Here is a 72089-nt window from a genome sequence, read left to right as displayed (position 1 = left end):
CTCCAAGGGATGAGATGCCCCTACCACCTCAAGTGACTTTCGAGCCATTTGAGAAGTATCGCATGGAATTTGTGAGTCCAGTCAATCCTCCTTCCAAGAAGAAATCTTACATCATTGTGTGCACTAATTATCTGAAAAAATGGGCAGAAGCAAAGGTGATAAAGGTAGCAACAGAAGAAAAAGTAGCTGAGCTTTTGAGAGAGAATATCTTCTACAAGTTTAGATATCCAAGAGAATTAGTCACAGATCAAGGGAGTCAGTTTACCTCCAATCTGATTGAAGACCTACTCACACATCACAAAATTAAGCACAGAACTTCCACCCCTTATCATCCGCAAGCAAATGGACAAGTGGAAGTCACTAATAATGCTTTGGAAGAGATTTTGTCCAAGGTAGTGAGCAGCAACAAGAAAGATTGGGCAAATCGATTGGTTGAGGCCACCTGGGCCTATAACACCACTTGGAAGACCACCACAGTGTTCACACCCTATGAGATGGTCTATGGGAAGAAGGCTTTGTTGTCAATAGAATTTGAATACAACACACTAAGGATGGCAGCTCAACTGGGCCTGGATCTCAGCCATGCACAAAAGGAAAGGTTACTTTAGCTAAATGGATTGGATGAACAGAGATTGTAGGCCCTTCTCCAGTTAGAGGTAGTCCAGCTTCAAAGGAAAATATGGCATGACAAACATTTCAAAGAGAAACAATTCCAGGAAGGATATTGGGTGCTGCTGTATGATTCAAGGTATAAAGATTTCAAGGGAAAACTAAGGACAAGATGGCTAGGACCATACATAGTAGAAAGGTGCAATGAAAATGGTTTAGTTTTGATCAGGACCATTGATGAAGAAGCCATCCCCATGCTCGTCAATGGGCATAGGTTGAAGATCTACAAGAAGCCACTCTCCAAGAAAGAATTCATTGAGAATTTGAGTAACATAGTGTTGGTAGCAGAGCAAGTCTCTACCTCCACTCCACCCACATCTTAAAAAAATAAAAAAATAAAAGATCCCTAGGTGAAAAACTCCCCTTGGAGGTTCCCAGGGCAGACAGTGAGGATGAAAACGTCCTGGAGGCACCGCAACTTTCTAAAAAAAAAAAGACAAAAGAAAAAACATAGAAAAAAAAAGAAAAAAATAGGAACAGAAAATTAACTTTTTTTAATGCATTGCAGATTGCAGGAGGGCCATAGAAGAAAAAGGGACATGGACAAGTTGAATACACCTCTGATAGATCATTTCTACATTGCCATTTTCTTTTCCCAGCCACTGGTCTCTCTTGTTCTGGAAATTATGCATCCTACAGGAGGCTCCTGTAGAAATCACAGAGAGCTCGAAATCAAGTCCAAAAAAGGATCAAAGGGCTAGAAACTTGTCCAGAAGTGTCCAGAAGACCTGTGGACCCTTCTGCCACCATTCATCCTCCTAACTCACCATTCCACACCTGCACCATTGCATTTCCACTCGCTTCTTTCCTCCTTGCACAAAAAACACAAAAATCCTATTTCTTTTGTTTTTTTAGAAAGAAAATGAAGAATAAACCATAGCATCCTTAACTCATTTCCTACCTGGTGCATACCAGCTACTTTTCTTTTTCCTTCAGAACCTTCCTCAACTAATCTCTCTAGTCCCTGCTCAAGCCTTAGCTAGAAGTTTTAGAGGGAGAAGAAATTATAGGAAATCCTACAGGATTCTTGTAACAGTTGATCCCCTTAAAAATCAAGCTCTAGGGGTAGGGTTGGTGCAGCTGCAGGTGTATAAAATGCACAGGGAGTCAGACTTGATTAATGATCATCAGTACAAGGTAGCCGAGCCACCAATTCAGAAGCCACGGGCACCAGCAGCAACAATCCATGAACAGAACGCCAAAGTCTGAGCATGTAACAACACGGTAACGACTAACAAGTAAGTGACTAAACTTGTTCCTCTATTGCATGAGCATACTTTAGAAACTGCATGGACAAATGAGATGGTTGTGATTAAATGAGATTGGTGGACACCCTTGTCCAGTTCGAACAACACCCTCATCGAGTTCAAGTAGTGCCTCATCCAGTTCAAACAGTGCCCAGTGGGTACCATCGGCACGTGTGTGCAGTCAACTCAGGAAGAAAAATCAAAACAAGTAGTGGTGGTGGTGTATAATGGGAATGATGAAGGCGATTGCAAGCAGGCAGCATGAAGATTCATAATGGCATTGAAGTAGGGAAAAATGGTCTAGATGGGGATAACATACCCTTCCTACCACCTCACCTCGTCATCGAAGAACAGGCCTGTAAGCTTAAGTATGCTACAGTCGACCACCTCCACCACCTTTGTTTGCATTTGTGTCAACAAGCCCTCAACTGTAGCAACCTACCTACCACCTTCAAAATCTTGAAACAGTTTCTCTCTACCAATTTCAGAACCCTTCCACTTATTGGGCTCTATAAGAGCATTATTGCACTCTACAGGATCGGAAACACAGTCCTACAGGAGCCCTTCTATAGGAGCGATAGTGAGCAGCTTCACGGAGGAAAATTCGGGATTTTATGCCAAATTTGAGCTGAAAAAGGTAGGCTCAGTAAAACCCACTCTGCATTTCATATATCTACAAAAGGTGGTGGGATTTGAAGCGAAGTATTGAGTTGAAAAGAAAGGAAAAGTGAGAACAGAGTCTGCCTGTGTTTTAAAAAATATACAGTTTCTCCATTTGCTCTCTATGCTGAAAAACTATCTTTTTCACCTCCGTGGTATTCTCTTGTGTAAAGAAATAATGCAACCATAGAAAATTAAGCCTGTAAAAAAAGTGAATTTTCATTGGGTAGTCTTCTTATTTTGTGAAATGAAAAAACACTGTCTTGTATACTCTCTGTTTTTTACTTCAAGATATTGTTTCCCTCAACCAGCCCGAAAAGTAAATCAAGTTTGAGAACAGAGTTTGAAGGGAAGGAAAGTTGAAATTTGTTTTTTTTAAAAAGGAAGAACATGGAAAACTCTCTCTCTAGTTCCAGAAAAAACCCTTAGTTGTTCCTCTGTTTTCAGGTTTGAAATTTGCTGCATTCCTCCTCACCTAAAACATTCCAGTAGTCTCTGAACATCATGACAGGGGTTTTATGAGGAAGGAGCCATTAAATTCAACTAAGCTGCATGAACATCCAGAAGTGATAGCCCTCTTCACCAGGGAAAATTGGATGCCTTTCTTTGAAAAATTTCATGGGTATGATGAGGAAGTCACAGAGGAATTTTTATTGTCTTTAAGACCTCATTCAAAAATCCATGCCACCGTTAATTTCAGGGGTCTAACCATAGAACTTACACCAGAATTCATCAGTAGGATTACAACTCTCCCACTTGGGCTCCCTTGGAGAAAATAAGAAAAACCACTAGGACAAGTTGCTAAGAAGACCTTTTTCCAGCTTGATGAACATCCCATGGAGGATAAGAATGGGATCAGGAGGACAAGTATACCTTATCCATGGGGTGAGGTCAGCTATCGGATCATGAAGTATATCTCCTATGAAGGAAGATACAACATCATTTATGGGTATCATTTCAGACTGTTACATGAACTAAGATATGACATGGACCTTCCTGCATCCAAAAAACTCAGTCTTCCGTACTTTCTCCTCCAATCCTTAATAGAGTGTAGCACCAAATTGAATGCAGGGGTTCTAGACCAACTGGCTCACCATGGGCTCATTAAATTGCTGGTGGAGGATGCCCTCCACACTTAAACAATCCCCATATCCTAGGAGATTTTTCAGGAACATGACTAAAGAGGGTGATATAAAAACTCTCACTAATGAGCTCAGTCCATCTGGCAGTGAAGAGGAGGAACAAAAGGAGGAAGCTGAGAAGGAAATCCCTGAAGAAGAATAGAACATTCAATTGGAAGAGGAAAAAGAAGAAAAACAAAGAGGAGAAGAGAAACATGAAACCACCGAAAATGAGCCTAAAGGAGAGAAGAAGAAAGAATCAAAAGCAGAAAAGAGTAAAGCCACAGCAGGGACAAAGAAGAGGACAAAAACTGAAAAGAAGAAGCCTACGATAGTTCAAAAAAAGGTTGCCACAGGTAAGGCAAAAACTCACCAAGCAGAGGAGAAAACAACACCGAGATAGCAAAAACAAAATCAGAGACAGTAGAAATAGGAAAAACAACAGATGAAAAAGAAGAAGCACAGCAAGAAGAAGTGTCTCCGGAGACACTAGCATGAGAAACAGTAGTTGTTCTTGTTGCACTTAGTACTCTAGCCAAGCCCAAGGGGAAAAGGAAAAGACAACCATCTATGTACTTCAAGGCTCGAAAGAGCACCAAAATCAAGATGGGGAAGCCTCCGCCACCTTCAAAGGAGCCCATCATCATTGAGGATGTCCCTACTGTAACAAAGGAGGAATCTCCCTCCAAAAGCCCCATCACTAATGAGAGGGGAAGTTCTAAGGCCTCTACTTTGAAAGAAAGGATCAAACTAATGGACTCTAAAACAGTCCTACAAGAGGTGCAGACCTCTCTACAAGAAACATTGGCAAAGCTCCAAGAGACTGAAAAACTTGAAAGGAAGGCAGAAGAACAAACCAAGGGGGAAGACAAGGGAAAAGAGATACCAAAGCCTAGACGTCAGCCTAACTTAGGCTCTTATTATAACCTTCTGGAAGTTGGGAAGATCATCCCACAAAATTTTACAGTCCCTCTTTTCTTCAAGTTGGAAAAGGAAAGAGTTAGGACCCATACATGGATGCATATTGCAACATCAAAAGGGGTGGACAACATTGGGCACATGGAAAACAAGTTGAGACAGATGGGCAAAGAATTGAGCATGGTCAGGCATATAGAAAGCATCATAAGAGCTCAATTAGAGGCAGAAAATGAAATGTAGAAGAAGCAGTTGTAAGAAAGGGAACCTCAAGGAGGAAATGAGCTGTCAATCTTAAAGTAACAGCAACAGGAAGAGGAACACCAGGCAAACAGAGAGACATGAATAAGATAGAAATAGGAAAGGGAATCCCAGGAAGAAAATGAGGTGTTGACCTTAATAAGGTAACTACAGGAAAAGGAAGCCCAATTAGCCTGCATGGCCAGTTGGGCTATGGAGGCATTACAGTGTAGAAAACCAACTAAATCATATGCAGTGTACCTCAAGGATCGGTCGCTCCAATTTTAGATTAAGACACTGGCCCAGAGGGGCATAATACCTTTTCAGGATTATGGCCAATTCATGCATTTATGTGAAAACACTTCAGATGAGGATAAAGCGAAGCTAGCAGAATTTTACCTGCACAACATGGCATTTACTGACATGAACTTATGGGATCCAAATGCTATGTTGGGAGATTTGCAGTTGATGGCTATGGCATCTTGGATGAGCTGTGAAGAGAAACGTGCAGTGGAAATCCAAAAAATGATGGCAAAAGAGCTGAGTGAACATCTGATGATTAGAGCAGAACCAACAGACCCCTTGGCTCTCATCTATGCCCACCAACACCTTGCAGCTAATCCTCAAGTTGTCCCAGACTATGTTGATAAGTAGGCCCAAGCTATTGCTCACTTCAAGCACATGGAGAGATTGTTTGGAGATGACTTCATTCATGCCTGCATGAGAAGGTGGAATACATTGCTACACAACATATGGATCAGGGAGTATCACTCCCCAAATAGGATGAGGAAAGCCATGAGGAGAGTGCCCCTGTATAAGCACTTAATGAAAAGTTTGAAGGCCAATTGGATTGGCCTTAAATTTAGTCCTCCACTACTGCTAGGACTGCTAGAAGGAGTAAAAGAGGAGGAAGAACAGAAACAGTGGGAAGAAGTGGATAGGAAGGTAGGTTTCCATGATAAAGAGGAAGATATCACATCAGAGGTATGGGATGTCAGGGAATCTGTCAGAGCCATCAAGGATGAAAAGTTAGATTAGTTGCTCAAAGGATGAGAAACCCATTCAGTAGAGGGGTGATGATGAGCCCCAGAAATGGGTAATTATATGGGCTCATTTTGCCTCTTTTTTTGACTTAATCCACCATTCTCATTAGTTTACTTCATTTTTTGAATAAATTTATGCTAATAGAGTGAATTGGGTTAGTCATTTTTCCATGTAGTCTAATATGTGCTTTATGCAGATTTTTTGGCCAATTTTGGACAAAATCAAGGGATTTATGAGCAAATGGCAGCCAAAACTTGAGGAAAATAGGGACGAGGATTTGTAGTGGGGTGTCTCCTTCATTTATGATCCCTTTCCTCAAATCCTCCATCAGCAACTCAGAGCACAAAGGTCCACATTAATGATTCCAAGGGGCAGCAGAGCAAGTAAAGAAGGACTGTTGTTTATCTCTAGTTCTAGTAACTTGAGCTCCTTGATTTTTGGAGTACTGTTGCAAGACTCCATTTGTATAAATAAGGAGGCTTAGAGCCTCAGTATTTTAGCCAGTCATTAGTAGATTTTTCACACTTTTGTACAGAACTTGTTCAACTTATTTTTGAGTTCCTTTTTGAGAACAGTTCATGTAATGTGATTATTATTTTTGGTAATGAAGATGAAATAGTTTTTGAGCCAGCACTGATCTCTTTCAGAGGGCTGATGCTCTTGGTTGATGGCCCAACCCAAGCTACCCAACACCTCTTACTGTGTACTGATATTTTTTTGCTTCAGTTCATGAGTTAATTTCTGTTACATAGATTCATTTTACTTTGTTAGATTAGGTTGCTTTTGATGGTTTACATAGCTGTTTTGTGTTTCAGTTGCTCAAGTAGGTTACTACAGTGATAGAATAAGATTCAGAAAGGTCAAAAATGGGCCCTGATCTCCCTTCTCCCTTCATGGGACTATGATTTGAGGTCAAGGCACTTCTGCTGCCACCAAAAACACAGTTTTTGCTCTCCCATGCAACTGCTAATGTGATAACTTGATTTGGAAAGATAGATATTGGTTCAGATTTAGTTGCTTAGATCATTTCCTATTATTTTACCATAGATCTCTCTGCATTATTTTATGTTCGCAGGTTACTATTCAACTTTTTCTATTTCTAGGTCAGGAATTAGGTTAATGAGTGATATTTCTGTTTTCACAGTACAACTAGTTTTTTCCTTCTCAGTCTTGGTAAGTAAATGTGTAGATCTCTTGCAAGACACCTCAGCTCACCATACAACTATAAAACAGCCAACACCAACCCACTTCTCATATATTTCCCAAGTCATTAACAACATTTCGCCAATCTGCCCTAATTTCTGTGTTTTTCTCCATAAGAATCTTTCTTGGCATTTGAACAAATCCAACCATCATGTTATATCTTGATCTTCCTTGACAAGCTCCAGGCACCTCAACACCTTCATCTAGCCTTCAGTTACCCCTTTCCATCATTTTTCCACTTTCAAAACTCCAAAAATAGCTCTCGGCCTCCTCCTGTAGATCCTCTTGTAGATCCCCTGCAGCCTCCAATAGAATTTCATGTGAGTGATTTTTCGAAGTCCGATCACTATGAAAGTCTTCATAAGTTTACTAGGGGCTTGTTAGGACATCTCCACACCTTCCTCCACCTCTAAAAAAGCCAACTCCATCTCCTTTCACCACCAAACCTCTTCACAATTACAACCAGATAAATCACAGGCATAATAATTTCACATAAAAACACTCAAAAGCGCAAAAAGATGTTTTCTTCTCATTTCTTTTCAGAAGTAGCTTGAATAAATGCAATTTACCTTTTCAGTAGTCAATGGCACTCCTTTCATCAATTTTCATCTCTTTTCCTACAAAAGTACGGTTAGTGGGTAAATTAGGGTTTGCTAGGATTTGCTAGGGTTTGTGTTACATTTCAGTTTTCCTTCTCTTTCTGCAAGTAGAATAGTCCTTGTAGAGTTAGCTTTCTTTCATCACAGTTAAAATCTTCTTCTGAGAATCCATAGAAGTTGGCTTAAGCTCCTAGCGACCTTGCGCCAGCTAACCAAGTGACAACCTGCAGTAAGAGCTAGTACTTGTGCATACAACACCGTTGCTTCCAAGTTTGTTACGACCTACCGGGTTGATAAAAGTAAAGTACAGAGCCCTAGGAGTTGCAACATTATTGCTGCAATACTGGTGCTCACCAACCACCATAAACAATTTTTCATCATTATATTTCACATACAAATTACTATTAGTTGCACCTCTTTTAAAACCACACTTGAACAAATAATTATCCAAATTGGAATACCAAGGCCTTAGGGCTTGATTAAGACCATATACGACCATTTTTAGCTTGCAAACATAATCATGATTATATAACAACTAAAAACCATCAAGATGTTCTTTATAAACTTCTTCCTAAAATTATCCATTCAAGAAAGTCGATTTGAAATCCATTTGATATGCCTTGACTTTATTGAAGAAAGAAAAAGCCAAAAACATGTGAATCTCTTCTAATCAAGAAACAAGAGAATTTTTTTTATCAAAATACAAGCCTTCAATTTATGCATAACCTTTGCAAACTAACCTTGCTTTTTTTCTTACCAATTCACCTTGTTCATTCAATTAGTTCCTGAAGACCCACTTTGTGCTTTTAACATTCTTGTTTGTTGGTCTAGGAACAAGCTCCCATGTCTCATTTTTCTCAATCTAATTAAGAAATCCATGCATGACCTATACACAATTATCATCTTGGCTTCTTGAGAAAAATCATTTGGTTCCATCATAGATAATAGAGCTACATGCACTTGAGTAGAGGGGTTTAAAAATCTTCTTCTTGTTTGCACACTTGAACTAAAATCACCAACAATTTGGTTAGCTGGGTGGTCTTTTTTCCCATAACTTACAGGATCTTTGGATTGAGGTCTGAGGGGTTCTTCAATGTCTTCATCTAAAAATGGCTCATCAACCTTCTCACCGTTGTGCCTAGATCATTGGAGATAATATTTGTTGGCTGATTTTTTTCAATCTTAATGTGCTCATTAACCTTAACCTTAACATCAATGCAATCAAATATTATCCTTGTTTTTTTGTTGTGGTGTCTATAGTCATTTCTATTTTGAGATTATCCAAGAAAAATACATTCATCATTGCTTGGATTGAACTTACCAATATTTTAATCGTCCCTTTTGAAATAACACTTTCTTCCAAATACTCTCAAATGCTTGAATATGGCGGGTCTACCATACCAAAAATCATATGGAATTTTATCATTGTTTGGTCTAAAGTGTTCTTTGTTTAAAATCACAAGTACTGTGTGAATGGATTCAACCCAATATCTCTATTGTATATTTATTTCTCCCGTCATGGCTTTGGCTAATTGCTGAACTGATCTATTGGCTCTCTCTACTACACCATTATGTTGTGGAGTTTCTGCTATGGTAAACTACCTATTGATGCCATGTTGTTTGCAAAAATCATCAAATTATTTTGAAGTGAACTCACCTCAATTATCAAACCTTATTCACTTTATTTTACCTTTTGTCTCATATCATACATGGCCTTAAACTCCTGAAAATTTTCAAATCCTTCTAATCTTTCTCTAAGAAATGCTACCCACATCACTTTGTTGAAATCATCAATGATAAGCATCAAATACAATTTACCTGTGGGTGTATGAGTTATTGAGAGACCACGTAATTCCATATGTACTAATTGCAATGGCCTATTTGATGAGCTCTGTTATGCAACCAGCTCACAAAATAGAAGAAAATATAGAGCAATGACTTCAAAATTAGCCTCTTCGAGTGGGCAACCTCCTTTAGATTACACAAATGTACAATTCTTGGATGCTACAAATGAAAAGACCTCCTTTCTATATATAGGAGTCTAAGGGGTCACAATATAGTCAATCCGACATAACAATAATAATGTAAGGGCACAACAATAACAATAGTGGTATTCTATGGGGCACAATAATAACAATATGGGGACAACATGGGCGCAACAATAACAATAAGGGGCTACAATGACAATAATAATAAGGGAATACACTAGTATTATAGGGGCCTAACATGTCCCTCTCCTTTAGAAAAGTGTTGTCCTAAACGCTTGAGTAATTTTGGATGCTTATGTATAAAATTATCATCCTACCATGTGGAATATCCAGAGGGTAAGTTCCTCCACTTGATGAGATACTTTGAAATTGATCGATTTTGTAGTTGTCAAGTTTTTGTTTCTGTGACTACTTCATGTTCCAATATGATTTTTCCTTCCTCGTCAAGTTATGGAAATATTGTTTGAACTAGGAGTTTGTCACCTATAGCCTTTTTAAAGCATGAAACATGGAAAATTAGGTGCACTTAGGAAGTTGTAGGAAGCTCCAATTTGGATGCCATAGCAACAATCTTTTGCAACACCTTGTCAGGACCATAATACTTTGGTGATAATTTATTATCCTTCTTAGCTTGCTTGAGGGACATTTTCTTGTATGGTTGTAACTGTAGAAATACCCAGTCACCTACATCAAAATTTATTTCACTGTGATGTTGATATTCCTATTGTTTCATTCTATTCTGTGCCAAAGTGAGGTTATCCTTTAAGAGTTGGAGAACTTGTTGTTGATGATCGATGTTATCTTCCACTGCTTGAACCTTATAATTTTCTCTTAAATATGATGTGATGGATGGTGGATGATATCCATAAATTACCATAAATGGGGTCATTTTTGCTGTAGTATGGAAGGAAGTTTTATACCACCATTCAGCCAGAGAAAACCATTTGACCCATTGTGTCTGTTTATCAGATACAAAGCAACGAAGATATCCTTCCAAATTTTTTTCACTATCCCAGTTTTCCCATTAGATTGAGGATGATACGATGAGCTATGAGCTAACTAAGTACCTAGACAAGAAAATAATTATGTCCAAAATTTTCTAGTGAAAATGGGATCTCTGTCGCTTACAATAATCTTTGGGTTTCCATGTAGCTTTTGAATTGTTTCCATAAATGCAGTAGCAACTGTACTAACTTTAAAGGGATGAGATAATGCACAAAAGTGTGCATGCTTGGTAATTCTATCAACTACCACCATGATGGCACTCTTCCTTCGGACTTGGGTAAACCTATGATAAAATCCTTTGAAACCTCCTCCCAACATTGACTTGGAATGGATAAAGGTTGTAATAGACCTGGGGTCTTAATTGTGTCAACTTTATTTTGTTGGCAAACCAAACATTCTACCACAAAATTTTGAATATCAGATTTAAGGCCATCCCAAAAAAAAATCCTTCCTAACCCTGTGGTAAGTTTTTAAAAATCTTGAGCGCCCTCCTAAGGGATAGGTGTGCAATTCCATAAGAATCTTTTGTTTGATTTGGGAATTATTACAATGGTATAAGTTATCTTTGTACCATAACGAATCATTTTTCTAGCTACATGTATCAAATGTACTAGGGTCTTGTTGTAACATTTAAATGAGTTCCCACACTTCTTATTCATTCTTCCATTCATCCCTTGCTTCGTTTATCAAATCTAGTTGAATAATAGAAATGGTGTAGAGAAATGCCTCCACATCCTCATCCTTTCTTAAGAGTGCATCTGCAACAACAATTTTCTTCCATTTTTTGTAGATAATTTCGAAGTCATAACCCAACATCTTTGTGACCCATTTTTTTTGTTCTTTCGAATATAATCTTTTTTATAATGGGTATTTAGGACTATCATGATTTGTTTTTACCTTGAAGTGTCTTCCCATTAGGTAAGGTCGAAATTTCTTAAGTGCATGTAGTATTGCCAACATTTCCTTCCCATAAATAGCTTTGTGTAAATACTTTCTTTTGATTTGATGACTTTCAAAAGTAATGGGTCTTTCTTCTTGCATCAAAGCAACACTAATTCCATTTCTTGAGGCATCACATTCCACAATAAAGGTTTTTTTGAAGTTTGGCATAGCTAAGACCGGTACTTGGCACATTGCCTCTTTAAGATGTTCAAAGGCTTTTTTTGCTTCTGGAGTCCAAGAAAATGCATCTTTCTTCAGTAATTTTGTTATAGGTGCTGTTATTCTCCCATATTTCTTGACAAACTTTTGATAATACCTTATCAACCTGAAAAATCCTTGCAGATGCTTTGTGGATGTGGAGATTTTCCATTCCTTAATGAATTTAATTTTGCTAGGGTCTACCTTAACACCTTCATGACATACAATATGACCCAAATATTCCACCTCTTGTACTCTAAAGAAACTGTCAGGCCAGGGTAACTCCAGACTTGGCAGAAGAAAACTGATTGATTGATTTCATTAGGTAACTATTGTTTATATACAGGAATGTGATTGATCAGTTCATCTACTTGATGACTGTTCACAGTCCGGGTACACCCAACCGCTGAGGATTAGGTGTCAACAATTCCCCCCCTTAATCTGAAGGGATGTTGGTGAGTCCAAGCATCGTTCTGAATCTTTCAAGCTTTTCTCTTCCAAGCGCTTTGGTGAAGATGTCTGCAATTTGCTCATTTGTGGAACAATGACGGAGATGGATTGTTTTGGCCTCAACATGATGTCGGATCAGATGATATTTAGTATTGATGTGCTTAGTACGATCATGGAACTTTGGGTTCTTGGCCAACTTTATTGCAGAGGTGTTTTCAATCATGAGTGGAGTTGATTTTACTTGTTTTACCTGCAAATCTTCAAGAATTTTCCTGAGCCACACAATTTCTTTCGTTGCTTCAGCTGTTGCCACGTATTATGCTTCTGTTGTGGAATCTGCTAGAACTGATTGTTTGCGTGATCTCGAAGAGACAGCTCCTGATCCAAGACTCATAGCATATCCTGAAGTAGATGCTCCAGTTTCTTTGTCTCCATCGAAGTCTGAATCAGAGTATCCAATCAAGCTGAAGTCATCCACCTGTGTATACTTGATTCCAAGGTCTTGAGTTCCCTTCAAGTACCTTAGAACTCTTTTTGCAGCAGACCAATGTCCCTCATAAGGCTTTTGCATAAACCTGGAGAGGATTCCAACAACAAATGAAATGTCTGGTCTGGTACTAGTGAGGTAGATGAGACTTCCTATAAGTTGTCTATACTTTGTTGCATCCTCAAATTCCTTTCCTTCAATAGATGTGAGCTTTAAGTTTTGTTCCATTGGAGTAGAAAGAGGATTGCACTCTGTCATGCCAAATCTGTTTAACAAATCTCCAATGTATTTCTTTTGAGAAAGAAATATGGATTTTGGATGTTGGGTTACTTCAATGCCAAGATAATAATGAACATAGCCCAAATCAGTCATTTCAAAAAATTTTCCTAATTCTTTCTTTATGGATGCAATATAGCTTTCATTGTTCCCTGTCATTAAAAGATCATCTACATATACCACAAGATATACAACTGTTTGGCCAACTTTCTTGACAAATAAAGTTGCATCATCAAGATCAAAATGATTGAAGTTGAGTTTCAGAAGATGCTCTATTAGTTTTTCATACCAGGCTCGTGGTGCTTGTTTGAGGCCATACAAGGACTTCACAAGTTTGCATACTTTATGTTCATGTCCTTTCACAGCAAATCCTTCAAGCTGGGACATAAAAACATTCTCTTTTAGATCTCCATTCAAGAATGCAGTTTTTACATCCATTTGATGGACTTTCCAACCGTTCTGAGCAGCTAGTGCAAAGAGTGTCCAGATGGTGGCCCATTTTGCTGTGGGGGCAAAATTTTCCTCATAATCGACCCGTTCCTTCTGTGCAAAAACTTTTGCCACAAGCCTAGCTTTGTGCTTGTCAAGTGAGCCATCAGCTTTGTATTTGTTCTTGTAGACCCACTTGCAGCCAATTGGTTTGGTTCCAAATGGAGGATCAACCAGCTTCCAAGTGCCATTCTTTATGAGGGCATCATACTCCTTTTGCATCGCTTCTTTCCATTCATCATGAGACGCAGCTTCTTTGAAGGAAGTTGGTTCAAAATCTGTAGACAAGTTCAATTCAAAATCATAAGTAACATCCATATCAACAGGTGAATTAGAGTCATCTACATCACCTCCATTTTGTCGGTTTGAATTTCTGGTTCCTGTTTTTCCAATTTCATCAGGATGAACACTTTCAAGTGTCTTTGTCAGCCACTTTGGGGGACCTTTCTGAGATGGTCCAGGCTGCTCTGTTGATTGAGTTGGGACTGAATCAAGATTGAGTCTCCCAATTCTATCAATTACATCACTTAAAGCATCATCCGTTGTTGGAGTTTCATGCAGGGGAGATTGTTCTTCAGAAGAAGATTCCACATGTTGTTCTAGTATAGGAATCCCCCCTTCAAGATGTGGAATCTGATTATCAAATTCTTGAAATGATTTTGTTTTTTTGAATCTATCCAAGCGATCAAGTTGCCGCTCAACAAGATTGTCAGATTTGGATGATTCGAGAAAAATGACATCTCTAGATACAACAAACTTTTTATTTACTTCATCATAGAGGCGGTATGCTTTAGATGTGTTTGAATACCCCAGGAAGATACACTTACGACTTCTAGCACCAAGTTTGTTTCTATGTACCTTTGGTATTAAAGCATAACAAGTGGAACCAAAGATCCTGAGATGTTTTACCGAGGGAACATGTCCATATCACAATTCATAAGGAGTCTTGTTTCTTATAGAACTAGATGGACATCTATTCTTTATATATGCAGCACATAGAACAACATCAGCCCAAAACATTATCTTTACATTTTTGAAGAAAAGCATGGATCATACCATATTCAAGATTGTTCTATTCATTCTTTCTGCTACACCATTCTGTTGGGGATTATAAGGTACAGTTGTTTGATGTTTGATTCCATGTTGGCGAAGATAGTTGTCAAATTCATTTGATGTATATTCTTTTCCATTATCAGTGCGAATAGACCCAATATGAGATTGTGCATCATTTTCAATCCATTTATGAAAATTCTTGAATGTTTGAAAAGCATTAGATTTGTTCTTCAATAAATAAACCCAACACATTCTGGTGTAATCATCAATAAATGTCATGATATATTTATCTCCATTTGCAGAAGGAACAGGCATTGGACCACATAAATCTGAATGAATGAGTTCAAGCTTCCTATGTGCTCTTGAATGTGAATCATGAAAAGACTGTTTGCTATGCTTTCCTAGAATGCATGCATCACATTGCTTATGTTTTCTAGGAATTGTAGGCAAACCAGCAACACCATTTTTCTTCAATAAGTGGAGACTGTCATAGTTTAAATGTCCAAATCTAGCATGCCATAATAAACTTGATGGAAGTGTACCTTCTTCATGATGAGAAATATATGAGAAATGTTGTGCATGAGCAGAGGTTCCTTGCAACTTGAGAAGCCTTTCTTCTTCTATTCCCCTCATGACAAGTGAGTGGTCAGAAGCTTTTCTTACCTCAAGCTTGCCATCAAGCATATGAATGGAGTGACCTTGCTGGCAGATGTGGACCAAGGATAGCAAGTTTCTCTTGAGCTGTGGGAGATATAGAACATGATCCAGAAGAAATTCTGGAAGACCAGGTAGTTTAAGCCTGATTGTGCCAAGCCCTTATGGCTTGACTTTTGACTAATCTACAAAGTATACTGATCCATCAACATTGTCAGTGAAATCTTCAAAAAAATCTTTCCTATGAGTCATATGACAAGTTGCTCCTGAATCAAGCAACCAATCATTTTTCGAAGAAGCAAGTGAGGCATTAAACAAATCTTCCTTTACTCCAATGTTACATTGTGCCTCAATATAGTGAGCGGATTCAGGTGCTTTACCTTTGTCTGTATCATCAGTTTTACCTTTCTGCTGGTTTCTTTTCTGCTCAATTTTGTCCCATGGTAGCTTGCATGTAGAAGCATCATGTGATCCATTTCTTTTACAGCGAATGCAATGCAGATCTGCTTTTTCTGCTTGAGAGTGTATGCCCCCCCTGCCTCTGATGTATCTTCCTCTTCCTCTTCGTCCACCTCTTCCTCTTGTAGAATCATGAGCAGGATTCTTTTCTTTATGAGCAAGGCAAACAGTCTCTTCAGAAGATTCAGGGACTGTCTTCTTTCCAAAGGCTTTCTCTCTTTCAGCAAACTTTTTCACAAGAGAGTCAAAGGTTATATCTTTAAGATTTCCATTTGCTTGTAAAGACTCAAGATAATTGGAGTAAGTAGGATAGAGTGCCTTGAGAAAAGCAATAAGAGGGATATCCAGCTCAACCTTACTGGATTTGATATCATGCATTATGGATTTTACTTCAGATGCAAGAGCAAGAGGATCATTATTTTTTAGTTCAAGAGTGAAGAGTTTAATCATGAGCTGAACAACTTCAAGTGCAGAATGTGAGTCATAAAGTTCTTTCAGCTTTTGTAAAGCTTCAAAGGCAGTTGAATATGATGAAATATGGCGACTTACTTCTTCATTTACAGATGCTGCGATTAATGCATAGGCCTTGCTGTTCTTGTTTTCCCAAATGACGAGCTCTTTGTCTGATGTAGGCTATACTGGGTCATTTTCTCCTTCTTCGACACACACTCCCTTCCACAACTCATTGTAGATGAGGGTGTGTTTTACCATCTGGGACCATTCAGGATAGTTCTCCTTGCCAGTGAGAACTATCCCTACCATAGAGATGATTGAATACATTCTGTAAAAAATGCCTCTGCTGATAAAAAACTTCTGTTGATAAAAAAATTTCTGCTGATATACAGTGAAGTAGTATTCAAAAAGGTAACAGATTTCAAATAATTTTATGTATTGTTTGTTCAAATCTCTTCAAGTATCCTCATATAATATATCCACCACATTCCAAATCTACAACTATTCAAACAGCATCCAAAAAACCATTCAAAACTTATTTCAATAGCGTCCATAACTCAAACATTGGTCAATGTAACCACAGTGCACACATATATACAACGTTAGTGCAAATATAAAGCACCGCCACAGCAACAGTGTTAGTGCACATTTACATATTCAGCACCGCCACATCGTTAGTGCACATATACAATGTTAGTGCATATATACATATTCAACACCGCCACAGCAATAGCGTTAGCTCAGCACCGCTATCTCAGATAAAAGGAACACCGCATACAGCTATTCAGGTCACTCCATAAGATCAAAAAACTTTTCAATTAAAGCTAAGAGCCGGGAGTATACTACTCCATCAAACAGTGTAATAATTCAATAACTATTTGAAAAGAAAATAATGATTAAACTAAAGTTGCATAGCGTGTTTAGTTCAACCAATCATATACACAATTTTCACCATCGCAGATTACTTGATTGGGATTTTACATTCCAACGTTCCTTCTCCATACCAGTAATGGTGGGTCGCATCTAGATTGAATGAATGCTTCACGTGCAGGTTGCAATCACTATACCACTCCACGCCAAGCGGCCCATTTGATCCACGGCAACAGGTGATCTTCGCTGGAAAGCAGCTGGAGGATGGACGGAATGCTCTACTTGTTCCCACGACTTTCACGCCGCCTCTTCGACTCGGCGAAGTGGATCAAATGCTACACAACTTTATGACGTAGCAAACCAACAGGGCTATCTACACAAAAAAATTTCTTGCAGGTGAGCTCTTGTTTCTGGGTTTCTCTTGTCTCATTCCAGTTCTTGCCGCCATTCGGACATTCGCTTGGCTCTAGGCTCCACGACTTTCACGCCGAAAATCACAGGACAGATTCAATTGTAGAGGAAACGCACGGCCTCCACCGTGGCTATCCATGGTGATTTCTGACGATGAAGATGCAACTTCATTGATCTGATGGGTTTCCACCTCCAGAAAACGATCAGAGCCGTTTGAGGACAGAGCGCTGGCAGAGGCAGAGGCGTTAACCAACGGATGCAATTACACTAAAACCAGCAGGCAGAATATGGGATAGAGGAGTTACAAGGCACGCCAAAAAAAGGAACCTGGGACCTGCGCTCTGATACCATGTCAGGCCAGGGTAACTCCAGACTTGGCAGAAGAAAACTGATTGATTGATTTCATTAGGTAACTATTGTTTATATACAGGAATGTGACTGATCAGTTCATCTACTTGATGACTGTTCACATTCCGGGTACACCCAACCGCTGAGGATTAGGTGTCAAAAGAAACATTTGGATGTTTTTTCATATAATGGTTTCTCCTCCAATAGTTTGAGCACTCTATCAAAATGTTGGACATGATCCTTCGAAGACTTGTTGTAGATTCGTATATCATCAAAAAATACTAACAAAATTTTCCTAAGCAAAGGTTTGAAAATGGAATTCATCAAACCTTGAAATGTAGAAGGTGCATTGGTAAGGCCAAAAGGCATGACCAAAAATTCATAATGACCCTCATGAGTTCTAAATGTTGTTTTCAGAATGTCCTAAGTTTTCATTTTGATTTTATGATATCATGAACAAAGGTCCAACTTGGTGAAGTAAATTGCTCCATGCAATTCATTCAATAATTCATCAATGATAGGAATGGGAAATTTATATTTAATAGCGAGCTTGTTGAGCTCCCTATAATTTACACACATGTTCCATGATTCATCCTTCTTATGCACCAATACTACTGGAGCAGAGAAAGAACTTTGACTAGGTTGAATTATACCATCCTCTAGCATTTCTACAACTATATGTTAAATTTCACTCTTTTGGGCATAGGGATATTTGTAAGGCCTGATGTTTGGTGGAACACTTCCTGGAACAAAATGAGTAGCATGATCATGATCATGAATATTTGGGAGGCCTTAGGGAGTCTCAAATACCTCGGAATGATTGTCTAAGACTTTTTGGAGATCTAGAGAAATAGATGATTTCGATGTGGGAACCTCTAGCGAACATAATTATGCAATTACACCACATTTTTCTATCTTTAGAATATTTGTCATGCCATTACACCTGATTATCTTTCCCGGTTTCCTTGCGATATCCCTTAATTCAACTTCCTTTCCTTCTAAAAAAAATTCAAGAAAAGTTCTTGAAAATTAAAAGCTATCGTACCCAAAGATTGTAGCCATTGGACTCCTAGTACAACATCATCACCACCCATTGGAATGGAAATCATTGGACTAATCAACACATATTCTCCCATGGATAGCTTGATATTATGGCACTTTCCAGAGAAATTTATGGTTCTTCCATTTGCAAGGTCCATCACTTGACACTCTTGTGCTGGATATAGGAAACAATTCACTTCCTTCACTATATTACAATGAATAAAATTATGGGTTCTGCTCGAATCAATCAAAACTATTACCTTTTTCTTCTTGATATGTCCTTCTATATTGATAGTATGAAGAGTGGTTATTCTGGCCAATGTATTACAAGATATGGTCAGATCCATTTCTTCTTTCTCTAGGCTTTGTTCCTAGTGTGCATCCTCTTATTTTGATGTTTCTTGTTCCTTTTCTTTTTCCTTTTCACAATATATGTAAAATAATTTCTTCTCAACACACTTATGACCTTTAGTGTATTTGCTATCACAACTATTGTTTGGTCAATTTAGTGTGTCTTAAATTGCTATATAAATTGTCAATCCGGGAGTCGTAAACTGCTGAAGTGAAGTGCACTATATATGCAAGATAACCAATTTCTTACTTCTTTGTCGTTTTTGATTTTTGGTTTGTTTTTGGGTTTATCTTTTGTTGATTCCTTAATGTGAAATGGAAATTCTAAAATTCAAGTATGGATATAAATGTTCAAGGCAATGGTGACCTCTACAATGATTTCCAAACTTCAAAGTTTTCAAAAAGGTTTTCAAACTTGCAATGATGAAATCAATTACTAAGCAAAAATAAAAATGCATCTAAATTCTAATTAAACCAAATAGTGAGCTAGTGACTATGAAACCCAGTATCCTTGCTGCTATATAAAAAGAAAACTGAACTCAAAGCAATTCAAAAAATGTAAGCAAAGTAAACTAGATCATATTACATCAACTCATATTCTGACCCCTCACCATTCGACTCACTCTGGCTATAGGAGGTAATCATAAACAAATTGAGTAATCTGATATCTAAATTACATAAAATGAAACTAAGATCAAACTACACATTCATACTTCAATCACTCACCATTTGACTCGCTCTCGCTATAGGAGGTAACTGAAAATGACATGAGTAATCTAATCACTAACTTTAAAAAAAATAAACTAATATCAAACTACGCATTCATACTTCAATCCCTCACCATTCGACTCGCTCTGGCTATAGGAGGTAACTGAAAATGACATGAGTAGTCTAATATCTATCTTGCAGAAAAGTAAATGAGCAAAACAAAACTGAAAGAAATAAACAATGCTGAAATTGAGACTTAAGAAAATAAATCAACAGAACGACAAGATAATTTCATGTCATTAGTCATTAAAAAGCTATGTGAAATTGCCTGAGCTATCTATTAGAACCTGAAAGAAAAACACTGATCAGTTAACAGTCATTAGAAAGCATAAAAGAAACTATGGAGAACAACTAACATGAATACCATAAACAATGTAATATATACAAGCAAACGATTATGGCATCAGTAACATAAAGGAAGAAAGCATGAAACTATACAGCAATTACAGAACCTTGGTGTACAGGGGCCCTCTGCAACCTCGGCCAATCAACAACTAGTCAAAAATTGAACTTAAAAACATTGTCTTGTCATGTATTAAAATGCAGTCATAACATAAGGATTAAGTCACGACACAGTGGGTTCGTAAAACAGTCAAAATTACATAACAAAAGCTAGATAATATGCGTATGATAACGCGTTATTTATAACTGAGGATGATACAAGTACTTCCTAAGTTCTACGCTGCTAAACAGACACGTGGATAACCACGTCCGGAAATCTAGCATGATGGTAGCCTTGACAATTAAATCCAAGGAAGGTGTCTGTTAGATTTGGTTCACGAAGCAGTCCACAGGTGTTAGCACGCCTCCTGAGATTTAGGAATTTGCCACGCAAGTCTTCACGTGGTGAAAAACAGAGTTCTGCCATCGTAAAACTCTTAGGTTGACCATCGCTTTGGCTGTCCTTGACCATGGCCTTTTGTGAGGGATTCGGCTGAACCAAGGGGACACGTTCCATGTCCACATCATTTGCAGCTCGCCCATGTGGCCAGATTCTCCAGTAGACACATGTAACATAGACTTCAACAAAAGGGCTACGGAAAGTTGAGCTGGCTGCGGAAAGTGACAAGATTCCGCAGCTGACTGAGAAAAAATCTAGATCAAACAATAGTCATAAGACATAGTTAGGAAACCATTTTATATGCTCTTTTTAAACTAATATGCAATGATTTGATAGCTTGGTGGTTCAGGTAACTGGAAAAAAAGGCTAAAAAGGTGTATAGGGAAGATGCAAGTTTGGGACTCAACATACCCCCACTGTGAAGATGTTGCATGTCCTCATGCAACCAAAATTTTAGTCATTCCCCTTTAGTCCATATGTTCTGAAGCCTCTGCTAGTACATCCAATCCTCTTCTCTTCTTTCTTGGTGCTACCACCATCCTGGGTTTCCTTATCAAACATCTGAATTTGGGATTGATTAATTCCCTGCTCAACTTCCCGCACTTTTTCTTTAGTTTCTTGTTCTTTTTCTGCCATAGTCCCAAATGTAGCATAGTATTATCATGAATGATTTTGTCCACTTTTCTTTTCTCCTTTAATGCTTCATTCTCTTGTTTAATGTGCCTGTTTAAAACCTCCAATTCAAACACTTCTTGTTTTAAGGATTGGACTTGTGCATCTTGTGTTATGTGAGGGAGAGTGGTTGATGTGCTTGGGCCTGCAGTTGTCTTCTCTAAGGATTCGAGGTAATCATACACCTCCTACTGACTTGGATCTATTTCGGGTGTTTTCCTTGGGATGACTTCAAATTCTTGTTGAGGGGGTGGACTACGGCCAGCTGGAGGTTTCTCGGGTGTTTCCCCACCCAATTCGATGAAGTGGGGTCCTTTTACTTGTGATTTCCTCCACCTTCCTCTAAGCCTACTGCTTCTTCTTAAATATTGTGGTCTAGTACTCCCTTCTTCCATGCTCTGTTTTCCTTTTTCTTTCTTCTTGGCTGTAGCAGCTTATTTTTGAATATGTACTAGTCTCTCAGACAATGTTTGATAGTCTTCCTCTATAGATGGCTCCGGTGATTGGTAGACATCTTCTATGTTCCTTTTTCCATTCAATTTCCTCTGTTTTCTGTCCTTAGTTCTTTCCTCCTTCTCTTTTTGACCAACTTCTTTAGTTTTGCTAATTTAGGAGAATCTTGGATTATAGCACTTTTTTCTTTTCTCTTACTTCTTCTTGGTGTCTTTGGTCTATTGCTTTCAGGTGCCTCAGATGGTTCTTGAAAGTAATTTCTTACTAACAACCGTTCCCAGGTATCTTTGTTTTTCTTCAGTTGGTCTTCAATGAGAATCCTTACAAGTCCATGATGATATAAATGAGGTTCTATGTCTCCTATGTTCTTTTGGACTATGGTGCTCATCTTTTTCAAGCTCAGTAGTAAGAAATAAGGTAGATTAAGGGTTTGATTCTCTAAGAAGTTCATCAATAACCTAGTATGATACATGTACATTGCTCCAAAGCATCCTTCACAAGTGATGAACTTTTGAATGATTAACAGTAAGCTGGCCCACTGTTATTTTAATGCATGAACATGAATTCCTTTTGTAAATACAGTAACGTCCGTACCAAGGTTACGTAATATGATTCTCCATGCTTGCTCGTCCACACTTTTGTTTTCAAACCAACGCTCACCTTCCTGGGGCAGGTCTGTGGCAGCTGCTATTGATGCTTTAGTGACCATGAACCTCAGGTCTCCAATTTCCACCATCTGGTTGTTGAAAGACCTTGCAAAGGCTTTTGTTACCTCCTTATTGTGGCCCTTAAATTTTTGAATGAAGCGTAGCCATTTTTCCTTCTTCAGCAAATCTTTTACTTGAGGGTAACCTTCTAAGAACTTAGGTCCTTCCAGTTCTGCCCTTAGTAATCATCCCATCCTTTCCTCTGTTTGAAATTAAACTGAAATTCAACTGCGTGTGACGGTTTAGCAAAGGTAAGATGGCTAGGTTGCAGGGTTTATGGCAAAAAAATAGTGGCTGCAATTGGAAGATGGATAACAGGTAACGGGAGTGTTCAGGAACTGTAAGTGGAAACAGAGGATGAGCAGTCGAGGTGAGTTCACAAAATGGAGTGGAGACATATGTGAACGAGGTGGTAATGTAGCCGTGGCTTTAACAAAATGGTAGGGTAGTGAAGTGAAGTTGGAATTTTGAATTGAACAGCTGCGTACGAGATGTTACACGTTTATGGAATGGCTGCGCAAATGTGGTGGAGAGGAGCCATAATGAAATAGGCCACATCTCATGATTTCAAATGGAGTGTGAAAGTGCAGTCAACTATGAGTTAAACCCGAAAATTAATCATGAGACTGTTTAGGGAATAAATGCATGTTTTATGGAATAATTTCGTGGAATGGTAATGGGTAATGGAGCTATCGTGATAATCATTACATATAGTGGAGCTTTAAGGTTTAATAACTATGCAAAATTGTGCCTTTGCTTGCTATTTGAAAGAAATTTTTGCTCATACCTTGGAATCCTTGTCATTTGTTGTCCATTAGCCTTTAATAAACTGCTCCTTATTGATGTTTGTAGATGCTCCATGTCTTCATAGCATTTTCTCAGTCATACATGGATTTTCATGATTATTGCACTAACATATTGACTGTAAATTTGAAAAACAGTGTGGTGGCTATGGAAATTGCTTCTGGCTGCGGAAACTGATTCCAGCTACGGAAACTGACACAGCACCTACTTGGCTCAATAAAGATAGCTAGATAATAACTAACTGAATGGAAATGGTCATGAAAGAGACATTTATTGATGAAATGGAGTGAGATGAAGTCGAGTGGAGTGAAATGAAAATGAAATGGAGATAGAGTGGGATGGAAATGAAGTGAAGTGAAAATGGGAAAGAAGGAGAGATTTTTTTTTGGAAAATATAGTGTCAGGTGTCCCTGATTTTCACTCTACATTTTCTGTATAAGACTGTCAATCAGTGATTGGTTTTCAGGCTTATACAATTTTTCTTTTTCTTTTTTAACAGAAAGGAACAAGGGCTAGGCTAGTGGGGAAGAAGGATTCTACTTCACCAGCATTATTGCAGAATTCTCTTGAAACATTTTGACAAATTCCTATTTTGAGAGTGGCTTATGATAAATCTTTAATTTGTGGCCATTCACAATAAGAGGAGTTTGAAATTCATCAATGGTCTTGATTCTTACCACTCCATTGCTAAAGACTTTATCAATCTCATATGGCCCAAGCCAATGGGTCTGAAATTTACCTTTGAAGTCTTTAAACTTGGAATCAAATAGTAATGACCAATCTCCCTCTTCAAACTTTTTCTCTTTGATGTATCTGTCATGCCACTTAGCTCTTTGATGTTGAACTAGATCAGTTTTTAGGATTGCTTCTTGTCTGATCTCATCTAGCTCATTCATCTGCTCCATTCTGTGCTTTTGGGCTTCTGATAGATCCATCCCCAACTGAGCTGCCATCTTGAAGGTTTTGACTTGAAACTCAATGGGAAGCAGGACTTCTTTCCCATAAACAAGTTCATAGGGATAATGTCCTGTTGTATTCCTCCATGTAGTTTTGTAGGCCCATAAGGCTTCAGGAAGCCTTTCTGCCCAATCTCTTCTATGTAGATGAACAGTTTTGGTGATGATGCTTTCAATAACTTTGTTTGTAGACTCCACTTGGCCATTTGCTTTCGGATGGTAAGGACTGGATTTTTTGTGCTTGATTTTGTATTCTTCCATCAGCTTCTCCATCATGTTGGATGTAAATTGACTTCCCTGATCTGTCACAATTTCTCTTGGGACACCAAAGCGAGTAAAAATATCCTCATAAAGAAAACTAACAACTGAATTTTCAGTAGCAGAAAGTAATGCTTTGGCTTCTACCCATTTAATGACATAATCAGTGCATACCAATATATACTTCTTCTGTTTAGATGATGGATTAATGGGTCCAATGAAATCTAAAGCCCATTTTTCAAAGGGTTCGATGAGTACCTGTGGTTGTAATGGAATTTCATTTGAAAGAGTCGGTTTCCCTACTCTTTGGTAGCGGTCACACCTTCTGACATATTCTTTTGTATCTTTGAAGAGGGAAGGCCAATAATATCCTAAAGAAAGGATTTTATAGGCCATCCTTTTGTCAGCAAAGTGTCCACTACATGGTTCATCATGACATGCCTTGAGGATGTCAGGCATTTCATCTTCCCGAACACATCTTCTGATCACACAATCTGGCCTTGTTTTAAACAATTTGTTAGAAATCCATGAATATTTTGAACTCTCTGGAATAATTCTTCTTTTTTCACTAGGAAATAGATGTGGAGGTAGCTTCCCTGTAACCAAATAGTTAGCAATATCTGCATACCAAGGAGTCTTAGTAGTTACTGCAAATAAATATTCATCTGGAAACTTATCCTCTACAGGAGAATCTTCGTTAGTATTTTGGAACCTAGACAAGAAATCAGCTACTTTATTTTGTTTCCCTGGTCTATCCAATACAATAATATTGAATTCCTATAAAAGTAAGAGCCATCTTGTAACTCTTCCATTAGTAACAGGTTTGTTCATTAGATATATAATCGCAAAATGATCAGTATGGACAAAAGTTTCATAGCCTGTTATATAATGTCTAAACTTATTGATTGCATGAACAACAGCTAAGAACTCTTTTTCAGTCACAGTATAGTTCAACTCAGTGGGAGTCAAATTTTTACTCGTATAGTAAATGGCATAAGGAACTAAATCCTTTTGACCCAACACAGCTCCTAGAGCTGTATCTGAAGCATCTGTAGAAATATGGAAAGGAAGTTCCCAATTTAGCCCTCTCAAAATGGGTGCTTCAGATATTCTTGTTTTCAAAGTTTCAAATGTTGATTGACAATCAGGATCCCATTTGAATTCACAGTCTTTTGTAAGTAATTTGAAGAGTGCAGATGCTATTTTGGTGAAGTTTTCTATAAATCTTCTATAGTACCCAGTAAATCCCAAAAAACTTCTAACATCTTTTTGACAATTTGGAATAGGCAACTTGGAGATGACTTCAACTTTTGACCTATCAACTTTAATCCCATCCCCTAAAATATGATGTCCCAAAACAATACCTTCAGTAAACATCATAAAGCATTTTTCATGACTCAATGAAAGGTTTGTTTCTTTACATCTTATAAGGAATTTTTCCAAATTCTCTAATGCCTCTTCAAATGAATCACCATAAACTGTAAAATCATCCATATAAACCTCTACACAATCATGGATTAGATCAGAAAATATTCCTAGTAATGCCCTTTGAAATGTTGCGAGTGCATTACATAATCCAAAAGGAAGCACTCGGTAAGCAAAAGTTCCCCATGGACAGGTAAATTTGGTCTTATCTTGATCTTCAGGTGCTACTTGAATTTGATTATAGCCACTAAAACCATGCAAAAATGAAAAGTACTTTTTGCCTGCTAGAGTATCTAATACTTGATCGATAAAGGGTAAAGGAAAGTGATCCTTCAAAGTTGCTTTATTCAATTCCCTGTAACCAATGCATACCCTCCATTTACCATTCTTTTTAGGTACTATAACCAAAGGAGAAACCCATCGGCTATCTGAAATTGGATAAATGAAGTTTACATTGAGTAGTTTTTGGAGCTCTTCTTTCACTATCTCCCTAAGGTTTGGATTCATCCTTATCTGAGGTTGTCTGATTGGTCTACTGTTTTCCTTGATGTAGATGTGATGAATGCAAGTCTTAGGGTCAATACCTTTCATATCAGTATACTCCCATGCAAATGCAGTAGAATGTTTTTGCAAGATTTTGGTTAGCTCTCCCTGTTGTGATTTTTCCAATTTTTTGTTGATATTCAATGTTTTACCTAGAAAGATCTCAATGGCGGAACTACCAAACTCTTCCATAGAGTAAGGAGACATTTGTCTAGATGATAGATACTCAATGTCAGAATCTAACTGAAATTGTGTGTGGTCATATTCTGAAGATGTTTCAAAGTTTTCTAATGTGTTCAAAATTTGACTATCTTCGCTGATTTCAGAAATGGTAAAGACAGGTTGTATAGTGTCCTCATCATCGACCCATTCATTATCTCCTACTTCTGTAATTGCTTTTGCTGGAGGATACAGATTGAATTTCTTTGTCGAATTACCATCAGAAATATACATATCCCCAGATCTACAACTGATAAAAGCATCAGCTGTGGCTAGCCAAGGTCTTCCTAAGATGAGTGGGTGCCTTCCTAGATTACTCTTGGGAGTTAAAATCATGAAATCTACTGGATATTCCCAAGAATCTAAGGATCCAAAATGTCTTCTAATACACCATCTGGTTTGATAATTGATCGATCTGCAAGTTGCAGTAGTGTAGGTGTAAAAAGAAGATTATGAATTTTTAGCTATTCCATAGTCTATCGACTCATAATGTTGATAGCAGCCCCTAAATCAATCAAAGCATTTGGAATTTCTACCCCATTGATATGTGTTTTGACAATTGGACTACCGGGATCCACATACTTCTGCATGGTAATTTTTCCCATCATGATATCTGCAATTTTTCCTACCAGGTGGATTCTTCTTGTATCTCATGGTTTCCTTCCTGGTCTTTTGAGACTCAACTCCTTTATTGTCTTTACTAGAATAGGAATCTCTCTAATGGCTTGTAGCAAGGGAATCTTGATACATACATTCTTTACTTCATCTAGGAAATCATAGTTAGGCAACAAGATTTGTTTTTCCACTCCTTTATCAACTTGTAATCTTTCAGGAAAAGGAGGTGTGGATGAAGATGCAGGTTGCTCAACTATAGGAGTTGTGGGGGTTGACTCTTTTTCTTTTTTCTCTTTGAGTGCTTGGGTTTTGAAGAGATTCTTCAGAACATTTATTGGCTTCAAGAGAATCTTCCTCAGAAATGCTTTGCTTTTGAGCATCTATAGAAGGCTTGTCTAAAACTCTACCAGATCTGAGTTGTACATCATTGAGAGGAACAATCATATAGGTAGGAAATTGTTGTCCTTCTACCATGTAAGAATTTTGAGGGTTTTTATTATTGGGGTTTCGCAATGGCTGGGAAGGTAGTTGATTTGTCTTTTGTTGGAATGGAAGCAAGAGTTGGGAATTTGGATTTTGTTGAGAAGGTTGTTGTTGTTGTGGAAATGGCAATGAAAGTTGTGGATTTTGATTTGGAAGTTGTGGAGCTTGTTGATTTTGAAAATATGGAGGATATTGATCAAATTGAGCAAATCTCCCATAAGGATTTTGCATACCTTGTACCCATGATTGAAATGGATTTGGGACCAAGGTTGTTGCCAAGGATTCCAATTTGGTGGGGGTTGAAATTTCATGGGGTTGTTAAACCCTTGATTTTATTGCCCCTGCCAAGGTCTCCTTGAAACAAAACAGAGAGACTCAATTGAATTTGGGTCTTCTTGAAAGACAACTTTGAGCCCAAGAATTGAAGGACAATCCTTGGTCTCATGGCTTTCTAAACAAATCACACATGTTTCTACAACTTTTGCATCCAAGGGGCATTCCTTAGAGTATGTTTCTTCCTACATTTTGGACAAAATATGGCCAAAGCTTCAGCTTCTGCTTTCTGCTTGTTTTGTATCTTAAGGGTGTCTAGTTGCTCACTAAAACTCCCTAAAATATCAGTTTTAAACTCATCAAGCATGTTGCCAATCTTAGCCCTACTTACTGATCCAGTTGTAGATTTGTTTGCTCTAATGAGAGAAGGATGTCTAGGCCCTTTTCTAGTTTTAGATTTTCCCCTTGAGAGATGGACACATAGCTCTGCTATATCATGAAGTGGAAGTTGAGATATGTCTCCTTTTCCCATCATGTTCAAAATATCTATCCATTCATCTCTAATGGATTTTAATAGAAGGGATTTGAAGGTTTCCTCATCTAAGTTATTCATTTTTGCTCTTTTAAGGTTGTATTGAAATATTTCAAGTAAATCCTCCAAGCTTTCATCTTCTTTTTGCACCATTTTGAATACCTCATCCTTATGATTGGTGGGCATACAATAGTCCAGGTATCTATCCAAAAATGTTTGTTTCATATCATTCCAAGTCCTAATAAATTGAGTGACTAATCCCATGAACCATTTTAGAGTAGCTCTCTTCAATGTTGAAGGAAACAATTTGAGTCTTTGAGAGTCTTCTATATAATCATAAGTTCAGCACACGACTTCAAACTCAAATAGAAATGTTTCAGGATCCTCACTTCGCAACCCATAAAAGTTTGGGAGGACAGATGGTGAGATGTTTTTCATTGTTGTTCGAGATTCCTCATCAACTATAGGAAATCCAAATGAGTTATCTCCATCCCTGTTTCCCCCATTGTTACCTCTACCTCCTCCATTGTTTCCTCCTCCTCTACCTCTACCTCTACCTCCTCCAAATCCATTTAATACTTCCTCTGTCATGATAGTTTCCTTAGAAATTTCAGAGTCCTCTGGTTCTTCTACTAATGGCAAACAAGGAGGAATTTCTCCCTCTTCTTCTTCAGGTGATTCTAATTACTCGAGTACAATGTGTTTTCCAGTAGAAGTAAAGAAAGGGTCTTTTCCTAACTCAGATTCGGTGGATAGTGTGGGAGAGTCTCCTAATTCAGCTACTGCCTCTTGAATTCCAGGAATCCTAAGGCTAGGAGTGTGAGTTGGAGATGATGGAGGTGTATCTTGTCTATACCTTGAAGTGGATGGAGCTGTAAAAATTGAACTCTTGGCCCTAGCTATATACCTTCCCCTAGAATCTCTTGCTCTATGCATGTCATTTTTTTTTTCTTCAAGGCAGGCTAATAATTCTCTTTCTAATCTTCCAGATCAATCTAGGTGCAAGAAGAGAGCATAATCAAGAAATTATTGAACCAATAACTCTCTTTTCTGATCCTCCAGGTCACACTAGGTGCAAGAGGAGAGCATACTTTGAGAAGTTATCAATTTTTACCTTCCTTGAAATTTTCTTGTTTTCTTTTTAAGAAATTGGCTACCTAGTTTCACTTCCCCGGCAACGGCGCCAAAATGTTTGGTCAATTTAGTGTGTCCTAAATTGCTATATAAATTGTCAATCTAGGAGTCGTAAACTGTTGAAGTGAAGTGCACTATATATGCAAGATAACCAATTTCTTACTTCTTTGTTGTTTTTGATTTTTGGTTTGTTTTTGGGTTTATCTTTTGTTGATTCCCTAATGTGAAATGGAAATTCTAAAATTCAAGTATGGATATAAATGTTCAAGGCAATGGTGACCTCTACAATGATTTCCAAACTTCAAAGTTTTCAAACTTGCAATGATGAAATCAATTACTAAGCAAAAATAAAAATGCACCTAAATTATAATTAAACCAAACAGTCAGCTAGTAACTATGAAACCTAGTATCCTTGCTGTTGTATAAAAAGAAAACTTAACTCAAAGCAATTCAAAAACTGTAAGCAAAGTAAACTAAACCATATTACATCAACTCATATTCTGACCCCTCACCATTCGACTCGCTCTGGCTATCAAAGGTAATCATAAACAAATTGAGTAATCTGATATCTAAATTGCATAAAATGAAACTAAGATCAAACCACGCATTCATACTTCAATCCCTCACCATTCGACTTGCTCTAGCTATAGGAGGTAACTGAAAATGACATGAGTAATCCAATCACTAACTTGCAGAAAAATAAACTAATATCAAACTATGCATTCATACTTCAATCCCTCACCATTCGACTTGCTCTAGCTATAGGAGGTAACTAAAAATGACATGAGTAGTCTAATATCTATCTTGCAGAAAAGTAAATGAGAAAAATAAAACTGAAAGAAATAAACAGTGCTGGAATTAGAACTTAAGAAAATAAATCAGCAGAAGGACAAGATAATTTCATGTCATTAGTCATTAAAAAGCTATGTGAAATTTCCCGGGCTGTCTATTAGAACCTGAAAGAAAAGCACTGATCAATTAAACTTGTCCTGACGATGAACCACACTGGTTGGTTCGAAACGCGTCGACAAAAGATGGTTTATGTGATTTTGCCGAAGATTTTCTAAACATAGTTAATATTCATTAGAAAGCATAAAAGAAACTATAGACAACAACTAACATGAATACCGTAAACAATGTAATATATACAAGCAAACGATTATGGCATCAGTAACATAAAGGAAGAAAGCATGAAACTATACAGTAATTACAGAACCTTGGTGTACAGGGGCCCTCTGCAACCTCGGCCAATCAACAATCAGTCACAAATCAAACTTAAAAACACTGTCTTCTCATGTATTAAAATGCAATCATAACATAAGGATTAAGTCACGGCATAGTGGGCTTGTAAAACAGTCAAAATTACATACACAAAAGCTAGCTAATATGTGTATGATAACGCATTATTTATAATTGAGGATGATAAAACTACTTCCTAAATTCTGCGCTGCTAAACAGAAACATGAATAACCATGTCCGGAAATCTAGCATGATGGTAGCCGTGACAATTAAATCCAAGGAAGGTGGCTGTTAGATTTGGTTCACAGAGCAGTCCACAGGTGTTAGCACACCTCTTGAGATATAGGAATTTGTCACGCAAGTCTTCACGTGGTGAAAAACAGAGTTCTGCCACCGTAAAACTCTTAGGTTGACCACCGCTTTAACTGTCCTTGACCATGGCCTTTTGTGAGGGATTCGGTTGAACCAAGGGGACACGTTCCATGTCCACATCATTTGCAGCTCGCCCATGTGGCCGGATTCTCCAGTAGACACCTGTAACATAGACTTCAACAAAAGGGTTGCGGAAAGTTGAGCTGGTTGCGGAAAGTGACAAGATTCTGTAGCTGACTGAGCAAAAATCTAGATCAAACAGTAGTCACAAGACATAGTTAGGAAACTATTTTATATGCTCTTTTTAAACTAATATGCAATGATTTGAAAGCTTGGTGTTTCAGGTAACTGGAAAAAAAGGCTAAAGAGGTTTATAGGGAAGATGCAAGTTTGGGACTCAACAACTATAACAAAGCCCTTCTACTCTTTTTTCTTCCAATTGTTGTGCTGTCAACCTTGTAGGTTGTGGAAGGCTAGGGGCAACAACACTTCCATCTTTATAGTTTTGATTGGTAGGCTTCCTTGTTGCCATAATTTTTCTTTCAATTTTTCTTGCCAACCAGAATGCCTTCTCCAATGAACTAGATTCCCAAATGAGAACCTCATGTTGGGTGTTATCTGTTAGTGTCCCTATGAACACATCAATCCTATGCTCCCATGGAATATCTTTTACCCTTATATTCAACTTTTGGAAGTCCTCAATGTGCTCCACCATTGAACCTTTTTGTTTGAGATTTATCAATTGGCTAAAAAGGGTGTTTCTTTTTATATCCTCATAATGTGCAATAATTTCTTCCATAAAAATTTCCCAAGTGACAATTTTTTTACGAGAGAAGAGCCATCGATACCATACAAACTGATTGGGTTGCAAATATAAAGTTGCAATGCATACCTTTTGTATTTTTTTCACATCGTGGAGATCAAAATATTGCTCCATCTGCAGTATCATTGTTACGGGATCCTTGCCATCAAACTTCCTCATATCGATCTTTGCAACATGGTGGGTCTTTAATCCAACATTAGAGTCTATGAAATCATGATTAACATTTCTTTTCTTCTCATCATGAGTTTCCTTTACTACCCTTTCGCCATTAGTAATCATTTCTTGTAGCAACATTGTCAAATCTATCTTCAAATCTTCCATGTTGCCTTTAAGTTTTACTTCTATACCATCCATCTTAGCTTCCATGCCATCCATCTTAGCTTCCACACCATTCATATTAGATTCCACACCATTATTTAAACCATCCATATTAGATTCCACACCTTTCTTTAAACCATCCATCTTAGATTCTGTTACTTTTTGTGAGAGTGAAATTTGTTGCACTTGGTCTCGTAATTTTCATACATCATGTTTCCTTTCTTCCTCTTCTTCATGAGTCATGCTAGAACTTTTAATTTTCTTACTAGGTGTTTCCATTTTATTTCTTTGGGGCATCGATTAATGATAATTATGCTTCACTATGTCCTTTGAATTCCTTCAAAATTATTTTTCAAACCAAACTTATGCAAAATTTTAAAAAGACTACACACCTTTTTTGGCTTTGTAGGAGCTCGATATTGAATCGGTTGTATCTCTGTAATTAGGGATATCCAAGGTCTGAAAGGTAATCCTATAGTAGCCCTCTGTGTCCTCATTCCAACCCCGCAAGTATGATCAAGATTGGATTCTCCAAGAAAGAGTTATTCCAAATCTCCCACAATGACCTAATTATATAATGGTTCAGTAGAGTGAATTTTATGAAGTGCCATGTGTCCTTGTTTCAACCTTCGGACCTAAAATCGATACACAGAAAACTAAAATCTGTCCTATTTCGATAACCTTTTACGAAATTTCAATCTGATGCTCAGAAGAAAGTTATGACGATTTTTCCGAGGTCATCTATTTGAGATATAATTCGGGAGCCTTCAAAAACCATAACTTCATTGTATCATATCTTCAAAAATATATCGAGACAAGATTTGAAATTTGTACTAGAGGTTAATCAAGATTTAGGCTCAAATGGGTTTTAATTTTAACTTTTGAAACATTGTAGGAAAAATGTTATAGCGAAAATTCCATGATGACCTATTTGAAGCAGCGAAACCCTAGAATCCAAAGCTCTGATACCAATTGTTATGGAACCAACTCACAAAATAGAAGAAAATATAGAGAAACGACTTCAAAATCAGCCGCTTATAGGGGAAACCTCCTTTAAATTACACAAATGAACAATTATTGGATGCTACAAATGAAAAGACCTCCTTTCTATATATAGGAGTCTAAGGGTCACAATATAGTCAAACCAACATAACAATAATAATGTAAGGGCACAACAATAATAATAGTGGGCTTCTATGGGGCACAATAATAACAATATGGGGACAACATGGGCACAAAAATAATAATAAGGGGCTACAATGACAATAATAATAACAGAATACACTAGTATTATAGGGGCCTAACAATCTCTCCTTGTATTTGAATGGTACTTTAACTTGTTTTCCAATCTAACATGACTTGCAAATAGAAATATTTGGCTTTAAAAGCTTTGGTAGATCTCTAATAACATTCTTCTTTCCCAATTTGACAATCTGATCAAATTCATATATCCACATCTTGTATGGAACAACCACATCTCATCAAACTTTGACAAACAACACCTCTCTATCTTCTCTTGTAACACATAGACATTGATTTCTATTCTTATAGCTTCAACTACAATCTCTATTGTGACTAGAGACTTATGTTGATAATTTTAAGCTTTAAACAACAGATCATAGTCTCAGTCACACATATCAGACACATTGAGTAAATTATGCTTCATCCCATAAACAAGCAACACATCCTTGGCTTTACCTCTACCATTGTCTAGTATGACAATTCATTTACCCACAATCTTATGTGGTGAATTATTCCCAAAGGTTGCATTACCTCTTTTTACTAGTTTCCATGATAGAAAAATACTCTTTTCTTTTGACATGTTCTTGGAACAACCATTGTCACAATACCAATGGCTTCTTTCATCGTGAGCATATAGAAGAATATTAGAGTTCTATGAATTTTCCTTTTACTTCTAGACTTCAGGTTCCCAACATGTTTTCTCGATAATTGGATCAAAAGTTTTATTTCTAAGTCTGGAATAAACTGTTATATGGCCAAAATTATGATAGGCATAGCATTGAATCAAATTATTTAGAGGATAGAATAAATTTTTGTAATTCTTTCTGCTCATGATTTTCATGATATATGGTTATTTATCTGATAATTTCCTCCTTGTGACCTGAGCGATCTGTATGATAAATTCACCATGCAATTTGTCGTCTTGGGCTCATAATTTGTACAAGTAAAACAATAACCTAGAAAAATATCTTCATACCTTGAAGAAAATCAATTTCTGAAAATTGGTTGGGCTATTCTTGTGAAATTTTATTTCCTCTCCTCCATTATTTGTATTTTGATGAGTCAAATTTATCCTTCTATTTTGCATCAGTTGATTTGTATTTGGCTACAAATTGGAATGCATGCTCCCCTTTTCTCTTATCTGTTGCATTGGCTCAATTCTGGCTAGTATGATATCTGCAAATTTTGTTGCTTGCAAAAAGTAATTGATTTCTTTCTCTTCAAATAAGATACTGAGCTTGACATGGCCTCAAATCCAAGACCTATTTTTTCATTGGAGACGCTTTGTGCTTCAAGGAGCTCAATTAAACTTTCAATCCCTTTTCCAAATTTCTCGTTAAAGCTCAAATGAGTTTTAGATTTTTCAATTTATTTTCTTAGAAAGACAATTTCCCTTTCAATCCTTTCACATGCTTTACTTTTTTCATAGATATATTGATTTAGAGTTTATTGAATCTTCCTAACTTGTTCTAATTTAAGAAGTAGAGACGTTCTTGCTTCAACTTTGTCCTTTCTCAACAATTCTTTATGGTTTTTTATTTTTCTTCCTCGTCCTCTAAATTTATTCAAGATGATTGACTAGATCACCTTCTAAGTTGAATTCATCCTCTTCTCCATTAGAATCAACAACTTCTACTTTCAAATTATTTTTTCCATGAGAATCAATTCCATTAGAATTTCATTCCTTTTTCTTGGTATGAAGATTCGTTTCCTTCACTTTTAGAGGAGTTGAAATCTTAGATGTATAAGCTTTTCTTTTTGGCTTTCTTTCCATTCTTTTATATTTTCCTAAACTTATCTCTACGGTCATATTCTTTATTTTTCTTTTCACAACACTTGGAAGCATAGTTACAAAATTGCCATAGTTAAAGCACTTTGTAGGCAACTTACATTTGTACTTTCCTAAGCCTCTCTTAAGTATCCTTGCGAACATAGCTTCCTCTTCATCTCATTCATGAAATGAATCATTATTATGTTCTTCCTTGGGTTTCTTACCTCCTTTGAAGGATAACTCCTTCGTTGTTGGCTTGGTATTATAAATTCTCATCTCATAGCTGTAAGAGTACCGAGTAGTTGGTCCAAAGTGAGAGTCTTGAAATATGTCATCTCCTCAATAGTTGAAACCTTGGGATTAAATATCTCATGGAGATATATCAACACCTTTTGAACTATTATTAGCTCTTTTAATTATTCATCAAGACCCCTTATAGCGTTCACAACCCCATTAATTATAAGAAAGTATTTAGGAATATATTCATCATCTTTCATCTTCAAAGATTCAAATTTAATTCTAAAACATTGAAGTTTGGCTTGCTTTACATCACCTTCATAGCAGTTTCTTATCTTTTCCAAAATATTTTTAGTTGTAGTTCAATCTATGACGTTGACTAGTTCTGATTCAAGCATGCTAGCTCATAGAGCACTCATAGCTTTAGAATTACAAGTAAATTCCATCTTCTGATCTCTAGTAATTAAGGCTTGAAGCTTTTGATATTATTATTCCATTGCATCCCATACATCAACACCAAGTGATTGAACATAGGTTCTCATCCTTACATTCCAAAACACATAGTTTTCCCCATTGAATATCAGTTCCCTATTGGTGTAACCTCTTTCCTAGTTGTCCATGGTCCTTGATATTTATTCCAGCTATTAGACTAATATGAAGTAACATGACTGCTATGATACCAATTAGAAACTAGGTCAATAATGATATGGGGATGAATCAATATTATGGTAATTTTGAAACTTTCTTTCACTAGTAAAGTGTGTTATGACATTAATAAACACTTCATAAACAATTAATATGAGCATCACAATATTCAACACAAGAAGCAAACATGAAACGCTTAAATTATTCAAACTTCTCTTCAATCATTTCGATAAAGGAAAACTTCTACTTCTATTACAAAGTTCTATGGCTACAACTAACTACTACTCTTTAATTTTATAGCTAAAACTAAAAGGAGATATAACCCTTGATTTATCATTTTCTAGCAAGAGGAGATCCAACCCTCAATTGGTTACCAACCACTACTGGAAGGAGATACAACCCCTGATTTGCATGATTCCTCTTGCTTTAACTCCTCGATTAGTCTTTTATACTATCTTCAAACTCAAATCATGAAGGCCACTTCCTTTCATAAACAAATAAATAATTTCCTCGAACACTCACCCAAATCACCATAAAATTACCTCTAGTGATCTATGATTACCGATCAATCCACCATACACACTAGAACCATAAATCCATGAACAACTCTCAACGATCACCATATTGCAAATTCAGTTTTCGATTATAAAGTATTAAGACTGATATTTTTTTGTTTTTGAAGTTTAGTTAACCTACTCTTAAATATCACTTAACATAAGTTTTGAACTCATTAACTTTTTTTTTTTTTATGCTTCTAGAGTGTTCTCTTGATGTGTACAATAAGTCTTCAATATTTGCGTAGTTATCTCTGTGAGTAAAGATGGGAGACTTACCAATTTTGTAATTCTAGAAAAATATCATAGTTTAGTAGAGGTTACTAAATATGGAAAAATCTCAAATTTAGTGAAACTGCCACATATGTCACCAAGCTTGTAAATTCTACCATCTAGGTTGCCAACTAGTTTATCCACTTCCAGTTGAGTAAAAATCACCAAATATGGTTCATAATGTCATTTATTGATGTTTCTGACCTGTTCATGCCTTAGGTTATAAGTATAGGCCTGCGTGAGATTAAATCATGATTATGGAATGATTATAAGCTCAAGTGCTAACACTACAAAACCACCACATATGGCCACCACTTGGTACCTCTGTGCTATAGCCCGAGGGCTTAACCAACACTATAAATCTTCCATGTCCATGGTCATAATGCACAAAAGTGACCAAGTCATGGTGCCAGGCCTTTAACCCCTAGTTCTTTATCAATGATGTACCTTTCAATTATTTCAAGGTTGATCCTAAGGTGTTTCAAGTCTCATGAGGACCCACCATTCAACTTACATGTTTATGATTAGTCTTCCACTTCCACTGCCTATTCTAATGGTGATCCATCTTGTCCCATAGCCTTATTAGCCAGAAGAAACTCCATGGCAATCTATCTACAACCTCCAGAGACCCTAACCTTATAAGGTTAGGGAGTAAGTGTGTCAGTGGGACCTATGCCACACACATAGACCACCAATGATAAAATAACCAGGGTGAGTTGTCCTTGCCACACATAACCCTCTGTGTCCCAAATTTATTTCCCTATATGTTTAATCATGTGCACCCTTCCAATCTTCTAGAGTTAAGTGTTTACCAGCTTCTGTATCACCTCTGTAAGGGTGCCACGTGCGACTCTCTGAGTGGTGCCATGTGTCACTCATTTTTAGCCTACTTAGGTACATGAAAAATCCAAATCTACATGCCACATGTCACCCTTCCATTGGTTCCATGTCACGCTGACATCATGCTGATGTCATCATGCCACCATGCTGATGTCATCATGCCACCATGTGTGCACTTCATCCCTGCAAACCAATTAAAATCCACCATGTTTCTTGTTTCAATTAATCCATGTTGTCAAGGATCAAAGTCATTCCCATGTGATCATCCATGTCCATCCATGGTCAAAAACATTATTAAGCATAGTCAACATTCTTAGCCATATTGATCTATTACTAAAAATTTCCAACCATGCTCAACCATGTTCATCTCTAGTCAACCATAATTACAAATATTTAACCATGTTCACTAACATTCAACCATACTTAACCATAATCAACCATGTTCCTATAATCGCATCCATGGTTGAACAAGCTCAGCATGATCAAACACGGACAATATGTTCAACCATATTCATCTGTGCTTAACCTAGTTCAACAATGGTCAACCATGGTTAACATCATCATTAATTGTCAAAAATATTTAATTGTAATAGCCCATCATCAATCCTTGTCACCAACTACCTACCATGATCACCTAAGGTCAATGCTTATTAACCTTTGGTCAACCATAGTCAATCCTCATCAATCTTATCAACCATGGTTAGACATCATCAACCATGGTTGACCCTCTTCAACCATCATCAATCATGATCAACCATAATCAACAATGATCAACCCTAGTAAACCTTAGACAACCATATGTTGACCATAGTTAAACACAATCAACCATATTTTGACCATAGCTAACCATAGTCATCCTTACTTAGCAATAGTCAACCACGATACATCATAAAGAAATTGGAAAACCATTTCCAGTTATGGTTGAACCTAGTCAAACCATTTCCAACAATTGTCTATGTGATTAGGATGAATAATAGTGTTTAACTATGGAAAACATGGTTAAACATGGTCAACCATTAACAACATAGGCATCATGGTTAGCCATGGTCAACAACAGTGACTTATATGTAAACACTAGAAACCTTAATTAACACATACGCCCATAGTGAGCCACATGTTGGCCATAGTCAACCATATTTGACCAAGCTCAATTGTGATCAAACATGGTCAAGTAATCTTAGGCATGGTCAAACATTGTCACTCATTATCACCCATGTTCTAACATAGAAAACTTTAGTTAGCCATAGTCAACCATGGTTAAACATGATCAACCATGGTCATCTTTGATCAACAATAGTCAACCTTAAACAACCCATCCTCTTCCACTTTTCATAGAGAACCATAGTTAACCAAGGTCTCGAGGATTGAACGTCATTCTCAATCCTTATTAGCAATGTCCTACCTTGGTTACCTACAATTAATCCTTATTAGCAATGGCCTACCATGGTTACCTACAATTAATCCCTATTAGCAATGGCCCACCATGGTTACCTACAATTAATCCTTATTAACCCTTGGTCAACCATGGTCAATCTTCGTCAACCTTATCAACCGTGGTTGGCCATCATCATCCATTATTAACCATTGCTCACCCTCTTTGACAATCATCAACCATGGTCAACCAAAGTCATCAATGGTCAACCTTAGTCATCCATATGTTGACTATAGTTAACCATATTCAACCACAATGAACCATAGTAGCAATAGTCAACAATGGTACAACATAGATAACTTGGGAAACAATGGTCAACTAAGGTCGAATGTGGTCAAAGCATTTCTAATAATTATCTACATAATAAACATGGGTATTACGGTCAACCACAATAAAATATATGTAAATAGTGACAACCTTGACTAATCATGTGCACCCATAGTCAGCCACGTGTTGACCATAGTCAACAATGTTTGACAAAGCTAAATTTTGGTCAAACATGATGAAGCAAACTATAACATGGCCATTTATGGTCAAATATTATCAAACATTGTCACTCAATGTCACGAATGTTATACCATAAATAACCTTAGATAGCCATAGTCAACCATGGTCAACCATAGTAAACCATGGCTAACTTTGGTCAACTATGATCAACTATGGCTATCTTTGGTCAATAACGGTCAACCTTAAACAACCCATGCTCTTCCCACTCTTCATGGCCATCCATGGTCAACCATGGTCAACCATGCCCATCAGTTGTCAACAAGAAAAATAATAATTTATCATAAGAAACTATAGTGAACCATCTTCACCTATTGCCAACATGGTAAAACCACTATCATCATGCCCAACTAGAGTTACCCATGGTCAACCTTTGTTAATGATAATCAATATTACTCATGTATAGATTGGTATTGAAAAGCATGCTCATCCATAGTCAAGTATATGTTAAACATAATAAATCCTCATCAAGCATATTTGGAATAGATTTAGTTGTAGCCAACTATAGTTAACCATTATATACTAATATTCCCCATGCATAATAGCCATCAACTAGCACAATCATATTAGTAAATATGGTTGATATACATTGGGATAGGCAATGATTTACACCTTTTATGCTAATCGGTGTATATCAACCACATTGACTATGCTTGAAAAAGTGGTTGACAATGGATGTCCATGGATGATCATGTAGTCAACCACAATCAACCTTAGTTAGCAATAGTCAACCATCATACAACATCAACAACTTGGGAACCATGGCTAATTTAGGTCAAATATGGTTAAACCATTTTCAATAATAGTCTCCATGGTTAACACGGTTAATAGTGGTCACCCATGGGTAATGTGGTTAAACATAATCAACCATAGTCATGGACATCCTGATCAACCATGGTTCACCATAGTCATCTATCAACCATAGTCATATATGGTCCCACCATGGAGCATGTACATAGACATTGACATTGACTATGTACATTGATATTCAAGCATGATTAACTAGCTTAGCTATGGTCAAACATGGTTAAACAGACTCAACCATGGTCATACATGGTCAAACATTGTAAAAAATGTCAAATATTATCTTTCATTGTCACCTATGTTCAGCCATACGCAACCTTAGCTAGTGATAGTCAAACATGGTCAACCATAGTTAAGCTTGGTCAACCATAGTCATACTAGAACAACTAATGCTCTACCCACTCTTGATTGTCAATCATGGTTAGAATGGTGAAACATTGTCAACCAAGGTCTCTATGGTTGAACATAGTCAAAAATTGTCAACATAGGTAAACCATGGGCATTATTCCCAACCATAGTCAACCATCATAAGCCATGATCAAACATGGACAACCATGGCCAACCATTATCAATCATAATATATCATAGTAAGTGGTCAACCATGGTAAACTAATGTCAACCATAACTAAGCATAGTAAACCACAGGAAACTATAATCCTTCCTCTTTATTCCTCGTTAATCATAAAAGTCACAACCAACCATAATTGATGAAGTTCAACATCGATCAATCATGGGTTGTTGTGATCAACCATGGTTAACCTCATGAATTCCCTTCAACAATTAATGAGACCATTTTTGTAACATTAACATTAACATTAATGCAACATCAACCATGGTCAACATTAATGTAATGTTGTAATAATTGACAACATTAATGTTATAGTGTTAGATTACTATAACATAAATAGATTTTTATATTTATGGTTAACCATTGTCAAAATAGGTCAACCATGTCAATCCATAGTCAACACTTTTCATTCTCGATCAACCTCATCAACCACAGTCAACCATGGTAATGCTTGTCAATTATGGTCAATTGAGGTCAACCATGGTAATCATTGTGAGTGATGGTAATCCAAGTTCAACCATGGTAATCATTGTTAATCATGTTCAACTAAGGTCAATTATGGTAATAATTGTTAATCATGTTCAACTAAGGTCAACCCTGGTCTACCTTGACCAACAATGGTCAACCCTTTTCAGCCATGTCAACCTCATCAACCATCTTTAGGCTCATCAAAATTGTTCATCCATGGTTAACCATGGTCAACAAATCCACCCCACACATCAACCATCAACTAGCACAACTACATTAGTAAATGTGGTTGATATAAACAATATTTTCCACCTTTTCTATGCCAATTAGTGTATGAAAATGATGTCGATCGATGTATATCAACCACATTTACTAATCTAGTTGCACTAGTCTAACCTTGCTCAAGCTCCCAAGGGTAAGAAGCCAATGGGATAATGGTAACTAAATCAACTTCAACACTTACGCCTAATGTTCAGGCTTAGATTCTCCTCTCATAAAGTTTAGGCTTAACATATCCTCTCATATTCTTCTTGATAAATATGTTTTATTATGTTGATGGTCATTTTCACCGAACAATTTGTTGGTAGTGGTATATAGGGTCTTTGATTTTTCCCTCTAGTCAATACCATTTTAGAAAGTGATAAAAGTTATTTTATGTTTTCATTGAGTCTAGGGGTCCATTCTATAGCCCAGTAGTGTGTAGTATTATAATTCAATAAGAAAGAGATGTGTAATTTTATTACTTTTTAATAATATATCAATGTATCTATCTTAAATAAAATATTTGAATATTAGTATTAATTAATATATTTGAATATCAATTTTATATAAAGAGAGAGAAATGCATTGTTCAAAATGGAGAAGATATGTAATTCCTTCCATATAAAATAGAGAGTTGATACATACTATGTGTGTAAAAATTAACACAAATTTATTAAAAAAATCAAGTTTTTTGAAATATAAATATTGTTTAAAGTTTTGCACTTTAAAAAATATATATATAATTTAAAAAATTTAATCTCTCTTGATACTTAGCTGAAATTACAATAAATTTATAATAATTAAAAAAAAAATCCATACAACCATTAACCAACCGGATGAGATAACAAACAAAAGATGAATAAATGTAAAGCAAAATGAACACCAACCAATAAGATGAGATAAAAGACCAAAAATGAGTAAATGTAAAGCAAAATAACTGGCAAATGAAGCAGTAATGATGCCCATTTGTTAAGAGCACTGCCCTCCGGTAAAGATATTACGGTAAAGATATTATGTCCGAGGAGAACCAAAATGATGGGGAAAAACAGAGAATTAGTGAGCCAGGACAATATCGATGCTAATTGGATGGGTTGAATATGTAAACCGAACTCAACCATATGAGTCAGCTGTTTGAACTAAATATTTTCATATTAATTTTAGCCGACTAAACCGATTTTGCTAACCATGAATACAAATGCACATATGACGGATACGTTTAATACAAAAATATTGACAAAATAAAGTAAATTGTGAGAACTTCTTTTTTACTGGTTAGGTTTTTAAACTTGTTAAAAAATAAGTTGAGTCAATGGATCCATCTGAATCCAAATCTCCTACGTACTACATGGTATATCAAAATTCAACTCATTCTACATCAATGTAAATAAACCATTTCCGTTTAATACAAATATTGACAAATCTGTTTTACTGATTAGGTTTTTAAAATTGTTAAAAAAATAAGTTGAGTCAGTGGATCCATCTGAATCCAAATCTCCTATGTACTACATGGTATATCAAAATTCAACTCATTCTACATAAATGTAAATAAACCAATTCCATTTAATACACATATTGACAAAATAAAGTAAATTGTGAGAACTTTTTTACTGATTAGGTTTTTAAACTTCTTAAAAATATTAGTTGAGTGAATGGATCCATCTGAATCGAAATCTCCTATGTAGTAAATGGTATATCAAAATTCAACTCATTCTACATAAATGTAAATAAACCATTTCCTATTAAAAATTTTATATATATATATATAAATTTAAATAATCCATTTCCCTTCCCAGCAATAAAAATGGGCAGAAAGGCAGAAAAATAGAAGCACCACCAGATATCATATCAGGGAAAGTACTGAACATAACAACTGAAAATAACCATTTAAAACTATAAGCACCTATTGTTTAGAAACTAACCAAGCGGTGAAGGTACAGTACGTCAGTATAGCAGTCATGGCCAGAATCAGGAACCCAGAGAGCGGAGCTATAAACTTCCAGCTGGAAAAATAGTCCATAAGTCCCCAGATCGTCTTGAATCCCCAAATCATCTGTTTGATTTCGTTCCAGTAATATAGTTTCCTATAGTTTTTTGCGAGCACTTCCTCAAGTGCCCGAGTGAGCTTGACATCCGAAACATTCATGAGGGCACCTGTAAAGGAGGGCTTGCTCAAGCTATTCCACAGCGCTACAATGGCCTCATCGGTGAAAGGGCTATATTCTCGGTAAATGATATCCCGATCCTTCAGAAGGCGAACGTCGTCGGGCGACTGGATGAGGCAGCCCATCAATGCAACGTAACGCGTAACGGACATTTGACGGGAGGCGTCGTTGAACTCCAAGGCAACCATATTTCTCAGGAACACTTCAGTCGTTGGGTCCGATACAGCGATCGACGGAAGGTAAAGCGTGCCCGAGCAGTCTTCCATCTCTACTCGGATCTTATCGGCCATGTTTGAGAACGACTTCAATTTAATCCCAGCTCTGTCCAACTGCCCCGCGCTGATTCCCTTCAGAATCTGACGTTCGATGTTTGGATTTGTAGTGAGAAAACGACGACAGAGCCTCATAAGAAGTTTTTCGAAAAAAAACTTCAACCTTGCCAATAGAGTCCGATTTGGCTTCCGGGCCTGCCCACAAGCATTCATTTGCAGAAATGGAGAAACAAATGAGTGCATACAACCTAGCAAATGTGGTTCATCATCAATCTCATTCATTTGTTTACGCTCAGCTTGACCGATCTCTGGTACCCGGAAAGGAGAGAACTCCTTGCACATCTTCTGCAACAATAAATTGAAATATCGCTGGCCTTTATCAATGGTTAGGGTTTCTTGATGGCTTTTATCAATTATTAGGGTTTCTTTTAACTTCTCAAAAACTCCTTTCATGACATACAGTGGGATCTGATTCTCCAGCTTCATAATATCGCACACGAAAGAAAATCGAAGCGTACTACATAATCTGACAACGTCAGCGTCCAACCTGCCACTGCTGGGATTGCTGTCATCATTAGCCCCCGTGGGCTGTGACAAATCATGAAATCTGAAGAGGTTAAATAAGAAACGTAAAAGAAACGATGAATCTACAGCCATCATGAGAGCGAAGTTCTTAGAATAGTCGTCTTCTTTACTAGTACTAATTGGCCAGTCATAGAAACCAGCAATCTCAGGCACCATCTGTTCTATCATGTCAACTATGTTGTAAAAGCTCTTACCACCGTTACGCAGCTTCTTCGATAATTTAGCCACGCAGCTGCATTTGTATGTTTCTGTCTTTGAAAGGCTACCTCTCACTGAAGCGGAGTCCATATAATTTTTCTCCAGTCCCCAATGGTGGAGAGGACCAAGGGGGAGGTACTGAGGGATATATGCCACTGGTTTCTCGTTCAGCAGAAACGTCGCCACGCGCAGAAGCTTGAACACCTTTGGTAGAGAATTCTCATCATCTGTATTAAGCATCTCTTTAATTTGTACAACCCACTCTTTTCGAAACACTGGAAGCTCCGCCATCAGTCTATTGATCACAATCTAATCTAGCGTTACTCGAGCTCCCGAGAGTAAAAGGCAAGCTCGGTAATGTTAACTAAGTCAACTTCCACTCTTATGCCCAACCTAACCAGTGTATATTTATATTGATTATATGATTATTGTATTATATATTAATAATAAAATATTAGGTTAATATACAATATTTTATTAATAAATTAATAATTATATTTTAAATTATAATATAATTTTATATATGTTATAATACTAGGATTAATAATACATAGCTTTTTTAAGGGAGGACTCATAAGCTCTTAGGGTAGGAAGATACAAGTAATATGAAAGCAGTGAAGCTTTATCTGTATCTTAAAAAGACTGAAGAAGCAAGCTCCAAGCTCTTCCCACCACTCAACCATGTATAGAGAACCGGACCAGAGTTTTTGTGTGTTCAAATTTTTGGAGGCAACACCCATACGCCCCTAGTGTAGGAAGATATAAGCAATAAGAAAAAGTCCCATCACCCACTCCATTCTTTAAAGTTTTGGTGTTTGGAATTGATTTTCATTAGTGTAGCTAGTTATATATATATATATATATATATATAAAAGAATATTAATATTATAAATAAAATAGATTAATATTATAAACTAAAAGATTATTGTTAATACTATTGTATATAATAAGGTGTTACAATGTTGATTCACTGTATATGTATATGTATATGTATATGTATATGTATATCTATATCTATATCTATATATATATATATAATGTCAATACAATGTATACTTATTTTATTTTTTAAATATAACAATGTATCTATGTTAAATAAAATATTTAAATATTAACACTAAGTAATATATTTGATATTAGTTTTTATATATGTATAAAATTAAAATAAGCCCATCTTAATTTAGATATATAATATTATTTTTGTAATGTCAATAAAATATATAATTATTTTATTTTTCAAAATATATTAACATATCTATTCTAAATTATATATATATATATATATATATATATATATATATATATATATCATTTATTTTAATCTAGGTGGATAATATTATTTTTAATGTAAATAAGGGTATAATCTCTTTTTTCTTTATGTTCGAAAATTAATACAAAAATATATTAATGTATTTATCTTAATAAAATATTTGAATATTACTATTAAGTAATATATTTGTTTTTTTTGTGGAATTAAGATAGATTTATCTTAACTTAAGATCTTTATTTGCAAATATTGATTTCACTTTTTGTATTTTAATATAAATTTGTATTTCAAATTATTTTAACAATTTTAAAATTTGATAAACCATAAATAAAAATGCATTTAGATTAAGGTAAATTCATTTTAACTTCTAGTATTTGATTTTTATTTTTTTTCAAATTTAGCACATTAAAATAAACTTATACTTCTACCAAATTGATCTTTAAAGCTGGGATAAAGATATAAAGGTCTTTTTTGAGAGGGATAAAGAGATAAAGGTCATTGTTGAGATAACATAACAAATATGAGTAGATGAATAGATCTAAAGCAAATTGAAAGAGGCAAAAGGTATGGTAATGATGCAAGATATGAGTTTGGAAAAGACTCAAAATGACCCTTGAGTTTATCTAGATGGCTGATTGGCTGAATATTTGGCATTCAGTTAGATAGTGAATCAACAATCGAGATAAAGATACCCAAAATGACTAACAAAAGTAAGAAATCAGTGAATAGCTATTTCAAGGAATTGTATAAATTGATTATGTAAACTAAATTAAACCATATTTTCACTTGTTCAACAAAATTTCCATAATTTTTCCATATTTTTATATTGATTGGCCGACCAAACCGAATTTGATAACCATGAATCCAAATGCAATCTGATAATGGACACGCTTAGTAAGAAAATTAATAAAATAAAATAAATTTGCTTGAACCTTTAGTTTATTTTTTAATTTCATTAAAAATAAGTTGAGTCAACGGATCCATCTTTGTCCAAATCTCCCGTATCCATCTTTGTAAATCCATCCATTGGTTTCTTTCGGTTCAAACCAAATACTACAATCCCAAGATTGTAGTTTCGGATAATCGAAGGCACCGTTACCTTCACCTAAATGTTAAAAGTAGCAGCTGCAATTCGTAAACCGAAGTTCTTTTCCAGCAAATGTCTCTGATACTCTTTTGCATTTCCATGTTGTTCGCATTACGTAACAACGGGTAGGCCAGGGACTTGCATATTAGCACGCTTACTCAATCGTTCATCGCTGTATGGAGTCATTTATTATTTTTTGTTCTTCGAGAGAGCCACGCTATTGAATAACGTTAAGTATATATACATCAAGGGAGATTGGTCGGTCAATAAAATCCATAGATCAGGGACAAAATTTAGCTTCTTCACCAACCTTTTGACCTGTGAATTTGGTTTGTCACAACAAAATTTTAGTATTTTAATGGAAGAAGTTTGTTTTGTATTTTGTGACTTCTTCAGCGGTATGGTTGGTTAAAGAAAACAATTTGTGACTACCTAAGCAGTGAGCTCTGATTTGTAAGCAAGTTTGTTTTGTACTATGGGAAGAAAATAATTTCCTTTATTTAAGTAAATAAAAAATATAATTATAAAGAGTTTTTATAAAAAATGATAAAGAAATACAATGAAAGATAGTTTTAATCCAATAAAAAATACTAATTACAAACCATATAAATTATAAAGTAAAATTTATGATAAAAATAAACGTTATATTTTTATGTTATAAGTTGGTTTTTTCTCATTTATGATGTGTATTGATATTAGTCATTTAAATGTATGAGATGATCATTGGTGCATAGTTGGTCATTGATTTTTTGTATTTAATTTTCTTTTTTATAGAAGGGATATATTTTGTTAATTTTTTTATAGAAGGAGATATCTTTTGTTTTTGTCTTAGTTTAAGTTTATTAGGTATGATAGATGACTATCTAGGTTGTTTGGATTATTGATTTGAATGATATGATGTCATAATGGTGATGGGATTACCTCATTCTTTTTTATTGGATGTGTATATCTGGTTCATTCATCCATTAATAATTTATATGAAATTATGTTGGTTATCTTTGAAGTTTGTGTTTAATTTGTGCTGATGGAAATTATATAAATTTAAAAAGCACTTTTTGTTTTGAAAATCTCTTTTACAAATAAAATGTATCATAATAAAGGTAAAATGAATGTAATATATGAATAAAATCAGTTTTCATTACCATGTGAGGGAATATTAGTTATTTAAATTCAAAAAGATCCTTTTGCATTTAAAAAATTCTTTGAAAAAAATTTCAATCCATCACATCTAGGGTAAAATCAATATATTATATAACTTTTTTTTGGTGCAATGTGCCATGTTGTAGGGAAATGAAGTCTAGTGCAATGGAATATATCATAAGAAAATGAATTTCTATTCAATAGACTATAAAGGAGGAGGAAAGCTTGGTCTCATGCAACGTATCACAAAGATAGAAAGTTTACCATGGTGCAATATCTTGCACTAAGAGTAATTTTATGACTTATACATTGCTTGAATGAAAACTTTGGATTAATGTGATATATTGTGTTGACACCTAATCTTCATGATTGGGGGAATTTTGTGTAAATAAATAAATTGGGAATGTGAACAGTCATCGGGAGATGAACTGAACAATCACTCCTATTGTATATAACAATGACCTACCTATGGAATAATAGACGAATCAGTTTTTGTTTTGTGGAGTTACTGCCTGGCCTGACATGGTATCAGAGCCAGCTCCTTTTTTTAGCTATTATGCTCCTGTAACTCCTCTGTCCTGGCCTCTGCCTCTGCCTTATTCCCCTCAGACCTGAAATAACCTACCTCTGCCAGCACTGCACATCTGTCCATACTGTCATTTCCTGTTTTAGCGCTGAGGCCTGACGGTGCCACTGCAGAGATACGCCACCATCGATGAAGATCCAGCTTCTGGTATGCGCATGGTTCGAAGTTGAATGGTATGCGTATGGTTTTTGAATATTAACGATGTTGAATGAATGCGTTATGTTCGAAGTTGAATGCGTTTGGTAATGCTGTCCAGTGGTATCGACGTTTGGTTTATTGAATGGGTTTGTATCAGAAATTGTATTTGCGTTGAAACTGGCTTTGGTATATGCATTAAAACGACTTTGGTATATGCCTGTGCGTTTGAATGGTATCTGCGGTTTTATTGAATGGTAATACACCGCTTTTGTATATGGTGTTGAACTGCGTTGAATGCGTTGAAGGGGCCTATTATATCAGAGTTGGTATATGGTAATAATGCTGTCCCATTTTTAACACAGCATTTGAATTGTTGTGTTATTAACGCTGTTGAATTAATGTTGAATGGTATTTGAATGCGAATTGTTGTGTGGTATCAACATTTTAACACAGTGTTTGTAGTATCAACGATTTATTGAATGCGTATTAATGTTGTGGCTTGAATGATATTAACGCTATTTGAGTATTAACGTGGTGCGCATCCAGGGAAACACTGTGGGTTTATATGATATTAACACTGTGCGCTATGGGTTTATACATATGCCCATCCAAGTCTGTATATGCGTAGAATGGTCCAGCGTATATATTGAATGGTTTCCATTTGAATGCGTTGAATGGAATATGAACTGAGTTTGTAGAATGGAATATGTTGGATATATTATATGAGGATGCTTTTATAAACATTGGAGGGATTTGAAGAAACATAGTGCATAAAGTATTTGAAATCTTTTTGCCCTTTTGAGTACAATTTCACTGTATATCAGCAGAAGTATTTTTTCTATCAGTAGAAGTAATTTTTTTACAGAATGCATTCAATCATCTCTATGGTAGGAATAGTTCTCACTGGCAAGGAGAACTATCCTGAATGGTCCCGAATGATAAAACACAGCCTTCAATGAGTTGTGGAAAGGAGTGTGTGTCGGAGAAGGAGACAATGACCCAGTACAGCCTACCTCAGACAAAGAGCTCGTCATTTGGGAAAACAAGAATAGAAAATCCTATGCATTAATCACAGCATCTGTAAATGAAGAGGTGAGTCGCCATACTTCATCATATTCAACTGCCTTTGAAGCTTTACAAAAGCTGAAAGAACTCTATGACTCACATTATGCACTTGAAGTTGTTCAACTCATGATTAAACTCTTCACTCTTGAACTGAAAAATAATGATCCTCTTGCTCTTGCATCTGAAGTAAAGTCTATAATGCATGATATCAAATCCACTAAGGTTGAGCTGGATATCCGTCTTATTGCTTTTCTCAAGGCACTCTATCCTACTTACTCCAATTATATTGAGTCTTTACAAGCAAATGAAAATCTTAAAGATATAACCTTTGACTCTCTTGTGAAAAAGTTTGCTGAAAGAGAGAAAGCCTTTGGAAAGAAGACAGCCCCTAAATCTTCTGAAGAGACTATGTGCCTTGCTCATAAAGAAAAGCATCCTGCTCAAGATTCTACAAGAGGAAGAGGTGGACGAAGAGGAAGAGGAAGATATTTCAGAGGTAGGGGGGCAGACATTCTTAAGGAGAAAAGGCAGACTTACACTGCATTCACTACAAAAGAAATGGATCACATGATGCCTCTACATGCAAGCTACCACGGGACAAAATTGAGCAGAAACGAAACCAACAGAAAGGTAAAACTGATGATACAGACAAAGGTAAAGCACCTGAATCCGCTCACTATATTGATGCACAATGTAACATTGGAGTAAATGAAGATTTGTTTAATTCTTCACTTGCTTCTTCAAAAAATGATTGGTTGCTTGATTCAGGAGCAACCTGTCACATGACTCATAGAAAATATTTTTTTGAAGATTTCACTGACAATGTTGATGGAGCAGTATACTTTGCAGATCAGTCAAAAATCAAGCCATCAAGGCTTGGCACAATTAGGCTTAAACTGCCCGGTCTTCCAGACTTTCTTCTGGATCATGTTCTATATCTCCCACAGCTCAAGAGAAACTTGTTGGCCTTGGTCCACATCCGCCAGCAAGGTCACTCCATTCATATGCTTGATGGCAAGCTTGAGGTAAGAAAAGCTTTTGACCACTCACTTGTCATGAGGGGAATAGAAGAAGAAAGGCTTCTCAAACTGCAAGGAACCTCTGCTCATGCACAACATTTCTCATATATTTCTCATCATGAAGAAGGTACACTTCCATCAAGTTTATTATGGCATGCTAGATTTGGACATTTAAACTATGACAATCTCTGCTTATTGAAGAAAAATGGTGTTCTTGGTTTGCCTACAATTCCTAGGAAACATAAGCAATGTGATGCTTGCATTCTAGGAAAGCATAGCAAATAGTCTTTTCATGATTCACATTCAAGGGCACATAGGCAGCTTGAACTCATTCATTCAGATTTATGTGGTCCAATGCCTGTTCCTTCTGCAAATGGAAATAAATATATCATGACATTTATTGACGATTACACCAGAATGTGTTGGGTTTATATATTGAAGAACAAATCTGATGCCTTTCAAACATTCAAGAATTTTCATAATGGATTGAAAATGATGCACAATCTCATATTGGGTCTATTTGCACTGATAATGGAAAAGAATATACATCAAATGAATTTGAAAACTATCTTCGCCAACATGGGATCAAACATCAAACAACTGTGCCTTATAATCCCCAACAGAATGGTGTAGCTGAAAGAATGAATAGAACAATCTTGAATATGGTACGATCCATGATTTTCTTCACAAATGTAAAGATAATGTTTTGGGCTGATGTTGTTCTATGTGCTGCATATATAAAGAATAGATGTCCATCTAATGCTATAAGAAACAAGACTCCTTATGAATTGTGGTATGGACATGTTCCTTCGGTAAAACATCTCAAGATCTTTGGTTCCACCTGTTATGCTTTGATACCAAAGGTACATAGAAACAAACTTGGTGCTAGAAGTCGTAAGTGTATCTTCCTGGGGTATTCAAACACCTCCAAAGCATATTGCCTCTATGATGAAGTAAATAAAAAGTTTGTTGTATCTAGAGATGTAATTTTTCTTGAATCATCCAAATCTGACAATGTTGTTGAGCGGCAACTTGATCGCTTGGATAGATTCACAAAAACAAAATCATTTCAAGAATTTGATAATCAAATTCCACATCTTGAAGGGGGGATTCCTATACTAGATCAACATGTGGAATCTTCTTCTGAAGAACACTCTCCCCCGACTGAAACTCCAACAACGGATGATGCTTTAAGTGATGTAATTGATAGAATTGGGAGACTCAATCTTGATTCAGTCACAACTCAATCAACAGAGCAGCCTAGACCATCTCAGAAAGGTCCCCCAAAGTGGCTCACGAAGACACTTGAAAGTGTTCATCCTGATGAAATTGGAAAAACAGGAACCAGAAATTCAAACCAACAAAATGGAGGTGATGTAGATGACTCTAATTCACCTGTTGATATGGATGTTTCTTATGATTGTGAATTGAACTTGTCTACAGATTTTGAACCAACTTCCCTCAAAGAAGCTGCTTCTCATGATGAATGGAAAGAAGTGTTGCAAAAGGAGTATGATGCCCTCATAAAGAAGGGAACTTGGAAGCTGGTTGATCCTCCATTTGGAACCAAACCAATTGGCTACAAGTGGGTCTACAAGAACAAGTACAAATCTGATGGCTCACTTGATAAGCACAAAGCTAGGCTTGTGGCAAAAGGTTTTGCACAGAAGGAAGGGGTCGATTATGAGGAAACTTTTGCCCCCACAGCAAAATGGGCCACCATCCGGACACTCTTTGCACTAGCAGCTCAGAACGGTTGGAAAGTCCATCAAATGGATGTAAAAACTGCCTTCTTGAATGGAGATCTAAAAGAGAATGTTTTTATGTCCCAGACTGAAGGATTTGCTGTGAAAGGACATGAACATAAAGTATGCAAACTTGTGAAGTCCTTGTATGGCCTCAAATAAGCACCGTGAGCCTGGTATGAAAAACTAACTGAGCATCTTCTGAAACTCAACTTCAATCATTTTGATCTTGATGATGCAACTTTATTTATCAAGAAAGTTGGCAAAACAGTTGTATATCTTGTGGTATATGTAGATGATCTTTTAATGACAGGGGACAATGAAAGCTACATTGCATCCATAAAGAAGGAATTGGGGAAAAGTTTTGAAATGACTGATTTGGGCTATGTTCATTACTATCTTGGCATTGAAGTAACCCAACATCCAAAATCCATATTTCTTTCTCAAAAGAAATACATTGGAGATTTGTTAAACAGATTTGGCATGACAGAGTGCAATCCTCTTTCTACTCCAATGGAACAAAACTTAAAGCTCACATCTATTGAAGGGAAGGAATTTGAGGATGCAATAAAGTATAGACAGCTTGTAGGAAGTCTCATCTACCTCACTACTACCAGACCAGACATTTCATTTGCTGTTGGAATCCTCTACAGGTTTATGCAAAAGCCTTGTGAGGGACATTGGTCTACTGCAAAAAGAGTTCTAAGGTACTTGAATGGAACTCAAGACCTTGGAATCAAGTATACACAGGTGGACGATTTCAGCTTGATTGGATACTCTGATTCAGACTTCGATGGAGACAAAGAAACTGGGGTATCTACTTCACGATATGCTATGAGTCTTGGATCAGGAGCTGTCTCCTGGAGATCACGCAAACAATCAGTTCCAGCAGATTCCACAACAGAAGCAGAATACGTGGCAGCAGCTGAAGCAACGAAAGAAATTGTGTGGCTCAGGAAAATTATTGAAGATTTGCAGGTAAAACAAGTACAATCAACTCCACTCATGATTGACAACACCTCTGCAATAAAGTTGGCCAAGAACCCAAAGTTCCATGATCGAACAAAGCATATCAATACTAAATATCATCTGATTCGACATCATGTTGAGGCCAAAACAATCCATCTCCGTCATTGTTCCACAAATGAGCAAATTGCAGACATCTTCACCAAAGCACTTGGAAGGGAAAAGCTTGAACGATTTAGAATGATGCTTGGACTCACCAACATCCCTTCAGATTAAGGGGGGAATGTTGACACCTAATCTTCATGATTGGGGGAATTTTGTGTAAATAAATAAATTAGGAATGTGAACAGTCATCGGGAGATGAACTGAACAATCACTCCTATTGTATATAACAATGACCTACCTATGGAATAATAGACGAATCAGTTTTTGTTTTTTGGAGTTACTGCCTAGCCTGACATATTGCAACACAAGAAAGACTCAAGAAATGTGACAAATAAAAATGCAAATAAATTTCTCTATGTTGCAATGAAGAAATTTTGGATCAATGTGATGTGTCACACATAAGGAAGTTTGCACATGATGTAATATGTCACATTGAAAGAATGTGTAAGTGATATTTAGGGTGTCACATAGAAATAAATTTTAGAGTGATGTGATATGTCATAAGCAAAATAATTTTTGATGGGATCGACAAAATCAACGGGATACACACATGATTGAAATTTTTAAGAGTTGACTTTGTTTAAGTGTGATACACATATGACAAATCTCACATCTCATAAAAAATTGAAAGGGTTGTCATGTAAAACCAAATCTGTTTTCTAAATGTGTCATATAGAAGGTTTCCCAGCATAGCAACATGTTGAACCAAACATTTTCATTTTAGTGCAATACAATTGAAAATGTCATAAACTTTCCTAACTAGTAGAGCTAATACAAAATTAGAAGTGGAATAATTATATGGCAAAGCATTTCATTGAAAAGAAAATATAATTACAAGAATTATATGTAAGCTATTTGAGATAAGTAACCCATGAACATTATAGGCAATAAAAATATGAAATTATATAAAATATCATAAATAAATGTCTTGAGTTATTAGCTACTTTCCTTGGCGTGTAAAGTCATTCACATTTTGATCATCACACACATGAGCTGTAACCAACACTCTTATTGATTTGAATGACATGATGTCACAATGGTGATGGAATTACCCAATTTTTTTTTATTGCATGTACTTACCTTTCTCATCCATTCATTAATAATCTATATGAAATCATTTTGTTATCTTTGAATTTTGTGTTAAATATGTGGCCATGAAAACTATATAAAGTTAATTTATTTTTTATTTTTATATATGTTTTAAAATATCTTTTAAAAATTAAATTTATGATAATGGGGGAGAATTTAAAGTACTATATGAACAAAATCATTTTTTATTACCAATATGAGGGAATAACAATTATATAAATTCAAAAAGTTCCTTCTGCATTTATAATTAAAAAAAAAAAAAGGAATCCATCACATCTAGAGTAAAATCAATATATTACATGAAAACAATTTTTGGTGCAATGCATCATATTATACATAAATGAATTTTAGTGCAATGCATCATATCATAAGAAAATTAAGATTTTTTCAATAGACCACAAAGGAGGAAATCTTGGTCTCATGCAATGTGCCACAATGATATCTTGTGCTAAGAGTAATTTTATGATCTATACATTCCATGAATGAAAACTTTGAATTAATGTGATACATTTAAACACAAGAAAGGCTCAATAAATGTGACAAATAAAAATGAAAAGAAAGTTCTCTAGGCTGCAATGAAGGAAATTTTGGATCAATGTGATGTGTCACATAATAGGAAATTCCGACACGGTGCGATAAGCCACATTGAAAGAATACGTAAGTGAGATTTAAGGTGTCACATAGAAATAAATTTCAGAGTGATGTGATATGTCATAAGGAAAATACTTTTTGATGGGACTAATGAAATCAACAGATTACTCATAAGATTGAAATTTTTAGGAGTTGACTTTGTTGAAGTGTGATACACATAAGACATAATTCACATCACATAAAAATTTGAAAGGGGAGTCATGTCACACCAAATATTTTTTCTAAATATGTCGTATAGAAGGTTTCCCAACATAGCAACATGTTGCACCAAACATTTTATTTTTAGTGTAGTACAATTGAAACTGTCATAACTTTTCCCAACTAACAAAGCAAAAATAGAACTAGAAAACAATTAGAAGTGAAATACTTATATGGTTAACCATTTCATTGAAAATAAAATTTTAATTACAAGGATTACATGTGAAGATCAAATGAATCATCATTGCATGTACAAAGTGTTGAAGGAAGTGTAACTACGTTCGGTCTACATATATGTACTTTTGATATTTGTACTTATTCAAGAAAATAAATATTCTTTTTATAATATATGTCAATGATTTTCTTGCTCATTGAAATAGATATAGCACATGTCAAAGTGATATAGGTGAGTTGAATAGTCAAAATAAAATGTTGAAGGCCTTAAGGGCATGTTACACCATGTATAAATATATATTTAAGTCAAAGGGATAACCTCCAAGCAGAGTCAAGTCTACTCATATGCAATGGCATCAAAATCTCCTTCAATCATGCTACACCACTATGGAAACTATCTAAAATCTTCTCAACAAATCAACCTCCAAAACAGCCCTCAAAGTCGTCCTACAAACAAGGTGACTAGTCAGTCTTCTAGTCGACCTAAATGGAGGGACAATCCTCTATTTATAGAGGTTGTCCACTCCAAATACAACACACCAAATTAGCTCTAAAATCAGCAAGAGAAAGAGAGGACAAGAAGAATGAAGGAAGTTGAGGTAAAGGGTCTACTAGGGTAGCGAAGTAAGGAGGAAGAACAATGAAGATTGAGGGATTGTTTTCTAGGGTATACATAGTCACATGTGCGAGGAAATGAGGGATAGTCTGTGGCTATAACAACAGTGAGATCATAGTTATATATTCTTATTTGTTTGGGCTAATGACTTAGGCCTATTAGACCCCATACTTAAGTGAAGAAGAGGGTCTCTCTAGCGAAGGAAAAAAGAGCATAAATCTTAAAGGAAACCTCCCACACGTACGAGAAGGTAGGGCTGCAGTACCACTATATCAAGTCTACACTATACATCAAGAAGAAGATTGATTGGGTCAATAGAAAGAAGGTATATTCTTGGTGAAATATCTCACTAAGGATCAAAGACAACCTACTAAGGAGAAGAAGAACGAAGTGCCAAAAGGAGGAAGAAGTGGCAAAAAACGAAGTGCCAGAAGAAGTGTCAGGGTATATGGTGCAGAAAGGAGGGAAGACTAGAATTTCTTGGAGGATCTCTTTGTCATGTGTCTAGGGTTTGGAATTGATCAATAGAAGCTTAAATAAGAGAAATTCACTAAAGGGTTTTCCTCTCAAAAGAAGAGAGGTTTTGGCCCTGGAAGAGAGCCAACATCTTGTGTTTTTGTTTTTATGTTTTCATAGTAGTTTGATGAAGTACACACATACGCACTAATAAGAAGAATGATAAGAATAAGCTAACAAGAAAATTAAAATTACTCCACAAATTTTTATCAAGTAACGAAGAATCACACTACACTACTTTTACCTAGATTCTTCAACACGAAGACTCATATATAAATCAAGATACATGAAATACTGACTACCTTAATACATATGATTTTCATGAAAAGAAACATATACCATGATATTATTAGTAAATATCAAGTTAATAGATGAATCTTTACAGAGAATAATAGGTATTTGTTGTAGATTAAATTCTAACGAAAGAACATCATGAATATGATCAGTTGTCAAATCCAAATTTTCTAGGAGATTTTCCTTTGCTGAATTTTCCTCTTTACAACAAACATCTAAAGAGATTTCATGAATAGTTTCCAATTGAGACGTACAATTGAAATTAATTTCAAATATTTTAGAAAGTGTCACATCAATTCATGCTATAAGTGATTATCAAGGGATTTTGAATTCACCAGTTGGCACTAAAGATTCCAAGGAAAGATCAAGATTAACCATTGATTCTATTTTTTTTCTTTCTTTTTTTTCTTTATTAATAGAAAGAACAAGTTTAAGAAATCATAAGGTTAGATTTTTCCTAGGGAGGAAACATTTTAAATGAAATCTAAAACAAAGTACACAAAATCTAATGATAAATATTCAAATGATTCATTTCCATGGGCAGATAAACTATTAATTTCTGAACATAATGAATCGTCATCATAGTGTTGATGTGCACTAAGAAATATATCAATGAATTGGTCCCAAGAATTAATCGATTTTTGTGGAACTGCTTTAAACGAGTTAAGTATCCTCCTCTGGAGAGTAAGAGTAAACAACCTGCATAACTCATCATTAGTAAAATCTCCAAAATATTTATCTTTAAACATGAAAATGACAAAGATGTACAAGAGTTGGAAATTTTTTTATCCTCACCATCAAATTGTAGGTTTGGAAAATATTTGACTTCCTCTTTTAGAATGATCCTAGGAGGCCGGAACAAACTAAGAACATGCTCCAAAACTAAGGTTGGGAAAGGAGCCATGAGAAATTAAAAAAAATTAAAAGACCAAGACTTTGCGAGGCCAACTTTTCAGCCAAGATTTTGTTACAATGACACTAAGAGGAAGAAAAATAAATATAGAATTGCTAGAAGTTGAGGAATTAGTAGTTTAACTACTAACTTTCCTCAGGCCTTCCTTCTAGCACCATTTTGTTGATGTGGGTTTTATGCACCCTAGTCAACAAGGAGGAAGTGACTCAAACCGAATATATTTAATAGTCCAATCCATTTGGAGTAATCACCGTCATGGATTCAGAGGCTCCCTTAGACTTGAACCCTTTCCTATTATGAAGAAGTAAATCGAGAGAAAACTACTAATCCTATTCTAAACTACGGCTATCCTAAACTAATATAAATAAATCTACTCTAACTTGTGGTTAAAATAAAACTAAAACTTAATTGTTAGTTTCACTATAAAATGACGAGAATTAAAAAACATAAATTTGATGTGACTACCGAAAGAAAAAGACTGTATGTTTCACCAATAATACCCCACAATATTCTATACAATTCTAATATATACATTTCATTCAAAAATTCAAAGATATAATATAATAATCTTGGTAAAGAATATTAAAGAACCTAAAACGAATACTTGAATGCAGAAACATAATTATTATTCAATCTATACAAATGTACATAATTACAAAGAATGATGGCCAATAACGCATTGGCATGATCAATAAAAAATAGATTAAATTAACTTAATGTAATGCATAATGTTGAAGAAGCAAAGAAATATTAAATCTAAATTATAAATGAAATTATGATTTAGATTAACAATAGTATCTAGATCCAATAAATTTATAGGAGGATGGAATAGTGGCACAACGCATGTCCCTAATCTTGACAGACAAACTATTTTATGATATTACGTGCAAATAACTAACAAATTAGTAATGTTATGGCTTAAGGCTACAGAATGATTATAACAACTCTTTTTAAGATAAGCATCATTCAATACTTTTTTTTTATGAAACAATTCAGTGAAAAGAGGCTGTAAAAATGCACGAGTTATTATAATAATTTTGTTGTGTGTGGACAATCTTCTTAGAATCCAATTTCATAAAAATTAAGACCCGAGCAATGATCAGATTATAATATGACACAGATCAGAAAGGGTTAATTGAATATAATGACATGTTACCGAGACAATATCGTCAGAAGAGATCTATTAAAACATTAACAACATTATTAACAAAAGTAACAACATTATTATTTCATAGTTTCTCAAAAAAACCACCTTACAGGAAAATTCAGAAAGTACAGACAACAACCACCATGGAACTTTAGAATGACAAGAATTTAAAAGAAATTCAATTACATGAAAAAAATTAAAATGTGCTAAAACCAAAGTCAGAATGTTGGTTCCACAACTACCATATGCTTGATCTCTTCCTGTTAGACAATAGCATGCACCCAGCAGGGTGTGCACCCCTATATTACCTCTAAAAGTCTTGTTATCACAATTTTAGTCTATAACTTTTAAAGCACTGACAATGGGAGCATCTGTTAAAATTTGTAATAAGTAAAAAACGTTAGTTAAAATTTTGTTTTTTCTTCTAAAAGGCAGTGCGTTTGAGCACAATTTTTGAAGAATGGGAAATGAATTTTGCAAATATGAAAGAGGTTTTTTTCAAAAATGGAGCCATTATCAAAAACCTCTTTCAGTTTTTACACAAGTGTCACTGTTTGAAATATTGGAAGGGATATTTGAAAGCCTATTTTTCAAGATTATGCAATCTTGTTTTAGTGACTGTTTTCAAAATCAGATTCCTAATAAATGAGAAAGAATTTTTAAAAACTGAAAGGAGTTTTTGTTAGTAACAAACCCATTTAAAAAGAAAAAAACTTTTCTTGGTTTTCTAACTAATATCACGATTTTGGAGTTTCAAATGGATCACTCGACGCTATTTTTCACGATTTTGTGAGGAAAAATCTCATGTACAATTGTTGACTTGGATGCGATCTCATCAAATTTGAATTGGTGATCCTTATCTCTAACCATGACTCTAGAAACAATACGATCCTTAGATGCAGATAGGTTTGGAAAGATGTTTATGTGTATGTATTTGAGAGATACACTTTATCTCTTTTATTTTTAGCAATTTTTAATTAAGAAAATGCTAGAAACTTGTTTTAGTTTGTAGTAGTGTCTACAAAGACAAGTTTTGTAAAATGAAAGGGGGTTGGAATTTTTGGAAAAACCTTTGGTACAATGTATACATTTGGATATAAATGTAAATTACTGTGTTCAACATTATTTTCTCAGATCTAAAGAGATTCTTGTGTAATGGGTTTCTTCTCCATCTTCTAGTATTTTTCATCTCTTATGTTTCATAATCTTATGCATATGTCTTCTGCATTTTGGAAATTAAGTTATTAAAACTAAACTCTGCTTGTGAGATCGGATTTAGCATTGCCAAAGTGTTAATTTTTTTCAACTTAAATATCTTTAATATAATTCAATAAATGCTTAATTTTTGGTGTTTATATCTATCAACTTCTATCACAACTAAATGAGAAATTGTCTAAAAAAATTGTTGCTACCTTGCCTTTATAATTTGCTCATATAGTCTGTAAGTAGTAATTTGTTGTCAAGCAGACTCCATGCCCAATGGTTTTTCCTGTCCTTTCCATACCAATGTTATTTAAAACCAATTATATCTAATTGATGTGTTGATTACATAACCAGTCAGATTTAACTGAATTATAGAAGGGATCTCCTTCCAATTGAAAGGACTAGCTTTCAATTCAAAAAATTAGTTAGAAGCTACCTTGAAGTTTTTCCCACTAGAACGATTTTCTCTCAATGATAATGATTCTATGCTATAGATTGATTCCCCTTATAACACTATGGATCTTCACTCTAATGCAAAAAAATTAATCATTTTTATACATATAGGACTTGCTCCTTTTCAGTTATAGATCAGTTTCCTTTTCTAATTACAGAGATATCACATATTCAATCGAATGATTGTGTTTGCTAATCTATTTTCCCTAAATCATATATGAATTAATATATCGTTAAGGAGAAATGCATCTTTAAAGATTTGTTTTCCAATCTGGAGTCATAATCCCCAATAAATAAAAAAACTCAAACTAGATCTTTGTCCTCTATGCTGCTCTATGGAATCTAGTCAAAATCAAACCCTGGAACATAGCAAGGAAATTACTATTAAAAAACCAAACAATTTACATGAAAATAAATATGAAATGAGAGTAGTAGAAAATCAAATGAGTTATTTTTTGGAAGGATTTGGTCCAATGATTAGGGGGAAATTGGTCTCTACAAGTCTTGTGGTTCAATATTGGGCAAGACAATATATACTTGAGAATAGCTCCCAACACAATTTCTTGGAAAAAAAAATAAGAATTAGTGAGAAAATAGAATCAATCCTTGATGCAAGATTTGCAATAGTGTTTGGAAGGTTCGTTAACTAGCAGAGTAAAAATATGGTGCTCGTCATGGAGATCTATTATATGAACAAATCCATGTTGAAGATAATGGAGAATATCTTAGAATTGGTAGAGTTGGTTCACGTAGCCTCAAGATAGGAATTGGTTTCTATTTCTTAGGATGTTGTTCTAACTTCCCTAAAACCATGTATTGTATTTAATATGTAATGTTGATGAACAATGTAGAACGTTCTGTATCTCCTGGTTCAGACTCTCTTTTGTAGAGTTGACTAGTGGGTTTTTTTTCTTAATACAAACATTGCCATTTTTATCATGGTATCATAGTTTTTATTTGGGTGCATACCTTGGGTTAGATTTGGCCGTTTATGTGAACTTGCTCCATTCTACTATTGTGGACCTCGTTTCCCTCTGTAGAAGTTTTTCCTCATGACCAATGCAAGATCGACACTCTGGGGCTTCAGAGTTGATCTCCTCTCTTCTTCCTGCATTAGTATACCTGTCAGCTCTTCAAAGTGCAGGATCTTGTCTCTGGCATTGATCCCAATGATGAACATCTGATAATCATCAGTGACACCATTCATTATAATGGTCACAAGATCTGTACCATCCATTGTATGACCAATATCTGATAATTTTGTTTTCAGATCCTTGATCCTTGCTACGAACGAAGCAATCATTTCATTCTCCTCCATCTTCATGGACAAAATCTTACTCTAAAACTAAATGATTTTATTGCGGAAAATTGGGTCATATTGCCAGGGAGTGTAGGAAAAAGAAGTATCATGAAGAACAACAGAAGCCAAAGAGACATGCAGGTCATTTCGCGAAACATGATCATGTGTAGAATTTAAGATTGTTCATGGCAGATCGTGATGAAAATGTTGATGCAGACATCTGGTATGTAGACTCAGGAGCATCAACACACATGATAGGGAACAAGCACTAGCTGGAGGATTTTAAAGAGATCAATGAAGGAACATAGATTTACCTAAGAGATGACAGAAGTCATCAAATGAAAGGATGTGGGAAAGTTTTTGTTATTCTACCTGATGGTAATATCAAACAAATTTATAATGTAATGTATGTGCCTGGCATAACTAAGATCTTGATTTCTGTATCCTTAATGATTTCTCTAAGATTTCTTCTTTGCAAGCCCATATCGGTATCATCATCCTCAATGAGGATGAAATCAGTCTCCCACTCACTTGATGGTCCTTCCTCTTGTAGTGGCTTCTTTCCTCGTCCTGAACCTATTGTGCTGATGATGGAAGCGAGGCCCCTTCCACCCCAGGTGGAGATAACACTCGCTTTGCTGCTGCAAACAACCATCTAGTTCCCGTCTGATAGGTGATGAACACTGGCACACTAACGGTCTGTGCCTCATGGCCCTCATGCTGATAGGAAGGTCCACCTGTCTCAGGCCCAACCTCTGAAGGTCCCTATCAAGCTCTGAAAAACTCACGAGAGATGAAGTCATCCAAAGTGATGCCCTGTAAACCAAGCTGATGAACAACCACAATTTGATGAGAGAAAAATGATAAATACTGTTGAACTGCTGCTGAGGAGTCTTGAGTTGTGCAAGGGTGGTCATCTTCTCTATGTTTCGGCACATGAAGTAAGGGATGTTCATCATCTGTACCTGAGTAAAATGCATCAACAACATGATATGATAAGCATATAAGCAGGAGAACCGGCCCTCACAGCTGAAATACTTCATGATCAGTTTCATTCAAGTAGGATATTCATCCTTGAGGTACCGAAAAGGAAACACTCTCTTGAGCTGTCTCAAAAAGCCGGGCTTAATGTACAGTTCATAATGCTGCCGGTCAATTTTCTGCCTCTTCTTCCATGGCTCTCCAATGTTAGGTATGCCGGTTGCTAATGAAATGGATTCTGGTGTTAAGGTGAAAGTGACACCAGCTAGAGTAGCTTGATCACCATGTAAATATAGTACAAACAAGCGGGCCAACTCATGATGAAACTAAATATTAGCAACCTTCTCATAAATTTCATAACATGACTAATGCTAGAAACAAAAGATGGCAAGAGAGCGGGCCTGTAATTCAGCAAGAGTGGTTGCTTCTTCTCTGATATGTTTGCCACCTCTATGAGGCCTCCTGGGTGCATGTCCCTCTGTAGGTGAGTCACTTTGGCTTTCCTCTTCATAATCATATGAAGGATCAGATGCCATGGCTGCTGGTGGACAAACTGCCTTGGAGAAGTAGGTGCTGATATGTTAAACTGTCTTGAACTGTTTTTGGTGATGTGTTTGACCTCTGCTACCAAGGGAAAATAGTGAAATGAGGGACTGTGGAGGGGTAATTTAGGGAAATAGGGAATTAGGGACTATTGAGGTAGGGTTAGTTAAGGGAACAGGGAATTAGACTGTAGTTTGGGGAGTTTTAAGTATGAGTCTAGGGTTTGGGAATTTACATTTTGGATTTTGGGAAAGGGAACTTGGGATAGGGGATTAGTGAATTTAGGGGGTAGTGGAACTTAGGGAATAATGAAATCAATGAAAAGATGGGTAAGGGAGTGATGGAGGGATTTTAAGGATTGACTTGGTAGCAAAACAGTCAATCAAAACCCTAGGCAGCAAGTTTCTTTGAGGAATTTCAAATGGTAGGGTTTGATTTCTTTAAACAATCACCATTCATCAACCACCATGAAACAAGCACCAAACTTGGATAAAAAACAATGATGGAGGCTCTACCTACTTGTAACAAGACAAATCCATGTGTTCTGGGCGATTGGAGCAAGTTCTGGCAGTTTTTATGCTCTCTGGCTGTGTCCGCCACGCCCAGCGTATGCGCCGCGCCCGTGCCTTTTTACACTGTGAAATGCGGCCCAATGCACCGCGCCTGGTGAGTGTGCTGCACCTCCTACCCAGTGCGCCGTGTTGGTCAACTTAGAGCGATTTTCACCTAATATCCTCACTTGCTAACCACAACCACTTTGCCCTGTTTTCTCTTTGCTCTTAGAGTGCAAATGAGCTTTAAACATCTGGAGAAATGATTTATACATGGAGCTTTTCAATTTTAATTTTGCCAAACCCACTTTCATAATGTTTTTCAAATGACTTTATTTTCAAACTCTGTCTTTTGGACTTTTTCACTTCTTTTAAGTTTTGTGATGAACTAAATGACCTGAGCTTTGGTTGTTTTGTAGGTGTTGGAACTACTGGGGCTAAGGAAAGAAACCAGGGTTGCAGATGGAGTGCTATGCAATGAAGAAAACAAAATTTCATGATTTTTGTACAATAAAAGAAAAATACTCTGTTTTTTCGAAAAACACATTTTCGAACACTTGGTAATGAAATTTATTGATGTTGAAACCTCCTCATGGCCTGCTAGTTGTTATTAGACACTTTGAAACATTTTTTGATGAAACCCTACTAAAACCCTAGACCTAATTGACAATGAAACCCTAAAGACGACCTTTGCAATCTTTAAAATAAAAAGAAGACTGTATATACTTTTTTAATGAACAGACATGAACCAGCAGGTAGATAACATGAGGGAAACTGTAGGAATGCCACTACCGTCAGATGATCCATGTGCCTAATGGAATGCAAATGACTAGGTGAGACACCTAATATGAAATGCAACAAGAGGATTTGATCTCTGACGGAGGGATGAAGATACCAACACTAACATTGGCTTCAATGGGGATGGTAGCTCCTTGGAGGTTCCAAAAACTACAGATCTCTAGGAAAGCATGTAGTGCCTTTGTCCATTGGGCTATGGAATCAATAACTTCGACAAAACAAAATTGAACTCTTGACTAAAAGACTCAATTTCAGGACTAAATATGACTCAAATTGACTCATTTTCAAGACTGAAATTGACCAAAAGACTTGACTCTAACAAACTAAACCAAAACTAAAATCAAACCTCAGCTTTATAGCCTTCACCTCGGGCCCCAAACTGAAGAATGATAACAGCACACTCTTGCAATGGAATTTAAACAAATCGGTATATACAATGATGAATGGGACAACAGAAAACAGTTCACACAATATACCGTTTGAGGAGCTGAACATTGACCGGCCCGCCAGGATAGTCTTCATCATTCAACTCTTGCAAAAGGAAAGTGCAGCAATCTTGTACGGTCCTTTCCAAAGATTTTCAAATTTGTTGTTCTTACCTTTCTCTTCATTCCTTGCATCCCATTTCAACACTATGTCTCTGATTTCAAACCTGTCCGCCTTTGCTTTCCGGTCATATATCCTCTTAATTCTTTCCTACGGCTTGGAAGTGTTCTGAAATACCTCCTCTCTAGTTTGTTGTAAATGTATCATTTGATTGATCCTCCGCTACAAACTATCATCCTCGCTGCCAGCTTCTTGCAATAGTTTAACCACCGGGACTACAAAAGAGGTCGGGAATACTGTGTCTACACCGTACACAAGCTCAAAAGGAGGCATGCCGATAGATTTCTTTTGACTTACCTTGTCTGCCCAAAGTGCATTGACCAACTTTTTGTGCCAACTCTTCTTGTTAGTTTCCAGCAGCTTTTTGATGATGTTGACAAGAGATTTGTTTGAGGATTCTGCCAATCCATTTCCTTGTGGGTAATATGCAGTCAAATGTCCCAAAGTGATTTGATACTTATGACAAAAGTCAATCATTCTTTTCGATTTAAAGGCTACTGCATTGTCAGTGATCAACTTATTTGGACATCCAAAACGAGACAAAATGTTGTTTTCAAGAAATGAGATAATTACCGTATCAGTGGCCTACCTTGTAGGAATTGCCTCAATCCATTTGGTGAAATAATCTGTTGTTGTGAGGATCCACTTATGCTGTGCTGAAGAAGAAGGATGAATCTCACCAATAAAATCCAAACCTCACTGCTGAAATGGAGCTCTTACTTCAATGGGCTTGAGTGGTAAAGGCTGCAACTTCCGTTTACCTTGAAAAAATTGAGATTCGTGACAGCTGGCCACTGTTTTGTACACATCAACAAATAGACTTGGCTAATAATACCCCGCTCTCAAGATTTTATTGGCTGTTGTTTTCCAAAAAAGATGGCCACCGCAATCTCCCTTGTGAAAATCTTCCATAACTTGTTTTGCCTCTTCTTCTACTAAACAATTCAACAAGACACCACCGAGATCTTTCCAATAAAGTGCACCATTCATGATACAAAATTTTGCAGCCTTCAATTTCAGTGTCCTACTTTTTTTCTTGGCCATTCCGGGAAGTGATGACATATTTTGGAGTAAATAAACAATGTCTAAATACAAAGGAGAAAGGAGGAAAATTTTTGATACCTGAGTGGGCAGATTTTCTTCATCTTCCTCAGAAGTAGTAGCAATTAGATTAATGTCCAAGGTGTGCAGATTTGACTCAGCCATTAATTTAGCTAGCCCCTGTCCTTTAATAAGCTTTGTCGGTTTGATTTCCACGTCATATTCCAGCAAGGAAGCAATCCATTTGCCTCTCGTTCCCTTCGGATCTGTTTTCTCTAGGACATCTTCGACAGCAACATTAGGGACATAAGCAAGGATGTGAGAATGCAAAATATAAACTCGAAAATCTTTCAATGCTTTTACCAACGCAAGGGTCTGTTTTTCAATAATATTATACTTCAATGCCGCATCACTTATGGTCCTGCTGAAGAATGCAATTGGCTTCTCGAGCTCGTCTCTTTTTTGCATCAAGACCGCTGCCATAGTATGATCCGAGGCAAAGGAAAACATAATAAATCCTGTGTATAGTCCGGGCTAATAAAAGCCGGAGCTGAAGAAATGGCTAATTTCACCAAATTAAAATACTTAACTGCTTCCTCGGTCCACCTTACTACACTATCCTTTTTCAGCATGTTTGTGATCTCTCTTAAGTGTTCTGCAAGATTGGGCACAAAGTGACGTGCGAAATTTATCTTACCATTCAAGGATTGGATTTCTTTCTTACTTCGTGGGAAACCAATCTTTTGAATGGCCTCCACCTGAGTTGGATCGATGTGGATGCCCTCCTTTGAGATAATATGCCCAAGAAGCTTGCCTTCATTCATGGCAAACAAGCTTTTCTTTGGATTGAGTGAGATGCCATACTTCCTACACCGCTGAAAAACGATCTTCAAATGATAGAGGTGCTCTTCATCTGTATTATTGAAAACTATTAAGTCGTCAAGATAAACAACTAGAAAAACATCTTTTTCATTGGAAAATGCTATATCCATCAGCCGCTAAAAGGTTGCACCAACATTTTTCAATCCGAATGCCATCTTTGCATAATGAAAAGTTCCCCACGGAGTGGTGAACGTTGTTTTGTCACGATCATCCTCATGGACAAAAATTTGGTTATAACCTGAATAACCATCAAGTAGTGACATTCGTGAAGCTCCAACTACTCTTTGAAGTATGTGATCCATCTTGGGCAATGGATAATTGTCTTTCAAGGAAACTTTGTTCAGATTTCTAAAATCAATGCATAACCGGATCTCACCTATTTTCTTGCAAATGGGCACCAAGTTTGAAATCCAATATGAAGATATTATGGGGACTATGATACCATCTTTATACAACCTATTCAGTTCCTTCTCGATTAAGGGTAGTGGCTTTGGATTTATTCTTCTTAGCTTTTGACGAAAAGGCTTTTGATTTGGCTTGATCGGGATCACATGCTGGATTATGCTTGTGTCATATGCCTTCAAATCTGAATAATCCCAAGCAAATACCTCAGTAAAAGAAGATAACGAACTAATATACTTTGCTTTTACCTATGGGGGCAATGCCTTTGACAATTTCACCATCTTGGGATTTTCAGCTGATCCAATGTTCACGTCCTCAACTCCTTTTTCTGTTGGTAGCAAGCTCAGTTTTCTAGCCACATCGTCTTGATCGAAGAGCTCCTCTAAAGGTATTAGACCTTTAGGAATGATGTTGTCTTTGAGCTGCAAAACTTCCATCTGATTGACTTCCATATCCTCATCACCATCATCATACTCCACATCAATAGAAGTGTCCTTGAATTTACCTTTATTTTGCAGAAATTCATCGATCTCATCATCATCTTGGAACACTTGCCAATACCTCTGATTGTCGGGGATAGCTAGGCGATGCTTCACGTGAATCTCAAACTTGTTGTTTGAATTCATTGGAATTTTCAAATTACTTGCTGCTGTTGCAAGTGAATCTGCAATGACATTCTGGGCACGAGGCACACAAGTTATAGTGTAATCAGAAAATACTTTCAAGATATCCAACACCGCATTGCAGTAGGCCCACATTCGAGGATGCTTAGCTTGTTATTCGCCTTTCACCTGCTTGATAACTAACTTGAAGTCGCCATACACTGAAATCCTCTTAGCATTCAATTTTCTAAGAACTTTCAAACCAGCAATCAAAGCTTCATATTTAGCCTCATTGTTTAAACAATCAAAAGCTAGTTTATAAGAGAAGACCCTTACATTACTTGGCACTTTGTTTGGGGCGAAAACAGGGTTGCGTATCCAAATACCAATTCCAGCAACTTCCCTTCCTACCGCGCCATCAAAGTCCATGCTCCAAAGGCCTATTTCATCTTCTTCCAAATGCTGAAATTCTTTTTCTTTTCCTTGATGTCCAATATGTTGCTACTGTTGGACTGCTGATTGTTCAGTGGTACCATCAATTCTTTGTCGTTCTTGTTTCAAGACTTCTCTGAAATTTTCAGTTATCTCAGGAATGTCTTCTACCTTCACTATTTGACTATTTACATCATTAAAACTATCTGAATACAAAACAAATGACTCTAGATCAGTATGTACATAGTTGATTGGATGATTTACCAGTTTCTCCTTTCTAGTGATCATGTACTTCATTTTATATTCCTTGTATAGTTTCCTCATCTGACCGAACATGGGAATTGTAGCATAGGAGAAATGAAGTTGCATTGTCCCTTTAATCTTTGCTCCCCAAGATCTGGAAAGAAGCATGCCAAATCTAGGAGGTATATCTGCCACCACCACATCCATAAAAACATTTTTAGCCAAAATCTGATCCAAACTAACCACCAAATCTTTGATAAGACCAATGCACCTTACTCTACCTGAATCAAAAGAGTAAAGGTCATGATATTGTCTACTGATATCCAATCCCAATTTCTCCATGATGGCTTTCGGCATGAGATTATGTGAAGCTCCGGAATCAAACATAGCATTATGTAACACAAAGTCATGCACTCTAAGACTGATATAGAAAGGAGCGACATCACTATCTTGGGACTGACCTTCCAATGCTGGCCCAAATATCAGCTCGGGACTGTCATTCTCCATGTTCACCAAGTCGGATGATGGGTCAAAGGTTAAAAGTTTAGACACCTGACTTTTGTAATTGTTGTTCTTCATCAACTCGGTCAAAGGAATGGATATTTTCAACTTAGCAATTTCATTTTCTAAGTTAAAAACTAAAACTTTTTCTACCTCTTTTGCTGGAACATCATTCTTTTCCGTTTTCTCTTTTCACACATTTGGCTGATTTGGTCTTTCACTTGCTGATGTTGTTTTTCTGGTGCTAGGATCAGCTGTCTCTTTTCCCTTTTTCTGCACATTGGGAAGATCATTCTTTGATGTTGCTGCCTCCTTCCTCTTCTGGATTGGATTCACAGGCACATCTCTGTTTTGAAGTGAATATTGCTGCTGATGAGCTGACAAAGCATTCATATATCCTCTTTGGTAATCATCGAACTCTTCCTCAAGAACTATCTCATTTGCCAAAATAAAATTTTCATCCCCTCGTTCAACTGAATTCTCAGAATACTCCTCATCTTCAGTGATAAAAATTGGCATGTCATCAAGCGTAAAGAAATGATTTTCTTCTCCAATCACATTCTCCTCCATTCCGGACCAAGTACAACATTCTGTTGTAGAGGTGTCTGCACTTGTTGTTGCACTGCTTGATCTTGGGCTCACTGCTCTCTTTGTTTGATCCTATATTAGGGCTGCTGCTGGCCACAGAAGTTAGGATTTCCGACTTGTGGTTCAGACTTGTCAAGTTTCATCCTATCAATCATCTGCTCCACCTTTTGAAGCACTTGATCTGACAAGGAAAACTCTTCTTTTATTGTGACTTTCTTCTCAGCTCTTGCTCTAGCTCTCTTGGCAAGTAGATTTGCTTCAATGCTGACCGCAATCTTCTGCATGTCTTCCAAAGTAACCAGATCTCTTTCTCTTAATTGATAAGCCATATCAGTATCAAAATTGTCCAGAAACTTAATCAAGGCTAGCCCCATGGGTGGCTTTATATGATCAAGGATGGCATTGTAAACTGAATTGAATCTAATACAGTAATCCTGAACAGACTCACCAGTGTTTCGTTTGATGTGCTCATATTCGGAAAGGATCTGAAGGGGATTTTTCTTCACTTCCCAGCGGTCTAAGAATTGTATCTATAGATTGGCCAATTTAGTGATGCTTGCAGCTGGCAAGGCCCCGAACCATTTCCTTACTTCACCACCAAATGTTTGTACAAAGAGTCTCATGGTTAAATTTTCTACATCAATCTCATGGAGATAGAAGAAATCCATCATTTTGTCCACATGTTGCTAAGCTGTAACACTATGAGGAGTGCCATCAAACAAAGGAATTTTTCTTTGATAATCGGCGGGCATATCATCCAAAT

At 36.3% G+C, this 72089-nt stretch overlaps 1 protein-coding gene across 1 annotated transcript; it reads right to left on the bottom strand.

Moving 5' to 3' along the window:
* Positions 1 to 17488: 17488 nt before the first annotated feature.
* On the bottom strand, positions 17489 to 45715 carry LOC149229781 (putative UPF0481 protein At3g02645). The gene is made up of 2 exons (XM_089381129.1): positions 44127 to 45715; positions 17489 to 17660 (listed from the first exon to the last, which is right to left on the bottom strand). Exons 1-2 carry the CDS (start codon positions 45713 to 45715, stop codon positions 17489 to 17491), a joined length of 1761 nt encoding a protein of 586 aa, XP_089237255.1.
* Between the last annotated feature and the right edge of the window lie 26374 nt (positions 45716 to 72089).

This window comes from Pinus tabuliformis, chromosome J, assembly GCF_031772625.1.
Source record: "Pinus tabuliformis cultivar Carrire ecotype Pingquan chromosome J, CPIR1, whole genome shotgun sequence".
Classification (NCBI taxonomy): domain Eukaryota; kingdom Viridiplantae; phylum Streptophyta; class Pinopsida; order Pinales; family Pinaceae; genus Pinus; species Pinus tabuliformis.
Note: the sequence above shows the minus strand (reverse complement) of the source record. Positions and strands in the feature narration are given on the sequence as shown.

Bases quoted from the DNA above. Each gene is read 5' to 3' on its own strand.
- LOC149229781 (XM_089381129.1), bottom strand. From the start codon at position 45,715: ATGGCGGAGCTTCCAGTGTTTCGAAAAGAGTGGGTTGTACAAATTAAA. The intron at 17,661-44,126 runs GTTAGTTTCTAA...TGCCTCTGCCAG, and splicing joins TACTGTACCTTCACCGCTTG to CGCTCTGTCCTCAAACGGCT.